Below are 72,089 nucleotides of genomic sequence, written 5' to 3'. Positions count from 1 at the left end.
AGTTTCTTTTCAGCTTTTTGCACAAGCTTGTGGGAAGTGCCCCGCTTTTGGGCCTCCGGTTCCAGCTGCTCCTTGCTCGGCTCTGCTGCAGCAGATGTAGGAGTATCAGGATTCTCTTTCTGGCTCTCCTTCTTGGCCCTTTCTGAAACCTTCTTTAGTTGCTTTGTAAAGACAGCTAGTCCCTTCTCCAACGTTTCTAGGGAGCGTGAGGGAAGAGAGAGATAATTCTCCTGTTTGCAGCTGTACTGTCGTGTCAGGTCATCTATAACTATCTGGATATGGGCTTCAGACACTAGGCTGACGTCTCCCCCCTTAACTCTCGTCACGTCAGGTATAACTGTCTGGTCGCTACTAGTAACCACCTTTGTTTCGCAGGACCTTGACATGGTAGCTTCACTCTCTGGGTTGCTATCAGTCACAGCACATACGTCACCTATACCGCTCGTGTCATTATTAATTCTGACCTCTAGGGGCACCACTGAGCTAATCCCCACCTGGGACACTTCCTTAGTAACCAACCAACATTGTGGAGACTGCATTTCCACCTCTGGTACGTGTGGTACACCCTCTAACCCTATCATATTTTCCTGCACCTTCAAACAGTGAGCTGGAGCTGGGCTTTGCTCCACATTACTTATAGGCATGTCTTCAAACCCTTTGATCAAGTCATATAGCACTTCATGAAACATAGCAGATGCAGAAAATAAAGTTTCATCATCATTTACATTTTTACCACCATGGGGCTCTTCTCTCCTGACCACAACCTGCAACGGAAAAGGTATATCACTGTCACCACATATTTCATATGACATCATATTTTCCTTATGCATTTCCACACTCTTGTCACCATCACTTTGCACTTTACTAGCACCATTGTTTCCAATGGTCAATATTCTTTCCCCATGCAGGTCAAAGTGCAGCTCCCTTAGACCTTCACTTAAAGGGACAGGTACAGGTTCTTCAGGAGTTTTGTCACTACCTGCAGAAGTGTCTACCTTACCCCACAGCAACAAACCGATATCACTGCCCAATAACACATCATGTATTCGTGATACTGCATCACGAAGTTCACCAGTCCCAGATTGCACTGGAGTCTCACACTCAGGGAGAACCACCGGACAGTTCATATTATCCCCATGAATGTCCCGCACATAGTTCTCAGCCCCCGGGCTGGTCTGAACCAGGATCACCTGATCTTCTGCAACACACGGAATAATTGGAACGCTCTTACCCACAGACGTCACAGGGTCGGCGCTCCGCTCCATCAACAAACGGTCCGATCTCTGTACCAGCTGCCTCATGATTTCCTCTGTGCCACTGGTTTTCCACCAGATAGGACCACTTTTCACTGAGTAGTGGTTGTTCCTAGCAACAGCATCACGGTTCCTCTGCTCCTCCTCTCCAGGACTCTGTACAGACTGACATGGAATATAGGAACTCCTGAGAACCGGACCACTCTCCATCTCGTTTTCTTCCCGTCGGTTGCCCTTGGCAACGGCATACATATTTTTCTCCAGCATTCCATTCTCCGGCAAGTTCAGAGCAGCCTCTCCAAGTGCAGCACTCGGCCTCCTCAACAGAATTTGTTTCATGCACCAGCTGCTTCATTAATTTCTCAGTGGCCGAGGTTTTCCGCCACACCGGACTATCTTTCATCCAGGTCCCCATTTTGACCAAAAAACTTCCACAGGTCAGTCTCTCTCACTGGCTTCTGGCCCTTTAAATCCTGCACACTTTGCACCACAGAAAAAAAAATGTCCAGATTAACACCAGCAGTTTTCCAGCAGCCGCTGCTCCTGCAAACTAGCAGGCTTCCAGCACTTTTACTTATCAGCAGGGACACCTGCCTGCATCCGACACCAATTGTGGGGGGTTAGCTCTTCTCCGGGGGTCATTCTCACAGGTTACGTCACCAGACACGGATATAATGTCCAAACAGTGCATTTATTGAGCAACACCAGCAACAACAAAATGACAAAATAATAAACACTTGCCCGGCTAGGCTCTAACTAACACAGAGTTTCCTGACTCACCTAAGTTACAGTTCACACCCTGTAAACTCGTGCGGCTTTGTCAGCCAATGTCCCACAGCCTCCTGGCTGTACAGAGCACAGTATGCCCACTGTCTCTAGTTCACTGTTTCTTGTAGGGGATTGGGGCTCAGTAGTCTGCCTGACTATGGCCCTGCGACCCTCCCAGGCGTCGCTGCGTCCCCCAACTCCAGGCTATCTCCCAGCCTCGTGGTCCCTCAGCCTTGCCCAGCTGAGACCACACACACAGAGCCTCCAGGCCTCTGTCTACAGGTAACACACTTTCCCCCTTTCTGACACACTGGGAGGTGCTTTATGCCAGCCTGACTACATCCAGCTGGTCTCACCTGTGGTGGAATAGGGGCGTGGACCGCACACTCTCCACCCCTTCCTTGCCTCCAACCTGCGTGAGACCTGTCACTGTCTCACAATATCCATAACCCAATGCCAAAATTGGGACTGTTGGTTGAACTTGATGGACTTTTGTCTTTGTTCAACTGTATTAACTAGGTAAGCTATGTAACTGTCATGAAGGGTAGGGAATGGTGCAGCCCTGTACTCCACCTACACCACTGTCCCTACCTGCTTGCACGATCCACCCTAAATGACGGCCCACAACTTTTTTACAATACGTGTAGGGGCCTAAACCTAATGGGAAAAGCGTAGCTAGACAGAGGAAAAAAACAGACAGGCAAAACCAGGACCGGATCTGAATCCAAAATCTAAGTCAAATACACAGCAGAGTATGACATCAGAAACAAAGTCAGTAGGCAAAAGTAAGGTCACCAATGAGCAGTCTCATACCGAAAAGTGTCCAATATCAAACTAGGTCAAATAACAAGCAGAGTCAAATACCAGGAGGTCACATTAAAGGCAAAACCAGAGAACAGTGGCAAAATCAGAGAGACAAGCAAAAGGTCAGCAATCCAAACAAAAAACAAGCTGGTGAGGCAGAATACCAATCACAGGCACCTATGACCAGCAGCTGCCTGTTTAAATAGCCCGCCCTCAGGAAGCTGAGACGGATTGGTTTGGCTTCCCTGCTCCCTGATAAGTTGACCAGCCCTACTTTCAGTGGGGCTGGTTGCTGTAGGAACAGAGCATCGGTGGCAGCACTGCCATAGTGCGGCTAGATTTGCCACAGAAAGGCAGGCAGGAAAGTTCATGACAGGGACACTGTGTAAAATGTAAATAAATGTAAATAAAAAAATGCAATGTTTTGCAAATCTCATAGACCTATGTTTTATTCACAATAGATGATAGAACACATCAGATTTTGAAAGTCAGACAATTTACCATTTCATGAAAAAAATTGGGATGGGACAACAAAAAGCTGGAAAAGTAAGTGGTACTAATAGAAAACAGCTGGAGGAACAACTTGAAGTCACATGACTGGGTATAAAAAGAGCATGTTATTGAGGCAGAGTTTTTCAGGAGCAAAGATGGGTATGTTAGCCCAGCACTCGGGCGGCTCTCTATAACGCATCCCAGGTATAGGAATGCCGAGTGGTATAGCGCGGCCTAAATGTCTCTTTATGTGTGTCACGGTTCTCCTACCTGGATACTGCTGGACCCCAGGCTTTGGCTTCAAAGCAATGAAAAGGGGGAATAATTGAGGGGTTGGAAAGAACTTCAGTCCAGACCTTAAGATGAAGTTCAACAGCAGCATTACTTTGAAAAAAACGTTTCTTCCAACAGTTTTCAGGATTTGTCTTGGTTCCAGCAGGCTTTAGCATTAAACTGGCAGGCTAATTCAACTCTGCTATATCTTTCTCTTTGACTCTGCTGTACTGACAAGCTTAAATATTATCTTTGCTTTCTTCTTGATGCTGCACTTTCTCTGTATTCTGACTCTAGGTTATGCCAGGGAACTTTCCTCCTGGCTCATAAAGCTTTAGGCTTCTGCCTCCATGGCCAGCAGAGCTTAAGGTGCTCTGGCTGGTGTGGGCATGTCCAGCAGAGACGTGCCCCTGCACACCCTTTCCCTGTCTAGGTAAGACTAGACTGGAACTAACTGGTCCACACCCTTCCTGCAGGAAGTAGGACTGGCCCATTTCCCTCCAGAGGGGGGTTAGAATGGAATGTTAAGTTCCATTGTATCTAAGATAGCTCTGTCATATTTGATGCCACCTCCTGGTGAACCAGACATATTACATGAACACAACAGTTGCATAAAGATGTTAGGAATGCACAGTTTATAGGACCTGAACAACAATACATAAAATGACATTTTGTTAGCTCATTAAAGACAGTAGCATAGTGTTGGAATGGTAACACCACGCTGGGGTGTTACACATACACTTGGGCACGGGCCACTGGGCTCCCTCACTCCCTCCTGCTACCATGTGCCGTGCTGACAAGCGCAGGCAGCAGGTAGTTTAAACTGTTATATCTGCGCCCTCTGCTGGAGCTTCCTTCCTTGCTGGCATGAGTGCAGCTATGTGTCTCTCTCCCTTGTGTGGTCTTCTTTACTGTGTACCGGACCATGCTTTTCAACTAAACTTACTTTGCTTGATTGCCTCCTGCCTCTGACCTTGGACTTCGATTACAGACTTTACTTCAAAGCTGCCTGCCCTGACTCCACACTTCCTGACCACATCTTTACCCTCGGTGCTTTTCACCGATATCTCTGAACCCCGGTTTAGCTGCCACTGGCCACCATCAGAGGCTATAGTGAAGACCAGGTAGTTACTTAGTCACGCTCCTCCAGGGTATAGCTGATCAGTTGTCATTGATCCACACCTGCTTGCATAACAGGGTAGAGGTTCACCAGTCTGTGAAAAAGCACATCTAAAAATTAGGGAACAATTTCAGAAAAATGTTCCTCAACGTAAAATTGTAAAGACTTTGAATATATCATCATCTTCAGTGCATAATATCATAAAAAGATGCATAGAATCTGGAGAAATCCACATGTGCAAGGCCGACGGTCATTATTGAATGCTCGTGATCTAAGGGCCTTCAGACGGCACTGCATTAAAAACAGACATGATTCTGTACTGGAAATCACTGCATGGACTCAGGAACACTTCCAGAAATCATTGTCGGTGAACACAGTTTACCATGCAATCCACAAATGCTAGTTAAAGCTGTATCATAAAGAAGAAGTCTTATGTCAACACTATCCAGAAATGCCCCCGTCTTCTCTGGGCCAATGCTCATTTAAAATGGACTGAGACAAATGGAAAACTGTTCTTTGGTCAGATAAATCAAAATTTTAAATTCTGTCACGGTAAGTGGGGAAAGGAAGAACACCAAATAAAAAAACTACAACAGTAACACAGATTAGGCCCCAAAGCTAGTGAGGAGAGGGAAGGTAACCTCCAAGTTATCCCTGAGCCTCTCCCTGACTGCTAACAGTATGAGCAAATCCTAATGGTGGAAGAACTCATACACCGGAACCTAAGACCTGCTGAAACTGTCACAAACCCTAAATTAGGTAGCGGGGATGAGACTGCCGGGACCTTTCACCGTGACGAGACCAGCGTCTCCCTGAGACCTAGACACAACACACACACAAAGTAGAAACAGGAGGACTTAGCTTGAGATGAGTAAGAAGTAAGAGAACCTCTAACAACCAGATTAGAACTCCAGAAGAAAATAACAACCGCAAGGTCTGCAGCGAGAGGCGGGCTAAAATAGAGCCACTAAACAGCAAATGAGCAGAACCTGTGGAGAGGTGAGATCCTGCCCACAACAACAGACAGCAAGGAAAAACAGAAAGACCTGTCAAATAGACTCACATGCTGCAAGTCTATCTGATCTTCTCAGACCTCCCACAGGGCAGGCAGTGACAAATTCTCTTTGGGAACCATGGAGGGCGTGTCCTGCAGACTCAAGAGGAGAGGGACCAAGAGGATCAAGAGACATGAGCAGCTTAAACACCTGGAAAGGCACTATCAATGTCAAACAGCATATAGAGGTTTTAGAAAAACGTATGCTTCCATCCAGACAACGTCTCTTTCAGGGAAGACCTTGTATATTTTTAGTATATCTACATAGACAGGCACTTCTCACCTGCTCGTACGCAGATATAAACATTTATTACTGAAATACATAAAAACAATTATGAAAAATATAAATAAATTGCGTGTTTATACAGATATGAATACACAAGGTCCTTGAAGTATGGGAAGATTCTTGTAAATGTCCAGTTGGTAATCATGTTTTCCCATTAAAATCAGAAACACATAAAGATGATTTTATCTTCCCCTAATTGAGCATAGAGGTGCAAAAAAGTGCAAAGAAAACCATCTGTTTTTATGAACAGGCTTTTTTTGTGGACATAAACTGCTTCCTATCATGCTCCTGCAGTCATTATTTTATTGATTGACATGGAGATAGGAGTATTATTTGATGTCCTTTTATAGTTGTCAATATATAATTTATGTTGCCAGTAGTATGTCATTAGATTTTTTATATATACAAATGATGCTAAAGTAATTCCCAGTAATTATAAGGGTTATTAAAATATAGCAAAGTTCCAATAATATAAGAGTTAATTTGTGGTAATGTAAATCGATATTATTGAACTCCCACAGCAGTTGTAAAGTTGCATCAAATTCAGGCAGCTGGATATTGAGCCATCCGTGGCGTCCCACGTGGCCGTACTTACAACATCCAGAACTGCCGTTCTGGATTCTTTGCGGCCTGTAGTCGCTCGTGCAGGTCCGGCTCCCCTTCTGGGGCCTCGCGATAGGTTGAACATGTGGGCATGACATCAGTCCTTTGGCGTCCCACGTGTATTATGCCGGTCTTATTCGGTCGTTCCGCCAATCAATGCTAGGGTACAGCGCTGTGGGTGGAAGCGCTTCCAGAAAAAAGAAAAAGATGTTCACTGTTAATCACATATGGGATGCGGGTATCGTCCTTTTACACCAGACTCGTTTCAGAGTCTAAGACTGACTCGTTCCTCAGTGGCTAGCCAGCATTTACCCATGAGACTCTAATATATCCCATCTTTGGTTGTGAGGAAAAACTGGGATGGATGTCATCTGTATATGGATTTATAAATCTACTATTCTTCATAAGTAAAGGTCCATAGTGTCCATTATCTCATAGTACAATCAATAAACTACAAGTTTCAAATTCTTCATAAATAAAAGGCCATAGTGTCCATTCTCTCATAGTGCAGTCAATAAACTCCAGTTTTTATTGCGGTAACGCAGCGTTATTTTCTTCCTTTTTATTTTATTTTCCTTGCGTTTTTCATATATTTGTTTTAGGGGAATTGTATTGTAACCATTATATAAAAAATTCATGTAATAAATATCTTCAAAGGTGTAATAAAAACATTTCTAATAAATAAAAACATAAGATTGTATGAGATTGATCTATGGGGTTATTCTGATTATCCCCATAGAGACCCGTATATCTGTATTTCTTTTGCAATACATTAATATTAGTTTCTTAATTTTAACTAGTCCAAATAAGTGTTTGATGAGAAGGAGGACAGGGGCCTCCTACCGAAGGAGGGTCGTGGTGCTGACAACTAGCCGGATGCCGACCCTCCATCGGCCAGCGGCGCCCACCCCGGTGAGTCTATAGAAAGATGAACAGCTCAAAATCTGCGTTCATTCCTTCCGGTATAAGTGTATTAAATTCAAATATGTATTTCGATTCTATGCGTGACATCTTCATAATGTGGTTCCCTCCAGTGTTTCTCCACTATTTTAATTGCCGCAAATGATAGGCCCTCATCAGTGAAAAAGGTTTATCTATCAAGATTCCTTACTTCGGATAGGGATATCTCTATCCTTGTCAGAGGGTATTACCTAGAGACAAATTGATCTTTCCATAATTGCGCTTCGTACTTGAACCTTTCCTCACTTGTGCAGTTACGCTTTAAGCATCTGAATTGACCCTCCAGAATGCGTGCCAGCCATCTAGGTAGATGGCAACTGGAATAACGGATGAAGCTGTTTCTTGCTGTCGGCTTTTGAAATGTGCAACAGGTAAGTTTATTGTTTTCTACTTTAATGTGAAGGTCTATAAATTTTATCTGAAATTTACTTGTGTTAGCTGAGAAATGAAAATTGATTGAATTGTTAATTTCTTCAAGAAAAACTTGGAGTTCTGGTTCTCCATTCTATATAGAGGACATCATCGATGTACCTTTGCCATAGCACCAGGTCCGTCCCCAGCCTATGTAGTATGTGTTGGTCCTCTCATTGGGACATGAAGAGATTTGCGTAGCTAGGGGCGAACCTGGTGCCCATGGCAGTACCTTTAACCTGTAGGGAAAATTCTGATCCAAAACAGAAATAGTTGTGAGTCAGAATAAATTCCACTCCTTCTGTGCTAAATATTTAATTTGTTCTGTTTGGAACATATGGCTTTTTTCTAATTGTGTCATCAATGCTTTCATATCTTGTTCGTGGTCGATGATTGTATATAGCGATTGGACATCTAGGGTCTCCTAAATTCAATTAGGATTATAATCAAAACTTTAAATCAATTTTATAACTTGTGTACTGTCCTTAATGCATGTTTTTGTATTCTTTACTACAGGTTGAAGTAGTCGGTCTATGTATTGTGATAGGCTCGATGTTAGGGACCCAATTCCCGAAATTATTGGTCGACCTGGCGGATTTTCCAAATTCTTGTGTACTTTTGGTAATCAATAAAAGACTGGTAATCTTTGTTGCGTATTTAAGATGAATCTAGCTTCTTGTTCCAGTAAAATGTTGCTTTCTATACCTTTTTGACAGTAACTCCTACACAAACAATTGAGACAGTGGTGGGAGATTAGGTCCTTGAAACAATATATCGATAATGCTAAAATCCTTAAGGGTCTACAGCTTACAAAAATTCCAGCACAGGACCTCTGCGATACAGATTTTATTGAAGAGTGGAACTCCCTGCTAATGGCCCAGTCCACAGCACTAGTCCAAATAATTATTACAAAAAGAACACAAATTTTACATGATATTACAGAGAAAAGAAATTATATGAAAGAAACGATAGATCAACTTCCAAAGAATGATGAATACAACATATGGCAAGATAGATTATGTAAAAGTTTGGATAAATTGGAACGAGAGATTAAGGATAATAAAAGAAAAAAATTCAGCAGTAATCGGGAAAATACAGAACCAAAAAAAAATTAGAAAAATCACAAAACCATGCACGGGAACTCACTAGGGAAACGGGAGAAAAAGATTGAGATACGACACAACCAAAGTATAATATTCCAGTCACCAATAAGTATGAAACAATGTCAAATGAAAATTTTTTAGACAAAACACTGCCACAGCACAGATTACGGATCTGAAGAATGTCACGACAAACACCGACCCAAACCAAACAATCTTTTCCCCCAATAGCACACCAATACAACTTGAGGAACAGGCAGGACAATCAAGATTGGGGAACAGGGAACACTCCTACCACGAATCCCTACAAACACGGACACTCCCACACTTGAAACCCAATTACACACAGGAAACCCCACAGAAATATCATCACAGATATCACACAAGAAAGGGGAAGAGAAAGACATGGAGAGGACAACGAAAAAAGAAGAATTCACAACAGAAGATAGACACAGACAAACCTAAAGATGTAATAATAAATCTTAGCACTCATACACTGATGGAACCCCAAATTAAACTTCTTAACAAAGGGTTAAAATTTGCACCGACCACCAAAATGGACAAATTTCACACCTTTATAGGAGTAGAAAAATGTATTAGAAAACTCTGCCTAAAGAAGGACTTTATGAAAAACCCCATTACACAAACTACAACAAACCATGGTAATTATAGACACGCTGAATAGAAACAACGCTCGACTAAATTTTCTGAGACAGGAAATAAGTCAAGAAATCTCTACGTTCCGTAAATGTGTATAATCCGACTTAAGATATATAAACATCAAAACGAACAGAAATAATTTGTCAAATCAAGAAATTCAAGCGATCAAACAGCTACTGATGCAAAATAATATAGTTATCCGGTCGGCGGATAAGGGAGGTGCAGTGGTGATTCTAGACATTAAAAAATATGATCAAGAATGTAATAAACAATTACTAGATCATACCACATATAAGAAATTAACCCCACCAGAGAGTACAGTGAATTACTATCAAGTTACTGTCAAAAAGGTGTAGAAAGCAACATTTTACTGGAACAAGAAGCTAGATTCATCTTAAATACGCAACAAAGATTACCAGTCTTTTATTGCTTACCAAAAGTACACAAGAATTTGGAAAATCCACCAGGTCGTCCAATAATTTTGGGGATTGGGTCCCTAACATCGAACCTATTACAATACATAGAGCGACTACTTCAACCCGTAGTAAAGAATACTAAAACATACATTAAAGTACACAAGTTATAAAATTTATTGAAAGTTTGGATCATAATCCTAATTGAATTTAGGAGACCCTAGATGTCCAATCTCTATATACAATCATCGACCACAAACAAGATATAAAAGCATTGACGACACAATTAGAAAAAAGCCATATGTTCCAAACAGAACTGCCACGGGCACCAGTTTCTCCCCCAGCTACGCAAATCTGTTCATGTCCCAATGGGAGGACCAACACATACTTCTTAGGCTGGGGACGGACCTGGTGCTATGGCAAAGATACATCGATGATGTCCTCTTTATTTGGCAGAATGGAGAACCAGAACGCCAAGTTTTTCTTGAAGAAATTAACAATTCAATCAATTTTGATTTCTCCGCTAACACAAGTAAATTTCAGATAAAATTTTTAGACCTTCACATTAAAGTAGAAAACAATAAACTTACCTGTTGCCAATTTCAAAAGCCGACAGCTTCATCCGTTATTCCAGTTGCCATCTACCTAGATGGCTGGCAGGCATTCCGGAGGGCCAATTCAGACGCTTAAAGCGTAACTGCACAAGTGAGGAAAGGTTCGAGTACGAAGCGCAATTATTGAAATATCAATTTGTCTCTAGGTAATACCCTTCGACAAGAATAGAGACATCCCTAACCAAAGTAAGGAATCTTGATAGAAAAACCTTCTTCACTGATGAGAAAATAAAAAATTATGATACATCAGAAACAGAGGAAACTCCATACATCATATTACCCTTTAATTCCCAATATAAAAAAGTAGAACGGATCATCCGAACACATTGGCATTATGTTCAAAAAGACAAATTAATAGGTCCCTATATCTCTATAAACCCATGCATAATCTACACAAAGGCCCCAAACCTAGGATTAAAAGTTGCTCCATCCATTAAACCACCTAATAAGAAACAAAAACATCCAATCAGTGGATGGTTAAAATTAAAAGGGTTTCATAGATGTAACACATTCGGCAATTGTAAAATAACCACCTTTCAAAAAAAGACTGAAAAATTATATTCAACTACAACCCCTTTTGAATATGAAATTAAAGAATTTCTTACTTGCAACATCACAAGTGTTATTTACATAGTACAGTGTCCCTGTAAAAAACAGTATGTAGGGAGAACTAAAAGGACACTGAAAAGGCGGATGTCGGAACACATCAATAATATAAAAAATGGGTACGAACAACACTCACTTTCGAAACACTTCAAGTTATTCCATAATCAAGACCCAAAGGGCCTATCATTTGTGGCAATTAAAATAGTGGAGAAACACTGGAGAGGAGGGAACCACATTATGAAGATGTCACGCATAGAATCGATTTACATATTTGAATTTAATACACTTTTATACCGGAAGGACTGAACGCAGTCTTTCTATAGACTCACCGGGGTGGGCGCCCCTGGCCGACGGAGGGTCGGCGTCCGGCTGTCTGTCATCAACCCGACCCTCCCTCGGTAGGAGGCCCCCATCCCCTTTCTCATTAAACACTTATTTGGACTAGTTACAATGAAGAAAATAATATTAATGTATTGAAAAAGAAATATAGATATACGGGTCTCTATGGGGATAATCAGAATAACCCCATAGATAAATCTCATACAATCTTATGTTTTTATTTATTAGAGATGTTTTTATTACACCTTTGAAGATATTTATTACATGAATTTTTTATATAATGGTTACAATACAATTCCCCTAAAACATATATATGAAAAACGTAAGGAAAATAAAATAAAAAGGAAGAAAAAAACGCTGCATTACTGCAATAAAAACGCAACATAGCAATCTGGAGTTTATTGACTGCACTATGAGAGAATGGACGCTATGGCCTTTTATTTATGAAGAATTTGAAGCTTGTAGTTTATTGATTGTACTATGAGATAATGGACACTATGGACCTTTATTTATGAAGAATAGTAGATTTATAAATCCATATACAGATGACATCCATCCCAGTTTTTCCACACAACCAAGGATGGGATATATAAGAGTCTCATGGGTAAATGCGGGTTAGCCACTGAGGAAGGAGTCCGTTTTAGACTCCGAAATGCATCTGGTGTAAAAAGACGATACCCGCATCCCATATATGATTAACAGTGAACATCTTTTTCTTTTTTCTGGAAGCACTTCCACCCACAGCACTATATCTTAGCATTGATCGGCGGACCAGCATAATACATGTGGGACACCGAAGGACTGACGTCACACCCACTTGTTCAATTTATTGTGAGGCCCCAGAAGGGGAGCCGGACCTACACGAGAGGCTACAGGCCGTAAAGACTCCAGGACAGGTAGCGGCAGTTCTGCATGTTGTATGTACGGCCACGTGGGACGCCACGGATGGCTCAATATCCAGCTGCCTGAATTAGATGCAACTTTACAACTGCTATGGGAGTTCAATAATATCGATTTACATTACCACAAACGAACTGTTATATTATTGGAACTTTGCTATATTTTACTAACCCTTATAATTACTGGAAATTACTTTAGCATCATTTGTATATATAAAAATTCTAATGACATATTACTGGCAACATAAATGATATATTGACAACTATAAAAGGACATCATATAATACTCCTATCTCCATGTCAATCAACGAAATAATGACTGATAGGACGATAGGAGGCAGTTTATGTCCCCAAAAAAAGCCTGTTCATAAAAACAGACGGTTTTCTTTGCACTTTCTTGCACTTTTTTGCACCTCTATGCTTAATTAGGGGAAGATAAAATAATCTTTTTGTGTTTCTGATTTCAATGGGAAAACATGATTACCAACTGGACATTTACAAGAATCTTCCCATACTCCAAGGACCTTGTGTATTAATATCTGTATAAACACGCAATTTATTTATATTTATATTTTTTTATAATTTTTTATTATTAGATCTTCTTTCATAATTGTTTTTATGCATTTTAGTAATAAATGTTTATATCTGGGTACGACCAGGTGAGGAGTGCCTGTCTATATAGATATACTACATTTTACTTTACTCATTGGGTGAATCAGATAGACACTGAGCACCCAATACATGGTAACAATCAGGTGAGCCACCATAACAATTTTTGTACCTTGTATATTTTTAGCAAGACAATGCTAAACCACATACTGCATCAATTACAACAGCATGACTTCGATGAAGAGTCTGGGTGCTGTACTGGCCTGCCTGCATTTCAGTCATTTTAACAATATACAACATTTGGCGCATCATGAAACAAACAATCTGGTAAAGAAGACCAAGGACTGTTGAGCAGCTAGAATCCTAAATTAGACATGAATGAGACAATACTCCTCTTCCAGAACTCCAGCAATTGGTCTCTTCACTTACCAGACATTTACAGAGTGTTAAAAGAAGAGGCGATGCTACACAATGGTAAACTTTTTTAGAGATGAGTTGCTGCCATCAAGTTCCTGCATCCCCTGAGCGCCGATCAGTGACAACTATCTTTTTTTTTATTATTATGAGAAAGCTGCCTTTTTGTTACTGTTATCTTAATTCTATTCTTTTCTTTTTTTCTCTCCCAAATTTTATTTGACATTTATTACAGCCCCTTCACGTGTACAAGCACTACATACACACCCCTGTGCTTAAATATAATCAATACACACTTTACATGTATTGAATCACACTCTTTACACACCACAATAAAAATAGTCCAGTCATTCTAAAAGTGGTATTCATCTGAGGAGGCATATACCCTCATTGCCTCTGACAGATACGGCCAGCGAGGAAGAAGAGGATGCCACATTCCTCTTGTCCTCTTCCTCCTTCTCATCATCCAGCGATGCAGGACTGTCAAGAAGGCACTCCAGAACAACAGCTGAGACAGCCCCCAGAGTGAGCCAATATGGACTCCACCCCTGAGGACTATCAGCCTCAAATTCTTAAGTTTGTGGGCAGCTCAGGAATCCAGGTTGATATTGGAAGACTTCATAGAAATAGATTTTTTCAGAATCTCTCAAGATTTTGTAAATTTAATGGTGGCCCAAACTAATTTATATGTATAGCAATTTAATGCCCAGAATCCCACATCATCATTTGCTTGACCCCAGAGGTGGAGCCCAGGAAATACAGCAGAGATAATTACATTTTGGGGGCCTGTGCTGCATATGAACTTTGTAAGAAAGTCAGATATTAGACAGTAATGGAGTACAGATGTTTTGTATTACACTCCAATTTACCATATGGCCATGACCCCAACAAGATTTGAAGCAATTAGAAAAGGTTTGCATTATAATGTGTAATGCACAATGGCCCAAAATTACCCTAGACATGACTGACAATGGCCAGTCCTCAAATACTGTAGCACCAATTTTGCTAAGGTGTATACCCCTGACAAATAATCTGTGGAGACAAGTCCATTATACATTTTAAAAGGAGGATAAAATTCCGCCAGTACCTGCCCGGCAAGATATGGCACTAAAATATATAAGCTGTACATGAGTACACCCACAGATTCCAGGTTTATGAAGGAAAAGACACCCGGATTGAACTCCCAGAATGCTTCCGTCTTATGAGTTAGTGAGCAAATAGTATGGGACCCAGTGCACCCACTTCTAGATGAGGGTTACCACCTGTATGTGGATGACTATTACACCAGCATAAAACTGTTTAAGTCCCTAAGTTCCAGAGGTACTGTAGCTTGTGGCACAGTACGCAATAATCAGAAAAGCCTCACTAGGTCCCTGCTTGGGCAACCATTCAGAAATGGTAACAGCTGGGCTCTCTGCAATCAGAACATGGTGGTTAAGTACAAGGACTAGAGGGATGTTCTTGTAATGACCACAATTCACGGGAACAGCAGCTCCCCTGCCTTGTACGAGGTACCACTACTCTTAAACCAGACTGCATCCTAGACTACATGGTCAACATGGAAAGGGTTGTCCAGTGGCGTACCTGCAATAGAGGCACACCACATGACTGCTATGGGTCCCAGAGGGAGAGGGGGACGCACGGAACTTACTCTTCTCTTCCTCACCTGAAAACACTGCATTTTCACCCAGTCGCCACTATGGGAAGCTTAATGCAAAGACAATATTACAGCTTCTGTGGTAGTTGTATTAATTTCTAGAAAAAACAACCCAATGTAACAGCACTCTGCAAACACAAATAAAGTAAAATAATGCCATAATTGTAGAAAATATTCTTGTGCTAATGGTACACTTATTTTGTAAATTTGAGATTCTTGGCAAATACATTTTGTACAAAATTATTTGGGCCCCTCTGCCGGCGTCAAAGCGATCTCTATAAGACGGGAACCTAACACTAAATGCTACCTGTTATGTGCCATAATGGTCACCATAAAATTCAGGGAGTGCAGGTTCCACATGCATGCTGGGGCCACTCTGCCTTTTACCATTTTTGGTGCCATACTGGCCTCCATTAAATCCATGGATGTTTGGCAGACGGGCCAAAATAATTTTGTACAAAAAGTTCGGTTCGGGTTCACTCATCCCTATTCAGGATCTGTTCAGGGAACAACTAATTGTTTTTTTGCGATAGCGTTCTTTGTGTGTACGTTTTTCACGCACTTTGAAGGGGTTGTCTGATGAAAAATATTCTACAGTATTCAAATCAGCACCTGGATCTGAATAATTTTGTAATTGCATGTAATTAAAAAAAATTCTATAGCCAATGAGTTATTCAATACAATGTATCTTTATAGCGCCACCTGCTGTTTGTTTTTTTCCTTATTTCTTTGTCCGGCTCACTTAGAAGGCTGCACATGCTCAGTTTCATCCTTCGACTGCCTCCTGAGCTGTGGTAGTGAGAGCTGGGCACGTTCCCTTATCTGCAGCAGAAAATACACTCCCCTTGAGCTGCCGTCTTGATATAAATCTAGCAGAGCAATGAATGGAGAAATCTCTGGATCCATGTGAGGCACAGTGATGGTTCTAGCTTTGTTAGAAAAAGAATGTCATGTACTATATGATGTCTGATTTTCATTTTTTTATATTAGTCATGGGATAACCCCTTTAAGAAAAACTAAAGAATAACAAGCTACGTTTCCGAGCAATCATCAGTGAAAAATGCACTGCATTCAGATTGCATCCGGATGTTCCAGATACATTTTGTTTTTCATACAATCCTCATTCACATCTATGGAGCCAGAACTGCGTGAAAAATGCACAGTATAGAACATGCTGCGATTTTCCCCTAACACAGAGATGCTATGTGTTCACTTCACACATCACATGTGCATACAAAACTTGCTCGTATAAAAGATCCCTTAGAGAACAATTTAGCGCAGATAGTATGCTCACTGTTGGGGAATTAAACCATTTAAATTGTTAATTATTTAGCATTAGAGGAATGAATTGTATAGTATGTATTCTGTGCTAATATTTTACATTTTCCTTTTCTGTAGATGGAGCTCTCAGAGGTTGTCCCCTGGCGACGTGCCATACTGGCAGTGAGCTTTAATTTGATGTCCCTTGCTCTCTCCACTACTGCCCTTCTTAGTAGTTACTGGTGTGAAGGCACACAAAAAGTTCCTAAACCTCTTTGTGGAAATGGAAAGGCCACCAAATGCATAGTAGTCCCTATAGCCGTGGAGAGCATAAATGCTTCTGGTCAAGATGTAGTTCATTACAGCTGGGAGACTGGAGATGACAGATTCGCTTTCCGCTATTTCCACACTGGAATCTGGTATTCTTGTGAAGAAAACATTTTGGGGACAGGTAAGAAACAACATCATTTTTTGTTAGAAATTGTTGTGTTTATTACAAACACTTAGGGCATGCACTTAAAGGGGTTGTCTCACTTTAGCAAATAGCATTTATCATGTAGAGAAAGTTAATACAAGGCACTTACTATTGTATTGTGATTGATTGTTCATATTGCCTCCTTTGCTGGCTTGATTCATTTTTCCATCACATTATACAATGCTTGTTTCCATGGTTACAACCAACCTGCAATTTGGCAGTGGTGGCCATGCTTGCACACTATAGGAAAAATGACCAGCCTATGTGAACTCCCACAGTCCCAGCCACCAGAGAGGCCAGCACTTTTTCCTTTAGTGTGCAAGCACGGCCACCGCGGATGAATTAGAGGGTGGTCTTAACCATGGAGACGAGCAGTGTAAAATGTGATAGAAAAATGAGTCCAGCCAACAAAGGAAGCAATATAGACAATCACAATACATTAGTAAGTGGCTTGTATTAACTTTCTCTGCATGATAAATGCTATTTGCTGAAGTGAGACAACCCCTTTAAGGCACAGATGTGGAGTTACACTTTAGAGATGAAGACTTAAAGGGAACCTGTCACCTCCAAAAACCATCCCAAGCCGCCAGCAGTACCTGAGAGTAGCCAGCAGCGTGTTTCTGATGATCATTTTCTTCCTGAAGGCAGATGAAGCAAAAGCTCAGAAAATGTTCTTTTATCCCCTGCCGGCGCGCTTCTCTAGTCATGCTTGAACTCAAGGGGGCAGCGGCCTCCTTGCTTCAAGTCAAGGTAACCGCGCCCCCTTCCCTGCCCCTTCGCCTGTGACTGACAGCCGGCTGTTCGGCAAAGGCAGCCAAACTCGTGTGCATAAGCGCTGTCAGTCACAGCGAAAGGGCAGGGAAGGGGGCGCGGTTACCTTGACTTGAAGCAAGGAGGCCGCTGCCCCCTTGAGTTCAAGCATGACTAGAGAAGCGCACCAGCAGAGGATAAAAGAACATTTTCTGAGCTTTTGCTTCATCTGCCTTTAGGAAGAAAACGATCGTCGGAAACACGCTGCTGGCTACTCTCAGGTAATGCTGGCGGCTTGGGATGATTTTTGGAGGTGACAGGTTCCCTTTAAATTTGAAGTGTGCCGCACCTAGATTGTATAACATGTTCATTAGTCATAATGCTGATGAAACTTTGCCTTTGATATAGTCAAGAGCTTAAAGCTTGTGCCCTAGATGCGATGCAGGCATTACAGAGTCGATATGATCCATATGATGTGGAGATACCCCACACTGTTTAGGTATGCTAAAATGATTAAAAATATTTGGGAAACTTATCAATAATCTTTATTTCAATTTGATATCGCTACACATAAGTGAACATTCTCCATAATCTATGGGTCCAGAATGGTTACACATTGTTTTTCGCTCAGAGAGCAATTACGAAAAATTGGATCATCAAGTTACCACCCCTGATCTCACTTTGGAATTGTTTAAAAATTAGGCCATCATTGAAAAACGTAATCATGTTATCGGCTGGTGTGCCCCTGTACCCCAAACTAGATAAACTTGGCTATTGTTATTCTGACTTTTCTATAGCATTTAAATTTTTTTTAAAAAAACATAAATAATTTGTACATCATTGGGGAATACGTTCACCAAGGACAACTCCTTTAATATTACAATATAGATTATATAGATTGGCAGCAATTCATGTACAAACCTGAAGTTCAAATGCTAAAGCTGAGTTCACACGGGCGAGATTTCAGCGCGGGTGCAATGCGGGAGGTGAACGCATTGCACCCGCACTGAATCCGGACCCATTCATTTCTATGGGGCTGTGCACATGAGCTGTGATTTTCCCGCATCACTTGTGCGTTGCGTGAAAATCGCAGCATGCTCTATATTGTGCGTTTATCACGCAACGCAGGCCCCATAGAAGTGAATGGGGCTGAGTGAAAATCGCAAGCATCCGCAATCAAGTGCGGATGCGGTGTGATTTTCACGCATGGTTGCTAAGATGACAGTCTATTCACTGTATTATTTTCCCTTATAACATGGTTATAAGGGAAAATAGTAGCATTATTTAATACAGAATGCTTAGTAGGTGGTCAATTGAGGGTTAAAAAATAAATAAATAATTAACTCGCCTTCTCCTCTTGATCGCGTAGCTGCCTGTCTCTTCTTACTTCTTTAATCATGAGCTGCCGGCTAAAGGACCTGTGGTGACGTCACATCACATGGTCCAATCACATAGTCCATCACCGTGGTGATGGACCATGTGATTGGACCATGTGGTCTGATGTCACCACAGGTCCTTTAGCCGGCAGCTCATGATTAAAGAAGTAAGAAGAGATCGGCAGCTACGCGATCAAGAGGAGAAGGTGAGTTAATTATTTTTTATTTTTTAACCCTCAATTGACCACCTACTAAGCATTCTGTATTAAAGAATGCTATTATTTTCCCTTATAACCATGTTATAAGGGAAAATAATAACATCTACACAACACTGAACCCAAACCTGAACTTCAGTGAAGAAGTTCGGGTCTGGGTACCACAGTCAGATTTTTATCACGCGCGTGCAAAACGCATTGCACCCGCGCGATAAAAACTGAACGGAACGCAATCGCAGTCAAAACTGACTGCAATTGGGTACCTACTCGCGCGGGTTTGCCGCAACGCATCCGGACCTTATCCGGACACGCTTGTGTGAACTCAGCCTAAGTCTTTCTTACCATCACATTTGAAAATATACCTATAATATGTTCTTGAGGGTCAATCAGGCCAAAAATGTACAATATACACTCCTTTAAATCATTAACACCTTGAGATACCAATGAGCAATAAAACACAAAACCGGAATATGATTGTACAACACAAATAGAACGCAAGTGTCGAAAATGAGTAGCTCCTAGATGACCGGTGGTTGTGCTTACACCGAATATGTTATCATCTGTATTCAGGATCATAATCCCTGAAAAGTAGGAGAGGAGGATGAGGCAGCTCTTTAGCTCAGTGTTGTGAAGTAGCATCCTGTGTGATTAGGACAGGTTTTGTGTGTACTAATAGGACAGAGGTCATTTTATTTCCCCTGATGATTGTTCCCCTGACAAAATGAGCCATTATAACTATTAAAAGGTATTTGGGAATATATTTATAATAAAGTAATATTTAAGTGTTTTCATTTTCTTAATTCCCAGAGAACCCCTTTAAGAGCTGTGGCCCAATAGTTTTGTCCATATAGTGTACTTAATCCGTAATGGGGAGGAACGATCACTATGTCATCGCTCGTCCCTATGCTGTACAGTGGTTTGCCAGCGGCAGATCGTAATTAGACAGCACGATCTGCCGCCGGCAAATCCTGATCTTTCAGCATGCTGAGCTCAAGCCCAGTGACAGAGTGGTGAGGTGGCAGCAGCATGAGGAGACCACAGAGTTGTGAGGTGGCAGCATCATGAGGAGACCACAAAGTAGCCCAGTTATTAGACAGCACGATCTGCCACCTGCAAATCCTGATCTTTCAGCATGCTGAGCTCATGCCCAGTGACAGAGTGTTGAGTTGGCAGCAGCATGAGGAGACCACAGAGTTCTGAAGTGACAGCAGCATGAAGAGACCACAAAGTGGTGAGGTAGCAGCAGCATAAGGAGACCACAGAGTGGTGAGGTAGCAGCAGCATAAGGAGACCACAGAGTGGTGAGGTAGCAGCAGCATGAGGAGACCACAGAGTGGTGAGGTAGCAGCAGCATGATGAGACCACAGAGTGGTGAGGTGGAAGCAGCATAAGGAGACCACAGAGTGGCCTAGCGACAGAGTGGTGAGGTGGCAGCAGCATGAGGAGACCACAGAGTGGCCTAGTGGCAGAGTGTTGAGTTGGCAGCAGCTTAAGGAGACCACAGAGTGGCCCAATGACCGAATGGTGAGGTGGCAGCAGCATGAGGAGACCACAGAGTGGTGAGGTGGAAGCAGCATGAGACTACAGAGTGGTGGGGTAGCAGCAGCATAACGAGACCACAGAGTGGCGAGGTGGCAGCAGCATGAGGAGACCACAGAGTGGTGAGGTAGCAGCAGCATGAGGAGACCACACAGTGGTAAGGTAGCAGCAGCATGAGGAGACCACAGAGTGGTGAGGTAGCAGCAGCATGAGGAGACCACAGAGTGGTGAGGTGGAAGAAGCATAAGGAGACCACAGAGTGGCCTTGTGACAGAGAGGTGAGGTGGCAACAGCATGAGGAGATCACAAAGTGACCCAGTGACAAAGTGTTGAGTTGGCAGCAGCTTGAGGAGACCACAGAGTGGTAAGGTGGCAGCAGCATGAGGAGACCACAGAGTGCCCCAGAGACAGAGTGGGGAGGTAGGGGGGCAATACCAGTACCAGCGAAAGATGGTGGATGGCAGTAGGAGCACCTGGCAGCAGGTGTGTGGCATCAGGCAGGTGGCATCATTAGAATAGTAACTGAAGCAGGTAGACAGAAGAAACAGGTCTCTTTTGACAAACTTTGGGTGTGACACCATGGATGGTCTAGTCTGATGCATCAGGCACTGGTGTGTGGAAATCCTGGCTGATCCATGCCTGATTCATCTTCACAAAGGTCAGTTTCTACACATTTTGGGAGGATAAACGAGTTCTCTTTGGGGTAACTATGGCCCCCGCCACACTAAACACCCACTCTGATGCCACACTACTAGCTGGGCAGAAAAACTTGTCCAGGGCAAACTTGGCCAGTTGGGGCCACAAATCGAGTTTTGCTGCCCAGTAGTCCAAAGGATCTTTGATATGGGGTGGCAGTGTGCAGTCCAAGTATGCCACAACCTGCTGGTTCAGGTTCTGCTCCATGTCTAGCTGCTGCTGCTTGTGAGTGGTTTCTTCTCTAAGTGGCTGAAGAAAACTGCTCATCAGCGACTCTAGACTTAAGTTGCTGCTGATGGAGCTGGTACTGCTCCTGCCCTCCCCAGCAGCCATGGCAGTGGAACGTGAGAGCAGAGGGCTTCCCCCGGTCAGACCTGCGTAAGGATGGGTGATGGCGCACATAGGCAGTGGCCAACTGACTACATAGGATGTCTTGATAGTAGTTCAGTTTGTCGTCCCTCTCACCGGGTGGAAAAAAGGCCCCCATTTTGAAAAGGTAGCGAGGGTCTAAGGCTACTTTCACACTCGCGTTTGGTGCGGATCAGTCATGGATCTACACAGACGCATCCGTTCAGTTAATACAAACGTCTGCATCCGTTCAGAATGGATACGTTTGTATTATCTTTAACATAGCCAAAACGGATCAGTCTTGAACACCATTGAAAGCCAATGGAGGACGGATCTGTTTTCTATTGTGCCAGATTGTGTCAGTGAAAACGGACCCGTCCCCATTGACTTACATTGTGTGTCAGGACCGATCCGTTTGGCTCAGTTTCGTCAGACGGACACCAAAACGCTGCAAGCAGCGTGTCCGCCTCCAAAGCGGAATGGAGGCGGAACGGAGCTACATGGATGCATTCTGAGCGTACTCGGTCTCCCATCAGCCGCAGACCTGCTGCTTAGCTTCGGGAGCGAGGATCTGTGTTTGGCCTTGTTCCCAGGGTGGCTTTGTTAGCTGGGAGGCTCCCTGCTCCTAGGTCTGCCTTGAGCGCTGAGCTGATCACTCGGTGCTCGACTTGTCTGTCTGTCGGTCATGTGACGCTGGCCACGTCACATGACCCTCACTCCCCACTATAAATACAGGCGGCCTGCTGGCTACAGGTTGCCTGTGTTTTTCTTCTCTAGGGCTGTGTGTACTATTATTATTGCTTCCTACTTGACCTCTGGTATTGACCTTATTTGTTTCCTGACCTCGCTTTGCCCGCTCCCTTGGTACCTACGCTATCTCTCGGATTTGACCTCGGCTCGTTCTTGGATTTCGTCTCCTGCCTCATCCCTTGCATTGACGTGACCTCCCGGACCGACCTCGGCTAGTTGACCCGCCATTGCCTTTCCCATCACTGTTGTCTTATCTACTTCCCTGTCTATCCGTTTGCCTTAGTCTTGTGTACCGCCTTCGGCCTTGGCTGTCTGTTCCTCTCTTTCTCTGTTCGCTATGCTCTACACTTACGTAGGTCAGGGACCGTCGCCCAGTTGCGCCCCGTCACCTAGGGCGGGTGGTGCAAGTAGGCAGGGACAGGGTTGAGGGTGGCAGTTTAGGGGGTGCACTTCTTCTCTACCTTCCTTACCCGTGACAGATCCTTATCCATTCAGAATGCATTAAGGGCAAATCTAATCCGTTTTGGGCCGCTTGTGAGAGCCCTAGACGGATCTCACAAACGGAAACCAAAACGCCAGTGTGAAAATAGCCTAACATGGTGGAGAGCTAGTAGTCATCCCTCTGCTGAATGGTGACAGTTCGGCTGTCACTACGCAAGCAACTGAGCATGAATGTCACGCTTCGGTGTGGGAGGGAAACACCACACCAAGCATAGGAGGGAAGGGGGGAACAGGGAATCGGGGCTGAGAACTAGGGAAGGAAAATGGACTCCTCCTAGTGAAAACCCTAACCAAAATCCTGACTGTCTACCAGTATGAACAGACCCCAAAGGTAGGTGAGTTTATACACAAGAATACCTAAAATCCTATCAAGCCCTATAGGACCCTGGTACTAATGGCAGGGTCGAAACTACCTGTTCCTCTAAAAGGAAGGACGAACAGGAGTCTCCTTCAGGCCTAATACAAACAATAGGGACATGCAACACACAGAACCCATACAAAACACAAAAGGGAAAGGAAAAACTTAACTTTAAAGGAGCAATGGAAGCACCAGGAAGTCAGCCGAGAGCCAGCCACAATCAGGGCTGGCCTTTGGGGTATGCGAGCTGTGCGGCCGCACAGGGCGCCATGGCAACAGGGGCGCCCGGCGGCCGACGCAGCCACTGGCGGATCCAGGAGCGCGGTAGGGGGCGGCGGCGGGGCACAGGGAGATGAGCGCTTGCATTGTGGAAGCGCTCATCTCCATAGTCATCTGTATCGCCGTCCTCAGGACAGCGATACAGATGGCTGTGCTGAGGCTGCTGAGGGAGAGGCGTGGCCCTTTCCCTTCCTCTGAAAGGCTGCCGGCCTAGTGCCTGAAGCCTATCAGAGGCCCGCGCAGGCGGCGCGATGATGTCACCACGCTGCCTGAGCCGTACAGCGTGGGACACAGGCCGGACACAGGCCGGAAAAAGCCTGCATTGCATCGCTGACACTGAGGTAAGTATAAGTGTTTTTTTTTTTTTTTTTTATGTATATGCAATACTTTTACTGGCACATTGGGGGGCTGTTATTACTGGCACATTGGGGGGCTGTTATTACTGGCACATTGGGGGGGCTGTTATTACTGCCACATAATGGCGGGGGCTGTTATTACTGTCACATGATGGGGGGCTGTTATTACTGGCACATGATGGGGGGGCTGTTATTACTGGCACATGATGGGGGGGCTGTTATTACTGGCACATGATGGGGGGCTATTATTACTGGCACATGATGGGGGGGCTGTTATTACTGGCACATTGGGGGGGCTGTTATTACTGGCACATTGGGGGGCTGTTATTACTGGCACATTGGGGGGCTGTTATTACTGGCACATTGGGGGGGCTGTTATTACTGGCACATTGATGGGGCTGTTATTACTGGCACATTGGGCGGGGCTGTTATTACTGGCAAATTGGGGGGGGGCTGTTATTACTGGCACATTGGGGGGCTTGTTATTACTGGCACATTGGGGGGGCTTGTTATTACTGGCACATTGGGGGGCTGTTATTACTGGCACATTGGGGGGGCTGTTATAACTGGCACATGATGGGGGGGCTCTTATTACTGGCACATGATGGGGGGGCTCTTATTACTGGCACATGATGGGGGGCCGTTATTACTGGCACATGATTGGGGTGTTGCTCTTGTTACTGCCACATTATTGGGAGCACTATAGGGGCATCTACTGAGGCCACAAAGAAGAGGTATTTTATATGGGGACTCTGTACAGTAGAATTTTATACTGGGACACATTATGGTGGGCACTATGGGGAAGGGGGAGAGGAGTACTATGGGGTCATCTACGGGGGGCACTAAGAAGGGGTATTTTATACTTGCAAATTAAGGGGGACACTGAGGACATCTACTGGGGCATTTTATACTGGTACATTATGGGGGGCACTAGAAGGAAGGGGGGAGAGGAGCACTATGGGGGCACTGTATAGGGGTATTTTATACTGGCACATTATGGGGGCACTATGGGGACATTAGCTCAACTGGGGGCATTACAAGGGGGTATTTTTTGCACTGTCACATTATAAGGAGAATTTTTCCTACCTGGGGGGGGCATTATGGTGGGCTTTATTACTCCCCCATGGTATGACCCCCTAGTAGCAGCACCAGCCTCTCCCTGCTCTGCTATTCCTCTGCCCCTTCTCCAAATCCTTATTATGAAATCTTTCTCATTAGGATAAAACACAACATCAGCTCCACCGAGCCCCCCAGCCAAGTGTTGAAGTGGTGTCCGAGATCCCCAAGGGCCAAGCCAAGTAATTGTCAGTTTTCATGTGAAATATGTTTGTTATACACATATCATACACTGTGCCACACAATATACAGTATACCTCTAAACTGTGTAGTCTGTTCTATAAGCACCATTGTTTTGTGGCGGCGGACAGAAAATAATCTGGAAGTGCCCCTCCCGAGACCAGGCTCTTGATCCGCCACTGGACACAGCTCGCAGTCGGTCTATTACAGCAGCCCGGCCTGAGATTGTTCGAAGAATTATTTGTTACAAAGATTGTTTTCCTCTTTGTGTACGTTTAGGTGAACCGGGGGGGGGGGGGGGCCATCACAAGATTAGCTCGCACAGGGCGCCTGAACACCTAAGGCCAGCCCTGGGGGGCACACATCTGTACAAAACTACTGTGAAGGTTGTACAATGAAAGCAATACTACTTTGAGGGGGTACAATTTTTTTAAAGTATTGGGGGGGGGGGGGGGGGGAGAGATGTGGGATGTTAATATATTAAATAGGGCCATATCTGTTGTCCTGGACCCACTGACCTATGAAGAGGACCTTTTGCCATTTTGTAAGTGATGGCATTCATACGCTAGACCCTTGTGGTGTCCGAAGTCTCCAGCAACCTACTGGACCTGAAATAATTGTGGGTCACTCACTACCAGTCTCCTATTCCTTATCTTCTCTCCCATTTCTTTCTTGGCCTCTTGAACTTTTCCTACACTTATTTGGCCTCCAATGCGTTTCTTTAACTCTCTGATATTTTGTTTTTCTCCCTCCTCTCTCGTCTTGCTTTCTCCTAATTCTGACCTAATTCCAATTCTGTTCCGACTTCACTGTAAGGCTACTTTCACACTGGTATTTTGGCTTTCCGTTTGTGAGATCTGTTCAGGGCTCTCACAAGCGTCCAAAACGGATCAGTTTTGCCCTAATGCATTCTGAATGGAAAAGGATCTGCTCAGAATGCATCAGTTTGCCTCCGTTCCGCCTCCATTCTGCTTTGGAAGCGGACACCAAAACTGTGGACACCAAAACTGAGCCAAACTGATCCGTTCTGACACACAATGTAAGTCAATGGGGATGGATCCATTATCTATGACACAATCTGGCACAATAGAAAACGGATCCGTCCTCGATTGACTTTCAATAATGTTCAAGACGGATCCGTCTTGGCTATGTTAAAGATAATACAAACTGATCCGTTCTGAACGAATGCAGACGTTTGTATTATCTGAACGGATCTGTCTGTGCAGAACCATGAGGGATCCGCACCAAACGCGAGTGTGAAAGTAGCCTTAAGAATCACTGCACAAGCATTCCTACATTATTTAAAAATGATAGAAAATTGTGCATAGTTTATCCACAAAATCACAGTATGGACATTTGTGTGTAAACATAGAAGGGCGTTTCCCCATAGCAGCAAACATTATGTCAATTTTGCCTCACCCTAGAACACTTGTTCATAATTAAGTATTATATTACAACCTAATATAGCTGTTACTATTTAGCCAATGAAAATTTTACTCTTGCCACGTTTTAAATTTAAAATGTTGTCCTTTGTGTGTTTATAATTCTTTCTGTCAAATTGCAGATGAGAAATGCAGAAGTTTTTTGGAGTTAACCCCTCCAGCTGAAAGAGGTATACAAAACATTGTATCTTGTCATTTCTTGTGGGTACAGTGCCTTGCAAAATTATTCACCCCCTTGACCTTTTTTGTGTTTGTTACATTACAGCCTTAAGTTCAATGTTTTGTTAATCTGATATTTATGTGATGGATCAGAACACAATAGTCTAAGTTGGTGAAGTGAAATGAGAAAAATATCTAAATAAAACTATTGTTTAGAAATAGAAAACAGAAAATTGGCATTTGCATATATATTCACCCCCTTTGTTAGAAAGCCCATAAAAAGCTCTGGTACCTTCAGAAGTCACATAATTAGTGAAATGATGTCTACCTGTGTACAATCTAAGTGTCATATGATCTGTCATTACATATACACACCTTTTATGAAAGGCCCCAGAGGCTGCAACACCTAAGTAAGAGGCATCACTAACCAAACACTGCCACGAAGACCAAGGAACTCTCCAAACAAGTAAGGGACAATGTTGTTGAGAAGTATAAGTCAGGGTTAGGTTAAAAAAAAATATCCAAATCTTTGATGATCCCCAGGAGCACCATCAAATCTATCATAAACAAATGGAAAGAACATGGCTCAACAGCAAACCTGCCAAGAGACGGCCACCCACCAAAACTCACAGATCAGGCAAGGAGGGGATTAATCAGAGAGGCAGCACAGAGACCTAAGGTAACCCTGGAGGAGCTGCAGAGTTCCACAGCAGAGACTGGAGTATCTGTACATAGGACGACAATAAGCCGTACGCTCCATAGAGTTGGGCTTTATGGCAGAGTGGCCAGCAGAAAGCCATTACTTTCAGCTAAAAACAAAAAGGCACGTTATGAGTTTGGGAAAAACCATATGGGAGACTCCCAAAATGTATGGAGGAAGGTGCTCTGGTCTGATGAGACTAAAATAGAACTTTTTGGCCGTCAAAGAAAACGCTGTGTCTGGCGCAAACCCAACACATCACATCACCCAAAGAACACCATCCCCACAGTGAGACATGGTGGTGGCAGCATCATGCGGAGGGATGGGACTGGAAAACTGGTCAGAGTTGAGGGAAAAATGGATGGTGCTAAAGACGGGGATATTCTTGAGCCATCCTGTACCACTCTGTGTGTGATTTGAGGCTAGGACGGAGGTTCACCTTCCAGCAGAACAGTGACCCCAAACACACTGCTAAAGCAACACTTGAGTGGTTTAAGGGGAAACATGTAAATGTGTTGGAATGGCCTAGTCAAAGCCCAGATCTCAATCCAAGAGAAAATCTGTGGTCAGACTTAAAGATTGCTGTTTTAAAGGAGTTGGAGCAGTTTTGCAAGGAGGAATGGCCAAAAATCCCAGTAAGATGTGGTAAGATGTGGCAAACTCATAGAGACTTATCCAAAGCGACTTGGAGCTGCGATTGCCGCAAAAGGTGGCTCTACAAAGTATTGACTTTAGGGGGTGAATAGTTATGCACATTTACTTTTTCAGTTATTTTAGCCTATTTGTTGTTTTCTTCACAATAAAAAAATAAAAAATCTTCAAAGTTCTGTATATTAAATGGTGCAAATCCTCAAACAATCCAAGTTAATTCTAGGTTGTGAGGCACCAAAACACAAAAAAAAAGTCAAGGGGGGGGGGGGGGGCAATACTTTTGCAAGGTACTGTATCTTATTTTCCTTTCCCAAATTTATAGTTCTCAAAAAACAACAGTTTTATATAAAGACAAATAAGACTATAACATTAAAAAGAAACATTTGAGGTCATTTACTGATTGCATCCATGTAACACTACCTGGGTGGAATCACTCCCTAGGTAAATATTTACAGATACTGCATCTGTTACAGTTTCAAGTCATGGTCTGCATTACGTGGCTTTCCAGCTGTGGGGAGAATACAACTACATGGATGCAGTTTGATGATATAACCCCAATTCCAAAAAAGTTGGGATGCTGTGTAAAATGTAAATAATGTAAATAAAACACAATGCAATGATTTGCAAATCTCATAGACCTATGTTTTATTCACAATAGATGATAGAACACATATCAGATATTGAAAGTGAGACATTTTACTAGGATTAAGCGAATCGAAGTATCCAAAGTGGACTTTGATCCGAGTTTCAGGGAAAATTAGATTCGTCGCAAAGCCAAATTTCCTTGTGCTTTGTGGTAACAAATTTATTTTCCCTGAAATGATGTAAAAAAATGAAAAAACATACTCATCTCATCCACTTGAGCGGGAAGAGGCTGCCACAGCCATCTTGATTGAAGATCCCACGTGAAATCTTGTACGTGGTAACGCACATAGCGAGATTTTGCGCGGGATATTCAATCAAGATGGCTGTGGCGGCCTCTTGATGCTTAAATGGATACGGTGAGTATTATTTATTTATTTTTTAACCCCTGAAAGGCCTCCATTTTTACATCAGATGTTGCGATTACTGATGAACACGGCATCTGAGAGCTTCAATGACGGGGCAGCGCAATTACCGTTCCCCGTCATTGCACCTGCTACTTACAAAGAAATGTGCTTCGTGACAAAGTAATTTCTCACGAAGCAAATTTCTTTGTGAAATTCGCTGAAGCAGCCAAATCGAAGTTTTCATAACTTTGCTAAACACTGCATTTTATCATTTCATAAAAAAAAAAATATTAACTCTGCTGGCAAAAAAGGCATCTAAAAAAAGGTGGGACAGGACCATGTCTACTATTGTGTAGCATTTCCCTTCCTTTAACAACTTTTAGGAAGTGAGAAGACCAATTTCTTGGGAGAGAATATTGTCCCATTCTTGTCTGATGTAGGATTCTAGCTGCTGACCAGTCCTGGGTCTTTGCCGGATTTTGTTTCATGATGCTCCAATAGTTTCTATTGTTGAAAGGTCTGTACTGCAGGCAGGCCAGTTTAGCATCCAGAATCTTCTTCTGTGAAGCCATGCTGTTGAGAAGGATGTTGTATGTGGTTTAGCATTGTCTTTCTGAACTATGCAAGGCCTTCCCTGAAAGAGACGTCTGGATGGAGGCATATGTTGTTCTAAAATCTCTATATGCTTATCAGCATTAATAGTGTCTTTCCAGATGTGTACACTGTTCATGCTATAGGCACTAATGCAAGACCATACCATGAGAGATGCAGGCTTTTGAACTGTGTGGTGATACAAAGCTGGATGGTCCCTCTTCTCTTGAGTCTGCAGAGCATGGCGTCATCTGTCCACAGAGCAATTTTCCATTTGCCTCAGTCAGTTTTAAATGAGCTTTGGCCCAGAGAAGACAGCGGTGTTTCTGGATTGCATTGACATATGGCTTCTTCTTTGCATGATGCAGCTTTAACTTGAATTTTTGGATTGCACAATGAACTTTGTTCACGGATAATGATTCCTGGCAGTGTCCCTGAGCCCTAAGTGATTTCCAGTACAGAATTAATGCAGTGTCACCTGAGGGCCCATAGATCACGAGCATCCAGTATTGACTGCTGGACTTGTCCCTTGTGCACATGGATTTCTCCAGATTCTCTGATTCTATTGATGATATTATGTACTGTAGATGGTGGAATATTCAGTCTTCACCATTTTGGTCTCGCCGCTTATCGCAGAGTAATGATGTCACGTTCATTGGTCACGTCACCTAGGCGCAGCTCAGTCCCATTCATGTGAATGGGGCTGACCTGCGATACCAAGCACAGCCATTATACAATGTATGGCTCTGTGGCTAGTAAGTTGTGAGGAGGCTGCAGTGCTCAATGGAGCCCTGCGGCTTCTCAAACAGCTGATTTTCGGGGTCACAGGTGTCAGACTCCACAGATCAGATACTGATGACCTTATCCTTGTACAGGACAATGCCACATAACAAAGCAAAAACGTTCTAGTCTTTCGGCTTATACAACTCTGCTAAACAAGAATGAGAATTTTTTTTAATGAAGCAAGACTGGTAAAAGAAAGGGGTGGAACCTAATCTTAGCAGACCATCTTATTAACATTCAGACTGCTGCAGAAAAGACTGAAGAAGTATGTCTTTGGGTTGGGAAGTTAAAGGCTATGGTACTTTCTGAACCATATTCTTTCATTATTGATTTGCACGTATTTTGACCTAAAAACATTATTGTAATAGGTTTTAAATGTAAAAAAAATGTGTTTGTTTTGCTTCTGCAGGTTCCAAATTTCACAGTACGGCTGCAGAATACTGTTCTTTAATAAATCTATCAGACTGGTTGCCTGACAGCTTGTTCTCGAGTCCCTCTCTGACCTCTCCAGAAAAAATTCTAAGATAATTTATGTTCAAAGCTTTGATAAACCAGTCTGATAGATTTATTATAGAACAGCTTTATGCAACTGCTATATACTGTGATTTTAATAAACCAATTTTGCCGCAACTATTGGATACACCGTCCCTAACTGGTCACTCTCATCACAGAGTACACAGCCAAGCCTTTGGTAGAACACTAAATATTACACCTATAAATCACTACCAGACCGCTTGTAATTAAATACCAATTTATTGCATGATTTCAAAAGACATAAATGACATACATAAATAAATTGAAGAAAGGAAGAGGATACAAGTGCAGGGAAAAGCGGCATCACCTGGAGGGAGACCACAGCGGATAAACAATTCATACATATGTCCGTGCACTCAAGTAAAAACCAATAAAGTGCAAGTGCATAAGAACATACAAAAGTCAATTAGACAAAGAACAGTTACCCATGCTGTGCTCCCTCCTGGATGGCGCCAGTCCCAACGTGCGTTTCAGCGTACCTTCGAAGGTACACCGAAACACGCGTAGGGGCTTGCGCCATCCTGGAGGGAGCAAAGCATGCGTAACTGTTCTTTGTCTAATTGACTTTTGTATGTTCTTACGCACTTGCACTTGCACTTTATTGTTTTTTACTTGAGTACACGGACATACACTGCGTGCAGAATTATTAGGCAAATGAGTATTTTGACCACATCATCCTCTTTATGCATGTTGTCTTACTCCAAGCTGTATAGGCTCGAAAGCCTACTACCAATTAAGCATATTAGGTGATGTGCATCTCTGTAATGAGAAGGGGTGTGGTCTAATGACATCAACACCCTATATTAGGTGTGCATAATTATTAGGCAACTTCCTTTCCTTTGGCAAAATGGGTCAAAAGAAGGACTTGACAGGCTCAGAAAAGTCAAAAATAGTGAGATATCTTGCAGAGGGATGCAGCACTCTTAAAATTGCAAAGCTTCTGAAGCGTGATCATCGAACAATCAAGCGTTTCATTCAAAATAGTCAACAGGGTCGCAAGAAGCGTGTGGAAAAACCAAGGCGCAAAATAACTGCCCATGAACTGAGAAAAGTCAAGCGTGCAGCTGCCAAGATGCCACTTGCCACCAGTTTGGCCATATTTCAGAGCTTCAACATCACTGGAGTGCCCAAAAGCACAAGGTGTGCAATACTCAGAGACATGGCCAAGGTAAGAAAGGCTGAAAGACGACCACCACTGAACAAGACACACAAGCTGAAACGTCAAGACTGGGCCAAGAAATATCTCAAGACTGATTTTTCTAAGGTTTTATGGACTGATGAAATGAGAGTGAGTCTTGATGGGCCAGATGGATGGGCCCGTGGCTGGATTGGTAAAGGGCAGAGAGCTCCAGTCCGACTCAGACGCCAGCAAGGTGGAGGTGGAGTACTGGTTTGGGCTGGTATCATCAAAGATGAGCTTGTGGGGCCTTTTCGGGTTGAGGATGGAGTCAAGCTCAACTCCCAGTCCTACTGCCAGTTTCTGGAAGACACCTTCTTCAAGCAGTGGTACAGGAAGAAGTCTGCATCCTTCAAGAAAAACATGATTTTCATGCAGGACAATGCTCCATCACACGCGTCCAAGTACTCCACAGCGTGGCTGGCAAGAAAGGGTATAAAAGAAGAAAATCTAATGACATGGCCTCCTTGTTCACCTGATCTGAACCCCATTGAGAACCTGTGGTCCATCATCAAATGTGAGATTTACAAGGAGGGAAAACAGTACACCTCTCTGAACAGTGTCTGGGAGGCTGTGGTTGCTGCTGCACGCAATGTTGATGGTGAACAGATCAAAACACTGACAGAATCCATGGATGGCAGGCTTTTGAGTGTCCTTGCAAAGAAAGGTGGCTATATTGGTCACTGATTTGTTTTTGTTTTGTTTTTGAATGTCAGAAATGTATATTTGTGAATGTTGAGATGTTATATTGGTTTCACTGGTAAAAAGAAATAATTGAAATGGGTATATATTTGTTTTTTGTTAAGTTGCCTAATAATTATGCACAGTAATAGTCACCTGCACACACAGATATCCCCCTAAAATAGCTAAAACTAAAAACAAACTAAAAACTACTTCCAAAAATATTCAGCTTTGATATTATTGAGTTTTTTGGGTTCATTGAGAACATGGTTGTTGTTCAATAATAAAATTAATCCTCAAAAATACAACTTGCCTAATAATTCTGCACTCCCTGTACAGTACAGACCAAAAGTTTGGACACACGTTCTCATTCAAAGAGTTTTCTTTATTTTCATGACTATGAAGGCATCAAAACTATGAATTAACACATGTGGAATTATATACATAACAAACAAGTGTGAAACAACTGAAAATATGTCATATTCTAGGTTCTTCAAAGTAGCCACCTTTTGCTTTGATTACTGCTTTGCACACTCTTGGCATTCTCTTGATGAGCTTCAAGAGGTAGTCGCCTGAAATGGTCTTCCAACAGTCTTGAAGGAGTTCCCAGAGATGCTTAGCACTTGTTGGCCCTTTTGCCTTCACTCTGCGGTCCAGCTCACCCCAAACCATCTCAATTGGGTTCAGGTCCGGTGACTGTGGAGGCCAGGTCATCTGGCGCAGCACCCCATCACTCTCCTTCATGGTCAAATAGCCCTTACTTTCAAAGTTTTCCCAATTTTTCGGCTGACTGACTGACCTTCATCTCTTAAAGTAATGATGGCCACTCATTTTTCTTTACTTAGCTGCTTTTTTCTTGCCATAATACAAATTCTAACAGTCTATTCAGTAGGACTATCAGCTGTGTATCCACCTGACTTCTCCTCAACGCAACTGATGGTCCCAACCCCATTTATAAGGCAAGAAATCCCACTTATTAAACCTGACAGGGCACACCTGTGAAGTGAAAACCATTTCAGGGGACTACCTCTTGAAGCTCATCAAGAGAATGCCAAGAGTGTGCAAAGCAGTAATCAAAGCAAAAGGTGGCTACTTTGAAGAACCTAGAATATGACATATTTTCAGTTGTTTCACACTTGTTTGTTATGTATAGAATTCCACATGTGTTAATTCATAGTTTTGATGCCTTCAGTGTGAATCTACAATTTTCATAGTCATGAAAATAAAGAAAACTCTTTGAATGAGAAGGTGTGTCCAAACTTTTGGTCTGTACTGTATGTATGAATTGTTTATCCGCTGTGGTCTCCCTCCAGGTGATGTCGCTTTTCCCTGCACTTGTATCCTCTTCCTTTTTTCAATTTTAATTATGTATGTCATTTATGTCTTTTTAAATCGTGCAATAAATTGGTATTTATATACTGTGAAGAACAGTAGCTGCCAAACAAACCAAAATGTGAATCTCATCCTGCTAAACATTGTAACTTTACATTGTGATTGCAATCTCCTGTCCAGTTATGTAGAGAAGGAGCTGTGTACCGTATGTGCTATTTGTAGCAGTTGCTGCAGTTGTAGACACGTTGCTGCAGTTGCCGGGATCGAAGAGCATGGGGTCCTCTCCACTCAAACCCCCCACTGGGGACTGATGTTTGTAAAGTCCTGCAGCATATGGTGGCACTAAAGGCAATAACTAGTAAAAATAAATCCAATCACTGCACCTAAGGCACTAGTTTGCTAATAAATACTGCATATCATTAATTTTCGGTTCTCAATTACAGGGATCCTATGGCTTTCATTGGGATCGGAACTAGTGTACATTACACTCTTAGTCATTAGCTTTGTGCTGCTGCTATTGGAAATTATTTACACAGGAAACCCTGTGTGTGGACTGAAGCTGAACGCATTTGCTGCAATGTCCTCAGTGCTTTCAGGTAACATAACTTGTCTCTACAACGTGGTTTTAAGCTATCATTCACTCCTTCCATTACAAATTGGTAAATTATGCACATATTGCATATTTATGCACTTACATTATGCACATATAGTTATAGTGTCATTCAGAAAATAAGATGAGTGAAATGCTTTTCCTAAACTTTCTCAAATTGCCCAAAATTACATTAGTGTACCGCAAAATCATGTTCAACAGTGATTCAACAGTGTTCCACAGGATATGCCATAAATATCTAATAGAAACATAGAAACATAGAATGTGTCGGCAGATAAGAACCATTTCTCCCATCTAGTCTGCCCAATATACTGAATACTATGAATAGCCCCTGGCCCTATCTTATATGAAGGATGGCCTTATGCCTATCCCATGCATGCTTAAACTCCTTCACTGTATTTGCAGCTACCACTTCTGCAGGAAGGCTATTCCATGCATCCACTACTCTCTCAGTAAAGTAATACTTCCTGATATTACCTTTTAAACCTTTGCCCCTCTAATTTAAAACTATGTCCTCTTGTAGCAGTTTTTCTTCTTTTAAGTATTTTCTCCTCTTTTACCTTGTTGATTCCCTTTATGTATTTAAAAGTTTCTATCATATCCCCACTGTCTCGTCTTTCTTCCAAGCTATACATGTTAAGGTCCTTTAATCTTTCCTGGTAAGTTTTGTCCTGCAATCCATGTACTAGTTTGCTATTTTAATTATTTTAGTGAATAAAACCCTATCATTCGCTGCATCACCCCAGATGTCCGAGTGCCTATCCATTCACAATTGTTCTGCTATTTTATTTTGGTGACTGTGAGGGCAGTAAGTCACGATACGAGCACCGGTACCATCCTCTTGGAGGTAGAGCACCTTAAGACTAATTGATCCACTATTAATTCTAGCCCTCAAGGGTAGAGCTCACCTCATTTAGAAGGATGGACATTTGGAGTTATGCAGAAAATAAATGCTTGAAGGTAGAAACGTACAACTTTGATATCCCCAATGAAAAAAGGGAGAAATCGGATCAATCAATGACGGATAAATTTAGAGAAGTAGAATCATTATTATTAAAACAATTACGTCAGAGGTGGGAAATTAAGTCCTTACAACAATATATACAACAAAGAAAAATCCCAAAGGGCTTAAGCATAGTGAAAACACCAGCTCAGGATTTATGCAACCCTGAGTTTGAAAAAGAATGGAACACACTATTGAAAGAGCAATCGATCCTACTGATACAATTAATTATAAAGAGAAGGACAGAAATGCTAGAACAAATAACAAATCAGTTGAATTATGTGAAGGAGAAGGTGGATAAGTTACCTAAAAATGAGGAGTATGAGATGTGGGAACAACGATTATGTAAAAGTTTGGATAAAACTGAACAAGAAATAATGAATAAAAAATTTTAAAAAATTAAACACCTTTCATCCAGTGAAAATAAAGAAAATAATGATAATAGAGCGACCACAGTTGACCATCAACAACGAGAAATAGAACAGGACAGACAAACAAATTATACAGTACCGGTAAATAATAGATTTGAGGTTTTGTCTGAGCAATATTTTTAGACAGGACTCCGTCGCATCACAGACCACAACGGGGATCTTATCACTCACCAACACGGAATCCACGACTAAATTCACCTACGAGACACCAATACAACTTAAGGAACAGACAGATAGAACAATTACACCAGGCATGGCCAACCTGCGGCTCTCCAGCTGTTGTAAAACTACAACTCCCACCATGCCCTGCTGCAGGCTGATAGCTGTAGGCAGTCTAAGCATGCTGGGAGTTGTAGTTTTGCAACAGCTGGAGAGCCTCACGTTGGCCATGCCTGAATTACACAATCACAGGGATCACCAAGAATCACTATATCCACACAACAAGACACAGTACAAAACACAGAGATCACATCACAGGGTAACCCATCAGGAAGAAAGAGGAAGAAGATACGACGGGGAGGGGGGGGGGAGAATAAGATAAAAACGAATGATGATAAGGTTCCAAACATGGTAGTAAACCTAAGTAAGATTGCACTAACGGATAGACAAAATTGTTGAATAAGAGCTTGAAATTTGCCCCAACCACGAAATTAAATCACTTTGACACATATATAGGTATAGAAAAATTAGTGAGGAATCTCTGTTTAAAAAAGTATTTTTAGAAAAATCCGATAATAACTGAATTTCCAATGGTTGATGCACAGATGTATGAACACACAGACTTGAAAAAGAAATCTAAAAAAGATCCAATACAGGAACTAAGTCAGGAAATGATCACATTTTGCAAATGCGTAGAACATGATCTGAGATCATTGAAAACAAATAAGATAAGAAATACCCTTAATAAAGAAGAGATAAAAGCAATTAAAGAATTACAGACAGAAGCAAATATAGTAATAAGGCCAGCCGATAAAGGCGGGGCTATTGTGATCTGAGATGTAGAAGAATACAATAAGGAATGCTTTAATCAATTAGAAGACAGTACTACGTATGCTAGACTAGAAAGTGATCCAACTGTAAGATACTATAAGGAATTGCAAAATTTATGCGAAAAAGGTTTAGCTCAAAAGATTTTATCAAAACAGGAATATGATTTTATTTGTGATAGCCAACAGCGACTACCAGTTTTCTATTGTTTGCCGAAGTTGCACCAAAAATCCGAAATGTCCGCCTGGACGACCGATAGTATCGGGGATAGGTTTGATTACGTCCAACCTATCCCAATATATCGATAGATTACTGCAACCAACGGTAAAAAATATGACTACGTATATTAGAGACACGACTCAAATTATTAAAATTCTGGAGGAGTTAAAATTTGATTCGGGATGGACAATAGGGACTCTGGACGTCCAATCCCTATACACTATAATTGATCACGGACAGGGCATTGAAGCTATGAGGGACCAGTTGAAAAAAGAAGGACGATTAAAAATGGAACAAATTAATTTTCTGGAAGATGGAGTGAGGTTCATATTGTCGCACAACTATTTTTATTTTGAATCCAGTTATTATGTGCAGCATCGCGGTAGCGCCATGGGCACCTGGTTCGCCCCCAGTTATGCCAATTTATTTATGGCCCAATGGGAGTCCAACTACATAATTCCCAAGCTGGGGACGGACCTGGTGCTGTGGTATAGGTACATTGACGATGTTATTTTTATTTGGAAGACGGATGCTAAGTCGTTGAACCATTTTTTAGAAGATATAAATAGAAATTATAGGAATATACGATTCTCCTCAAACTTATATAATGGAGGTATTGAGTTTTTGGACCTGAATGTAATTATAGAGGGGGGAAAACTTATTATGTAACACCTTCCATAAAGAAGTAGCAAAAAATGGATTCATATTCTATAATAGCTGTCATTTGCCAAGATGGTTATTGAACATCCCATACGGCCAATTTAGACGAATTAAACGTAATTGTTAGAGTTGAGCGGACACCTGGATGTTCAGGTTCAGCAGGTTCGGCCGAACTTGAAAAAAAAGTTCGGGTCCGGGACCCGACTTGACCCGAACTTGACCCCGAACCCCATTTAAAATCAATGGGGACCTGAACTTTTGGGCACTAAAATGGCTCTAAAATAGTCCTGGAAAGAGCTACAGGGCTGCAAAAGGCATCAAAATGTGCTTAAGAGCATGACAACTGTTCTGCAAACAAATGTGTATAGGGAAATGACTTAAAATTACATAAAATACAGAAAAATTAAAAATAACAATCTGGATCTAGGAGTAGGAGGTTAAGGAGGCGGTGGATGGGTGGAAGTGGCGGTGTAGGTTGACGTGGCGGTGTAGGTGGAAGCGGTGGTGAAGGAGGAATAGGTAGCCAACACTGATTTGTGTTATTTTTTATTTTTAAATTGGGGTATCCCCCAAAATATTGGGACATATAACAAAATAAAACAAAGAATAAGTGCACTTGAGTACAAGGTACGGACAAGTCCTGTGGGATCCATGCCTGGTTCATTTTAATAAACGTAAGCTTGTCCACTTTGGCTGCAGCCTGTGATAGTGCTCTCTGCCATGCTAAACACACGTTCACACTATACACTGGCTGCAGGGCAGGTCAGCACCTCCAAGGCTGACAAAGCTTTTCCACATTTTGGCCATGCTAACCCTGCCTTCTCAGGTTCTGGCGGTGCCCCAGCTGCGTTGACGACCTCTTCCTCCTCCTCTGCCTTCGCCTTGTGCTTCCACTGTGCCCCCGCTGTCAGGTGGGAATGCTATCATCAGCGTGCGCTTGTAGTCGCGCATCTTCCGATCAGTAACAGATGTTTTCACAAAATTTTGTTCCCTGTCAGCAATGCAGAGCAGGGGTTCATTAACGGGAAAAGGGGGTTCATATCACCCAGCAATAGAACAGAGGATTTTGAGAGATTTAGGCCCATGTCACCCAGGCACAGCAGGGGTTCATTCACAGCAAAAGGGGGTTCATGTCACCCAGCAATACAACAGACGATTTAAAGAGATTTAGGCCCCTGTCACCCAGGCACAGCAGGGGTTCATTTACGGCAAAAGGGGGTTCTTGTCACCCAGCAATAGAACAGAGGATTTTGAGAGATTTAGGCCCCTGTCACCCAGGCACAGCAGGGGTTCATTCACGGCAAAAGGGGGTTCATGTCACCCAGCAATACAACAGACGATTTTGAGAGATTTATGCCCCTGTCACCCAGGCACAGCAGGGGTTCATTCACGGCAAAAGGGGGTTCTTGTCACCCAGCAATACAACAGAGGATTTTGAGAGATTTATGCCCCTGTCACCCAGGCACAGCAGTGGTTCATTCACGGCAAAAGGGGGTTCATGTCACCCAGCAATACAACAGAGGATTTTGAGAGATTTAGGCCCCTGTCACCCAGGCACAGCAGGGGTTCATTCACGGCAAAAGGGGGTTCATGTCACCCAGCAATAGAACAGAGGATTTTGAGAGATGTAGGCCCCTGTCACCCAGGCACAGCAGGGGTTCATTCACGGCAAAAGGGGGTTCATGTCACCCAGCAATACAACAGAGGATTTTGAGAGATGTAGGCCCCCGTCGCCCAGGCACAACAGGGGTTCATTCACGGCAAAAAGGGGTTCTTGTCACCCAGCAATAGAACAGAGGATTTTGAGAGATTTAGGCCCCTGTCACCCAGGCACTGCAGGAGTTCATTCACGGCAAAAGGGGGTTCATGTCACCCAGCAATACAACAGACTATTTTGAGAGATTTAGGCCCCTGTCACCCAGGCACAGCAGGGGTTCATTCACGGAAAAAGGGGGTTCATGTCACCCAGCAATAGAACAGAGGATTTTGAGAGATTTAGACCCCTGTCAGCAATGCAGAGCAGGGGTTCATATACGACAAAAGGGGGTTCATGTCACCCAGCAATACAACAGAGGATTTTGAGAGATTTAGGCCCCTGTCACCCAGGCACAGCAGGGGTTGGTATAAGCCAAAAAATGGTAAAATGTCACCCGACAATTGCAAATAAGAATTTTTTCAATTTAGGGCACTATAATTGGCACTTTTTTTTTAAATTAAAGTGGCTCTAAAATAGTCCTTGAAAAGGCTAGAGGGATGTAAAAGGCAGTAAAATGCACTTAAGAGCATGGCAACTTCTCTGCAAACAAATGTGGATAGGGAAATAACTTAAAATGAAATAAAATATTAAAAAATTACAAATTATTAACCTGCAACTCAGAGAAGGAGGTGGATATGGAGTCGGAGTTTGAGGAGGCGGTTAATGTGGTGTTGTAGGTGGAGGAAGCAATGGAGGAGGAGGAGGAGGTAGCCAACAATGTTTATTTTTTATTGGGGTAAGCCCCCAAAATATTGGGACAAATAAAAAAAAAAGAAAACAAAGAATCATTGCACTTGACTTGAGTACAAGAATGTATGTTTGATGGTGGTATAAATGTCTATTCTGCACAAGGTACAGACAAGTTTTGTGGGTTCCAAGCCTGGTTCATTTTAATGAACGTGAGCTTGTCCACGTTGGCTGTGGACAGGCGGCTGCGTCTGTCTGTAATGACGCCTCCTGCCGTGCTAAATACACGTTCAGAGAGTACACTGGCTGCAGGGCAGGCCAGCACCTCCAAGGCATACAGGGCAAGCTCTGGCCATGTGGACAATTTGGAGACCCAGAAGTTGAATGGGGCAGAACCATCAGTCAGTACGTGTAGTCGTGTGCACAGGTACTGTTCCACCATGTTGTTCAAATGCCTCCTGGTAACACGCTCCATATCAGCAGTTGTGGCCGGTTGTTGCAGTGAGATGACAAAGGTTTTCCACATGTCGGCCATGCTAACCCTGCCTTCTGAGGTGCAGGCGCTGACACAGCTGCGTTGGCGACCTCTTCCTCCTTGTCTTTGTAACGGGGATCCAGCAGGGTGGCCACCCAGTAGTCAGCACACGTTAAAATGTGGGCAACTCTGCAGTCGTTGCGCAGGCACTGCAGCATGTAGTCGCTCACGCACCAGTTATGGGCCCGAGCTGCGTTGGTTGCCACCCCGCTGTGAACATGCTTTATCCCCATCCTCCTCCTCCCCGTCCTCCAGTAGTGGGCCCTGGCTGGCCAAATTTGTACCTGGCCTCTGCTGTTGCAAAAATCCTCTTTCTGAACCACTTCTAAAAGACTGGCCTGAAAGTGTTAGAGATGACCCCTCTTTCTCCTCCTCATCCTGGGCCACATCCTCTTCCATCATCGCCCTAAGTGTTTTCTCAAGGAGACATAGAAGTGGTATTGTAACGCTGATAACGGCGTCATCGCCACTGGCCATGTTGGTGGAGTACTCGAAACAGCGCAACAGGGCACACAGGTCTCGCATGGAGGCCCAGTCATTGGTGGTGAAGTGGTGCTGTTCCGCAGTGCGACTCACCCGTGCGTGCTGCAGCTGAAACTCCACTATGGCCTGCTGCTGCTCGCATAGTCTCTCCAGCATGTGCAAGGTGGAGTTCCACCTGGTGGGCACGACGCATACGAGGCGGTGAGCGGGAAGGCCGAAGTTACGCTGTAGAGCAGACAGCCGAGCGGCAACAGATGGCCCGCACTTTATGCAGCAGCTCAGACATGTCGGGGTAGTTGTGAATGAATTTCTGCACCACCAAATTCAGCACATGCGCCAGGCATGTGTAGAAGAGGAGGAGGAAGCCGAGTAGGAAGAGGAGGCAACAGGAGGCAAAGAATGATGCCCTGTGATCCTTGGCGGCGGAAGGATGTGCGCCAAACAGCTCTCCGCCTGGGGCCCAGCCGTCACTACATTTACCCAGTGTGCAGTTAGGGAGATATAGCGTCCCTGGCCGTTCTTACTGGTCCACGTATCTGTGGTTAGGTGGACCTTGCCACAGATGGCGTTGCGTAGTGCACACTTGATTTTATCCGATACTTGGTTGTGCAGGGAGGGCACGGCTCTCCTGGAGAAGTAGTGGTGGCTGGGAACGACGTACTGTGGGACAGCAAGCGACATGAGCTGTTTGAAGCTGTCCGTCTCCACCAGCCTGAATGACAGCATTTCAAAGGCCAGCAGTTTAGAACTGCTGGCATTCATGGCCAGGGATCGAGGGTGGCTAGGTGGGAATTTATGCTTTCTCTCAAAGGTTTGTGAGATGGAGAGCTGAACGCTTCCGTGTGCCATTGTGGAGATGCTTGGTGACGGAGGTGGTGTTGTTGGTGGCACATCCTCTGTTTGCTGGGCGGCAGGTGCCAACGTTCCTCCAGAGGCGAAGGAAGAGGCCGAGGCAGCAGCAGAAGAGGGAGCAGGAGGGGCCTGAGCCCTTTCTTGGTTTTGAAGGTGCTTACTCCACTGCAGCCCGTGTCTCGCATGTAGATGCCTGGTCATGCAGGTTGTGCTAAGGTTCAGAACGTTAATGCCTCGCTTCAGGCTCTGATGGCACAGCGTGCAAACCACTCGGGTCTTGTCGTCAGCACATTGTGTGAAGAAGTGCCATGCCAGGGAACTCCTTGAAGCTGCCTTTGGTGTGCTCGGTCCCTGGTGACGGTGGCCAGTAGCAGGCGAAATGCTCTGCTTTTGCACCCTGCTCCCGCTTTTGCTACGCTGTTGGCTCGGTCTCACTACTGCCTCTTCCTCCGAACTCTGAAAGTCAGTGGCACGACCTTCATTCCATGTTGGGTCTAGGACCTCATCGTCCCCTGCATTGTCGTCCACCCAGTCTTCCTCCCTGACCTCCTTTTCGGTCTGCACACTGCAGAAAGACGCAGAAGTTGGCACCTGTGTTTCGTCATCATCAGAGACGTGCTGAGGTGGTATTCCCATGTCCTCATCAGGAAACATAAGTGGTTTTGCGTCAGTGCATTCTATGTCTTCCACCCCTGGGGAAGGGCTAGGTGGATGCCCTTGGGAAACCCTGCCAGCAGAGTCTTCAAACAGCATAAGAGACTGCTGCATGACTTGAGGCTCAGACAGGTTCCCCGATATGCACGGGGGTGATGTGACAGACTGATGGGCATGGGTTTCAGGTGCCACCTGTGCGCTTTCTGCAGAAGACTGTGTGGGAGATAATGTGAACGTGCTGGATCCACTGTCGGCCACCCAATTGACTAGAGCCTGTACTTGCTCAGGCCTTACCATCCTTAGAACGGCATTAGGCCCGACCAAATATCGCTGTAGATTCTGGCGGCTACTGGGACCTGAGGTAGCAGGTTCAGTAGGACGTGTAGCTGTGGCAGAACGGCCACGTCCTCTCCCTGCAACAGAGGCTCCACCAACACCACCACCACGACCATGACAGCGTCCCTTATTAGATGTTTTCCTCATAGTTAGCGTTTACAAAGCAAAGTAAAAAGTGGTTAAGTCTGTTAAAAATAATTAACCGGCAATAAAAACCCTGATGTAGGGTATTGCACTCAAATTTTTTTTTTTAACTCTATATGACAGCGGTATTTGTGGCCTAAATGTGACACTCACTTATGCACGTCTTATCCCAGATGTGCAGTATATCAGAGGCTTTTTTCACCCCAGTATGCCAAAGCCGTATTTATGGCTTAAATGTGACAGTCACTTATGCACGTGTAATCCCAGATGTGCAGTATATTAGAGCCTTTTTTATCCCAGTAACCAAAAAGCCGTATTTCTGGCCTAAATGTGACAGTCACTTATGCTTGTCTAATCCCAGATGTGCAGTATATTAGATAGTTTTTTTCACCCTAACAAAAAAGCTGTATTTCTGTCCTAAATGTGACAGTCACTTATGCACGTGTAATCCCAGATGTGCAGTATATTAGAGGGTTTTTTCACCCTAACCAAAAAGCTGTATTTCTGTCCTAAATGTGACAGTCACTTATGCTTGTCTAATCCCAGATGTGCAGTATATTAGAGGGTTTTTTCACCCTAACCCAAAAGCTGTATTTCTGTCCTAAATGTGACAGTCACTTATGCTTGTCTAATCCCAGATGTGCAGTATATTAGAGGTTTTTTTCACCCTAACCAAAAAGCTGTATTTCTGTCCTAAATGTGACAGTCACTTATGCTTGTCTAATCCCAGATGTGCAGTATATTAGAGGGTTTTTTCACCCTATCCAAAAAACTGTATTTCTGTCCTAAATGTGACAGTCACTTATGCTTGTCTAATCCCAGATGTGCAGTATATCAGAGGCTTTTTTCACCCCAGTATGCCAAAGCTGTATTTCTGGACTTGCAGACATGCAGATAGCCTGTACTGGTGCACTATCGTTGCATAAAATGGCTGCCGATCATATATTGATATTGACTAACTGAAGAAAAAAAAGTTCGTTTTCAGCAGTAGTTGGCTCAGTGCAGGCTTAAAACAATTGTGCACTGCACCCACAAAACACTTTTGCTGTAGATCGCTGAGTACAAAAAACAGTTCTTGATAAGATTTCTCCCTGATCTCTCCCTCACAGCAGCTGCAGCCTCTCCCTACACTAATCCGTGCAGAGTGACGGACGGCGCTACGTGACTCCAGCTTAAATAGAGGCTGGGTCACATGCTGCAGTTGGCCAATCACAGTCATGCCAATAGTAGGCATGCCTGTGATGGCCTTTTGGGGCAAGTAGTATGACGCTTGTTGATTGGCTGCTGTGCATCCTTTCAAAAAGCGCCATAAAAATCGCCAAACACCGAACCCGAACTTTTACGTAAATGTTCAGGTTCGGGTCCGGGTGCTGAAAACCCTAAATTTCGGTACGAACCCGAACTGTACAGTTCGGGTTCGCTCAACTCTAGTAATTGTACGACAAATGAGAAATTCGAGGAGGAGGCATTAAAAATGCAAGAACAATTTCTAGAAAAAAAGTATCCACCTAATTTGGTAAATGCAGCACTTGATAAAGTGCGTAAACTAGAAAGACAATCCTTTTTTGAGAAACCTATTAGTGGACAAACTCTGGAAGAAGAAGTACTCAGAATAATTTTACCTTACAGTGTCCAACATCGTAAAGTATAACAAATAATAAGAAGACACTGGCACTACTTACAAAAAGATAAACAAATAGGCCCTATGATCCCAGCAACCCCACAAATTAGTTACAAAAAAGCTGTGAATTTGGGATTATAGATAGCTCCCTCAATTAAAAAGAAACAATCAACTAAAATCTCGGTACACAAAATGTTGGGTATAAGTGGATTTTATAGATGTGAAGCTTGTATGGGCTGTAGATTCACCACTTTTGAGAAAAAAACTACTGAAATAACGTCACCTCCTAGCTCCCACAAATTAAAAATAAGGGACTATCTCACCTGCAATACCGTGAGTGTGATATACGTTATAAAATGTCCATGTGGGAAATTGTATGTAGGAAGGACTAAGAGAATGTTTAAGAAAAGAATTGCAGAACATTTAAACAAGATCAAAAAGGGTTATGTCAACCACGCACTATCGAGACACTTTAACCACCTCAGCTCCCCTAGCTTAAACACCCTTAATGACCAGACCACTTTTTGCACTACACTACTTTCACCGTTTATTGCTCGGTCATGCAACTTACCACCCAAATTAATTTTACCTCCTTTTCTTCTCACTAATAGAGCTTTCATTTGGTGGTATTTCATTGCTGCTGACATTTTTACATTTTTTGTTATTAATCGAAATTTAATGAAATTTTTGCAAAAAAATGACATTTTTCACTTTCAGTTGTAAATTTTTTTTTAAAAAACGACATCTATATATACACTTTTCTCTAAATTTATTGTTCTACATGTCTTTGATAAAAAAAAAAATGTTTGGGTAAAAAAATAATGGTTTGGGTAAAAGTTATAGCGTTTACAAACTATGGTACAAAAATGTGAATTTCCACTTTTTGAAGCAGCTCTGACTTTCTGAGCACCTGTCATGTTTCCTGAGGTTCTACAATGCCCAGACAGTAGAAAAACACCACAAATAACCCCATTTCGAAAAGTAGACACCCTAAGGTATTCGCTGATGGGCATAGTGAGTTCATAGAACTTTTTATTTTTTGTCACAAGTTAGCGGAAAATGATGATTTTCTTTTTTTCCTTACAAAGTCTCATATTCCACTAACTTGTGACAAAAAAAAAAAAAATTCCATGAACTCACGATGCCCATCACGAAATACCTTGGGGTGTCTTCTTTCCAAAATAGGGTCACTTGTGGGGTAGTTATACTGCCCTGGCATTTTAGGGGCCCTAATGTGTGGGAAGTAGTTTGAAATCAAAATGTGTAAAAAATGCCCTGTGAAATCCTAAAGGTGCTCTTTGGAATGTGGGACCCTTTGCCCACCTAGGCTGCAAAAAAGTGTCACACATGTGGTATCGCCGTACTCAGGAGAAGTTGGGCAATGTGTTTTGGGGTGTCATTTTACATATACCCATGCTGGGTGAGATAAATATCTCTGTCAAATGCCAACTTTGTATAAAAAAAATGGGAAAAGTTGTCTTTTGACGAGATATTTCTCTCACCCAGCATGGGTATATTTAAAATGACACCCCAAAACACATTGCCCAACTTCTCCTGAGTACGGCGATACCACATGTGTGACACTTTTTTTCAGCCTAGGTGGGCAAAGGGTCCCACATTCCAAAGAGCACCTTTCAGATTTCACAGGGCATTTTTTACACATTTTGATTTCAAACTACTTCTCACACATTAGGGCCACTAAAATGCCAGGGCAGTATAACTACCCCACAAGTGACCCCATTTTGGAAAGAAGACACCCCAAGGTATTTCGTGATGGGCATAGTGAGTTCATAAAAATTTTATTTTTTGTCACAAGTTAGTGGAATATGAGACTTTGTAAGAAAAAAATAATTAAAAAAAATCATCATTTTCCGCTAACTTGTGCCAAAAAATAAAACATTCTAGGAACTCGCCATGCCCCTCACGGAATACCTTGGGGTGTCTTCTTTCCAAAATGGGGTCACTTGTGGGGTAGTTATACTGCCCTGGCATTTTAGGGGCTCACTACACTGGTGGTTGGGGACACGAACCTCCTGGATACAGGAGGTTCTCGATGATCTCTTCCTGAAATTTGAGGAAGGATCCTGTTCTCCCAGCCTTACTGTAGAGAACAAAACTATTATATGCAGCCAATTGAATCAAATATACAGACACCTTCTTATACCAGCGTCTGGTGTGTCGGGAAACTAAATAAGGAGCCAACATCTGGTCATTGAAGTCCACCCCTCCCATAAGCGAATTATAGTCGGGGACTAAGAGGGGATTTTCAATGACACTGGTTGCCCGTTCTATTTGTATTGTCGTGTCTGCGTGAATGGAGGAGAGCATGTAAATGTCACGCTTGTCTCTCCATTTCACCGCGAGCAGTTCTTCGTTACACAAGGCAGCCCTCTCCCCCCTTGCAAGACGGGTGGTAACGAGCCGTTGGGGGAAGCACCGGCGACTAGGTCGCATGGTGCCACACCAGCCAATCTGTTCTAGGAACAAATGCCTGAAGAGGGGCACACTTGTGTAAAAATTGTCCACATAAAGATGGTACCCCTTGCCAAATAAGGGTGACACCAAGTCCTAGACTGTCTTCCCACTGCTCCCCAGGTAGTCAGGGCAACCGACCGGCTCCAGGGTCTGATCTTTGCCCTCATAGATCCAAAATTTGTGGGTATAGCCTGTGGCCCTTTCACAGAGCTTATACAATTTGACCCCATACCAGGCGCGCTTGCTTGGGATGTATTGTTTGAAGCCAAGGCGCCCGGTAAAATGTATAAGGGACTCGTCTACGCAGATGTTTTGCTCAGGGGTATACAAATCTGCAAATTTGTTGTTGAAGTGGTCTATGAGGGGCCGAATTTTGTGGAGCCGGTCAAAAGCTGGGTGGCCTCTGGGATGAGAGGTGCTGTTGTCGATAAAAAGTGCAGGAAACGCAGGATCAAATCGTGCCCTGGACATGGCAGCAGAGAACATGGGAATGTGATGAATTGGGTTCGTGGACCAATATGACCGCAATTCATGCTTTTTGGTTAGACCCATGTTGAGGAGAAGGCCCAGAATTTTTTTTAATTCGGAAACTTGGACGGGTTTCCACCGGAAAGGTTGGGCATAATAGCTTCCCGGGTTGGCGGCTATAAATTGAGTGGCATACCGATTTGTTTCTGCCACGACTATGTCCAAGAGCTTCGCAGTCAAGAACAGCTCAAAAAATCCCAGTGCCGAACCGATCTGAGCTGTCTCAACCCGAACTCCAGACTGGGCGGTGAAAGGGGGAACTAATGGTGCGGCTGAAGTTGGGGACTGCCAATCAGGGTTTGCCAGCACCTCAGGGACTCTAGGGGCTCTACGGGCCTGTCTGTGCGGTGGCTGCGACGGGGTAACTATTGCACGTGCCACCGTACCAGCTTCAACTGCCCTTCTGGTGCTCGCCACTTTGCCATGTTGTATGGCAGTGCTGGTACTAGGTCCAGGGAGGGCTGCGCTGCTGGTGTATGCCTCACCACGTAATCCGACAGCGCCAGCCCCACTCTGCTGCCCTTGAAGCAGATCCTGCGCAACCTGTGGTTTAGCAACACGGGGCCGGGTACGCCTGGTGCTATCATGGACCTCAACCTCCTCGTCCGAACTTTGGGTCAGACTGCCACTGCTTTCTACAGGTTCATATTCTGACCCGCTGGATTCGTCAGATGAGGGTTCCCATTCCTCATCCGACTGGGTCAGAAGCCTGTAGGCCTCTTCAGAAGAATACCCCTTGTTTGCCATTTGGACTACTAAATTTAGGGGGTATTCCCTGAGACTACCCAAGAAAAAAAGCAAGCCTGTCTTACAAATGGGAGGCTAGCGAAGTACCGGAGGCCGCTGCGATTGGTAAAAAATATCAAAACAGATTATTTTTTATCGCCGCAGCGCTTGTAAAGTGATTGTGCAGTGATCAAAAAAAATAATTTTTTTTGTCACTGCGGCGGGGCGGGCGTGGGTGAACGCACGTGTGGGCGACCGATCAGGCCTGATCGGGCAAACACTGCGTTTTGGGTGGAGGGCGAACTAAGGTGACACTAATACTATTATAGATCTGACTGTGATCAGTTTTGATCACTTACAGATACTATAAAAGTACAAATGCTGATTAGCGATACGCTAATCAGCGAATCAGTGACTGCGGTGCGGTGGGCTGGGCGCTAAACGATCGCTAACTACCTAACCAAGGGGCCTAAACTATCCCTAAAACCTAACAGTGTTTACCAGTGAAAAAAAAAGTGACGGTTTACACTGATCACTTTTTTCCCTTTCACTAGGTGATTGACAGGGGCGATCAAGGGGTTAATTGGGGTGATGGGGGGTGATCTGGGGGCTAAGTGTGCTGTTTGGTGTACTCACTGTGAACTGTGCTTCTCTGCTGGAACCAACCGACCAAAAGGACCAGCAGAGGAGCAGAGAAGCCATTTAACACCTTATATTTATAAATATAAGGTGTTATATGGCTTGTGATTCTTTTTTTTGAAAATCAGCAGCCTGCCAGCGACGATCATTGGCTGGCAGGCTGGTGATGTAATACCCCTCTAACCGGAGGCGGTTAAGGAACACCATAACCAACAAACAAAGGGGTTAAGCTTTGCAGCCATAGAAAAGGTAGAGATGGACTGGAGAGGCGGTGATCATATTGCAAAGATGTCCCGTATAGAATCTAGACAAATCTTTGAAATGAATACCCTTATCCCGCAGGGTTAAAATGCCGAAATAGAATTATTCGGGTTCCTTTAGAGGTTATTGGGATGAGTGCTTTCCGCCGACGCGGGGTCGGATGGTATATTTCACGTACGTCTGAACTCGCCTTAGCGGTCAGCACTCACCCCTCTCTCTACAAATATGGACGAATGAAATAAATCCAAAAGAAACAACATAAGGGCCATATCGTCTAGATTACCTACGTGATTACCTATTAACTCTTTACCTAAAGGTTGTCGAAGATTTTAAATGTTCTCGGTATGTTATATAATTATCTTAGAGAATATTGGATCCCACTTATAGTTACATCCCAATAATGGATCTTTTATCTATTGCATTTTTTATTTTGGGATCTATTGATATGAAGATTGCAATATAATAGTTTAGGAACCATATAAATTACATTATGCACCTGGATCCGATAATTAGAGGAAGATACAATGGATAATAGAATTTTAACCTCAAATACACTAACTCACAAATGAGGTAGTGAATATTCCTTTAACCCAGTTATACAATGGGGGAATCTAGCAGCTTTTATATAAAAAACGCAATGGATGCGGAAAAATCGCATAGAAAACGCATATAAAACGCATGCGATTTTTTATGTCTATTTTATTATTTTTAGCTTGACTATACTATGTTTTTATTTAGTATGTTTCTACAATATTCATTTTTGATGGTCGTTATTTGTTTTAATGTGAAGAATAATGCAATCCGAAACAATAGGGTGAGAGTTGGAACAAATATATCTAAGGGGGAAAATCCTAAAAAACTCCAATGCTTTGCGATTAACAATGGAATATAGGAAGTGAGGTATAAAAGGACGTCTCATTTAGAAGCCAAGTTACCACTGAGGAAGAAGTCAGATAATTTACAAGACTTCGAAACGCGTCTGGGTGGAACTTTGGCTTCGGGATATCTATTCCAAGTATGCGCTGGAGAAAAAGATACAAAAAATAACATTTAATCAGCTGATACAACATCCATAATTTGAAATCCCCGCTTAGCCGGCAAGCAGGGAAAAAGGACTCTCAGTTGGTCGACTCTCATCACGTGATCGATTGAAGGCGGAGTCGAAAACACGAGGGACGCCGAATGTGGATCGAAAAACTGTTCACACTGAACTAGAGGTGATACTCAACAAGAAAGGCTGGAAACGAGGACAAGCGAAAAGACCCACACTGATATTGAGTGTGCTCACGCTTTACACATAAATACCTCGCAGAGAACCAACTGAACAGTGAGTACCTCTGAAATCAAATCGTGTGGTATCGAATATACACATATCAAATATACGCATACTGCTACACTGACTCGATTATTTAAATTCGAGAAAGAAAGCAAATATACGCATACTGCTACACTGACTCGATTATCTAAATTCGAGAAAGAAAGCCAGTGTTTTATCGATTGGAAAAATACATTGACTCGATTATCTAAATTCGAGAAAGAAAACCAGTGTTGTATCGATTGAAAAAAAACACAATAAGGAGAAGTGTCCATATGAATTATTGACCCCAATAGTTTATGGAGTACTTAGTGGACTAAAGCACTATATGAACTGTTTGCTCTATTCCATCATATTGAAAATTCATTGGATTAAAGTGCAATAATGGATTAAGATACCTCCAATTAGATATCAAATTATATTGTGTGTAATTATTGCAATATATATCTATTTTTATTTTCTGTATTTTAACAATTTTTATTGCTGTGATTTATTTCTACTTTTATTGCTGTGATCTATTTTAATTATTTTAGTGAATAAAACCCTATCTTTTGCTGCATCACCCCAGATGTCCGAGTGCCTATCCATTCACAATTTTTCTGCTATTTAATTTTGGTGACTGTGAGGGCAGTAAGTCACGATATCTAATAAGATATCTCCAATTAGATATCAATAAGATACCTCCAATTAGATATCAAATTATATTGTGTGTAATTATTGCAATATATATCTATTTTTATTTTCTGTATTTTAACAATTTTTATTGCTGTGATTTATTTCTACTTTTATTGCTGTGATCTATTTTAATTATTTTAGTGAATAAAACCCTATCTTTTGCTGCATCACCCCAGATGTCCGAGTGCCTATCCATTCACAATTTTTCTGCTATTTAATTTTGGTGACTGTGAGGGCAGTAAGTCACGATACGAGCACCGGTACCATCCACTTGGAGGTAGAGCCACCTTAAGACTAATTGATCCATGTACTAGTTTAGTAGCTCTTCTCTGAACTCTCTCCTAAGTATAATATCCTTCTGGAGATATGGTCTCCAGTACTGAGCACAATACTCCAAATAAGGTCTCACTAGTGCTCTGTAGAGTGGCATGAGCACCTCCCTCTTTCTACTGGTAATGCCTCTCCCTATACACCCAAGCATTCTGCTAGCATTTCCTGCTGCTCTATGACATTGTCTGCCTACCATTAAGTCATCTGAAATAATGACCCCTAAATCCCTTTCCTCAGATACTGAGGTTAGGACTGTATCACTGATTTTATATTCTGCTCTTGGGATTTTACGCCCCAGGTGCATTATCTTGCACTTATCAACATTAAATTTTAGTTGCCAGATTTTTGACCATTCCTCTAGTTTTCCTAAATCCTTTTCCTTTTGGTGTATCCCTCCAGGAACATCAACCCTGTTACAAATCTTTGTGTCATCAGCAAAAAGACACACCTTACCATCGAGGCCTTCTGCAAATAGGTGAAGATGCCACCCCTTGGACCTGCTACTATCTAAAGAACGGGCCCTGGTGGGAATAGAGAATATACCTTGCATGCATGGATCTCTCCATGCACTGCTATAGGTATTCCAAAAGTAGCCAAGTATAATTAATTTAAAAAAGCCAAAAATTACAGTGTGTTCCAAGAGGGGTGTAAGAAAGGACACCTAGCCCGATAAACCAGAACTGTGTATAATTCTTTTTTCAATGTACCATAATTCACTTGAATTAATTTTCATTGATGTACTCTACACAATTTATACCTCCTACCATATATCACCAGAGTAAGCCCCAAATGCCATTGCCTCATGTCACACCTTTCCTTCTGAGTTCTTCTATGCGCTGAGCAGATAACAGCTACAAAAAATGTGTGAAAAAAATAAACCAATGTACTCATCTCGTTGATCCCCCACTGCTACTCTTTCAACGGTACACAGGCCCCAGCTGCACTTCACTTCCTGCTCCAGTTCTTAACATGTCAGTAAATGGCTGGTACTGCCGCTTACCCAATCAATGGCTGAGATGGGCCATTGCTGCAGTCAGTGATTGGCTGAACATCAATCCCAGCTTTTCCTGCCTTGTTGAGAACAGGTGAAGAAAGTAGAAAACAGCGGAGACCTGCGCACTGTCAGAAGGGCAGCGGTCGGGATTAGCAAGGTGAGTTTAAGTTGGTTTATTTTTTTAACCAATTGCAGTTAATAAGGCAACATGTTTAATGTGCTGGAATGCCCCTTTAACTTTGGGATGATACCTGTGGGGTCAAAATTATTCATATACCCCTAGATCAGGGGTGGGGAACCTTTTTGCTGCCGAGGGCTATTTGGATATTTGTAACATCGTTCGGGGACCATACAAAATTCTCAACTTAAAAATTTGACTGCTATATTTGGTCAAACATCTAAGTGACTTAGGGTTAAGTTAAATTGAAAAAAATCTAGAGCGCTGTATTTTTGCAGCACAAAATGGCGCCTGCACTATATATTACAAATAGTACAGGTGCCATTTTGACCACATATAGCAGTCTAATTTTTAAGTTGAGAATGTTATACATTTAGTTCTTTATTTGACATTAATGGCAGCCAAGCTAAACCCAGGGGGGTTCAGAGAGGGATTCACCCAGCTTTCACTGTCCCTGCCACTGTCCCTGCCTCTTTCTTTGCAACTGTCCCTGCCTTTGTCCCTTTATTAGCCTCAGATCTGCCCCCCACCTCCATCAGCCTCAAATCAGCCTCCTATCAGACCCCCCCAGCCTACATCATCCTCAGACCCTCCCCCAGCCTTAGATCAGACACCCAGCCTCAGATCACACCCCCATCAGACCTCCCAACCTCAGATCAGACCCCCATCAGACCCTCCTTAGCCTCAGATAAGCCCCATCAGACCCCCCAGCCTTAGATCAGACCCTCATCAGACCCCCCAGCCTCAGATCAGATCGCAAAGCCTCAGATCAGACCCCCATCCTCATATCAGATCCCCCAGCCTCAGATCAGACCCCCCAGCCTCAGATCAGACCCCCGGCCTCAGATCAGACCCTCAATAGGCCCCCTAGCCTCAGATCAGACCCTCAATAGGCCCCCAGCCTCAAATCAGACCTCTATCAGAGCCCCAGCCTCAGATCAGCCCCCATCAGACTCCCCCAGCCTCAGATCAGCCCCCATCAGACTCCCCCAGCCTCAGATCAGCCCCATCAGACCCCCAAAGCCTCAGATCATCCCCCATCAGACCCCCGATGAGCCCCCATCAGACCCTCCCTACCCTCTATTAGCCTCAGATCAGCCCCAATCAGACCTCAGATCAGAAATTTTAAATAAATAAAAAAACAAACTTACCTCTCTAGCTCTGGATGGCGCTGCCACAATATGTTCTGGCAGGGGGCCAGGGGCCACATCAAATGGACCCGCAGGCCGCAAATCGGCCCACGGACCGGAGGTTCCCCACCACTACCCTAGATGAATTCCTTAAGATGTGTGGTTTAAAAAATGGGGTCACTTCTAAGGGGTTTCACCTGTACGGGTACCTCAGAAGCTGAGCCAATGCAACATGGCAACCAAAAACCATTCCAGTAAAATCTTCGCTTTAAAAACCAGGTAGCACTACTTCCCCTCTGAAGCCTGCTGTGTGCCCAAGCAGCAGTTTGCAATAACATACTGTATATAGTATTGCCATACTTTGGAGAAATTTCGTTACATATTGTGGGCTGCATTTTCTCCTATTATACTGTATGAAAATCAGAATATATATGCACTAAAACTACATATTATTGAAGAAATGTAATTTTTAAATTCCACAGCCCTTTTCTAATAAATTCTAAGAAACACCTGTGAGGTCAAAATTGTCACAACTCCCAAAGATGAATTCCTTGAGGGGTGTAGTTTACAAAAAATGAGGTTTGTTGGTGGGTTTTTCTTATATTTTGGCACCTCAAGGCCTCTACAAATCTGAAATACCTAAAAAATATCTTAATAAAACACAGGTCCGATGAAGAGGCCTAAGTAGTCTCTAAAACTTGCTATTTTGTTCTCATCTATACAGTTAGCCATTAAGCCTGTTAGCCAGGGATCAACAACTGAGGACTCTCGATTTTTTACTTCTTTATCTACTACTGCCTAACATGGTACACAGTGTTTAGTTTTAAAATGGTCACCCTGGAGCAAGGTCCCGACAAGTCGCTCAAATGTTTTTGGTTACGTGAGTTTTTTTAAACTTGATGTGGCGGATCACATATCACTAGGTAGCTCCTGTCTTATAGCAAATGAGGATAAAAACAAAGAAACCTCTTATCTTATTAATTTTTTAAAGTTTGTTACAGCACCTTCACTAATGCAAATCCTTATTCCCTTTGTGACCAGCCTGTTTTGGGCCTCAGTGACCAAGCAATTTTTTCCATTTTTTTTTGTCATCACATTCCAAGAGCTATAACTTTTTTTTCAGTCAGTGCGTCCATATGAGGGCTTGTTTTTTGTAGGACAATATGTAGTTTTTAATGCACCATTTGGGGTACACATAACTTATTGATTAACTTTTATCATTTCTTTCTGGAGGTGAATGGAATAAAACAACAATACCATTATTGACTTCTTAGGGCTCATGCACACGACCGTATGCCCTCGGAGACATACGGTCCGTGAGCGGGCCATATGTCCTGGAGCGGCATACATCATGCACACGGGGGCGCACAGCATCATAGGTTACTATGATGCTGTGTGCATCGGGCCGCCCGCGGGGCTATTGTCCCGCACTCATAATTTCATATGAGTGCGGGACAATAGTCCTGCAGGCAGCCCGATGCGCACAGCATCATAGTAACCTATGGTGCTGTGCATTTCCGTGCGCACGATATATGCCACTCTGGGACATATGGCCCGCTCACGGACCGTATGTCTCGGAGGGCATACGGTTGTGTGAATGAGCCCTTATGTTGTAAATTTTGACATGTTCACTTTGCAGAATAAATAATATGATCACTTTATTCTCTGGGTCAGTTCAATCCTAATGACACCAAATACATATGGGGTCATTTATCAAATGGATGTAAAGTAGAACTGGCTTAGTTGTCCATACCAACCAATCAGATTCCACCTTTCATTTTTGACAGCTCCTTTGAAAAATGAAAGGTAGAGTCAGATTGGTTCCTATGGGCAACTAAGCCAGTTCTACTTTAAACCAGTTTGATAAATGACCCTAATAGTTTTTAGGTTTTTCTGCTTTTGCTCATTTAAAACCCTTTAAAAAAATGTTTTTGCATCGCCACATCCCAAGACCAATAACTTTTTTATTTCTATGGAGCTGTGTATGGGCTTAATTCTTGTGGGATGACTTGTAGTTTTCATTAGTGACATTTTGAGGTACGTATGATTTTTTTGATATTTTTCTTTTGCAGGAGAAGCAAAAAACAGCAATTCTGACATTTTGTTACTGTGTTCACCATGCGGGATAAAGTACATGATAATTGTACTGTTCAGGTTGTTAGAGATGCAGCAATACTAAATATGTGGAGAATATATATTTTTTTCTAACTTAGATTTTAACTTGTGTAGTACAGTGTATTATGCTGTCGATAGTATACAACAGGCATAGACAGAGGGCAGACCTGAGGCCTTCAACGTACCCATACATTTTGTGTAGACATCGCGCCCCCCCATGATCCTATTCCTGGTGGTGCTGATGGCTGACAAAGGGAGCTCCCTCCCACTGAAGCCACTTAGGTGCCGCAGTTGCTATTAATATGATATATTTTCTGCAGGACTTCTAGGAATGGTGGCACACATGATGTACACTCAGGTTTTCCAAGCCACTGTGAGCCTTGGACCAGAGGACTGGAGACCACATTCATGGGATTACGGTTGGGCATTTTAGTAAGTTTATCTATTATTTGTTCATCAAAAGTACAGAAAAATATTAATTTCTAGTTAATTTTAAGAGTAGGCTTTTCTTTACTGAAGAAAAATCTATCTTCTCTATTTTAGCACTGCATGGGCATCTTTCACCTGCTGTATGGCTTCTGCTGTCACAACTCTCAACACTTACACCAAAACTGTTCTGGAATTCCGAAGAAATCAGAAAGCTTTTCAGCAAAGCTTGAAGGAGCAAACCTGCTTTCTCAACCACAAAGGAATGAATTTTTATAGAGACAAACCTATTCACTCTGTGTCAGAAAGTGTGGACTTCTACACAGAACTTCAAAAGAAAATCCTTCTACGCGACCATTCAATGGATCTTGAGGATGTGGAAGAATCCATGGAGGAGGAACATTGCTAGACAATTAGAATATGGAACTTTTTTTTAAACTTTTGAAATTCTAAGCAATGGATTTGGTATGTGGACAGACTGGAATAAAAATTAATTATCTACAACCACAGCATTTAGCATCCAGCAGAGCTGGACATTACACATCTATTTAATATTGCATGTATTCTCCACCAACCAGCCATGTTTTTCTTCAAAACACTTACCATATATTAAGTAGCTGTGAGTATGGATAATGCTATGAATAATGCTGTTCTAACCCTTTTTATGTAGAACAGTTTGTCATCATTTAGAACAGTTTCTGGCATAAATGATGATAAATGTGCCCAGGCTGATAGTTTTGCCCATACACTAAGAAACTGGCAAGGGTGGTATGAAAACACCAATTGTGACTAGATTCAGTCGCAATGGCGTTTAGAAGTCACGAAACCGGGTTTTGCAACTTTTTAACACAAAAAAACAGGTGTAGGGAGATAATGAATCCATCCCTTAATAAAGGGTTTTTGTTAAATTAGAAAAGATGCCTGCTTTCTTTGTTCCAGAAGCAATATCTGTCCATGGGCTGTGACTCAAATAGATAGGACTGAACTGCTATACCTGAAACAACCCATGCACAGAAATGGCTCTGTTTCTGGGAAGAAATTGTGATTCTCAGTACGAAGTACAGATGCAGTACAGCTATAATTAGTGATCTGTGATTATGTACTATGTGGACACATTGGGGGATATTTATCAAACTGGTGTAAAGTACAACTGGCTTAGTGGCCCATAGCAATGTATCAGATTCCACCTCTCATTTTTCACAGCTCCTTTGGAAAATGGAAGGTGGAATCTGATTGGTTGCAATGGGCAACTAAGCCAGTTCTACTTTACACCAGTTTGATAAAGCTCTCCCATTATATACCTACAGAAGCTTTTATGGCATCCCATTCAAAATCCATAGGCATAAATATGGAGTTGGCCCCAGTTTTGTGCTAAAACAGCTTCCACTGGAGTGTGTTTGTGGGAGTTTTGCCTATTCATCCAGAAGAGCATTTGTGTCTGGGTGTCAGTCTCCATTGTAGTTCATCTAAAAGGTGTTTGTTGAGGATGAGGTCAGGGCTTTGTGTGTTTTTCCACATCAAACTCACCCAACAATACCTTTATGGACCTTGCTTTGTGCATTGGGGCACAGTCACCTTGGAACAGAAAAGGTTCTACCCAAACTGTTCCTACAAAGTTGGAAGCACACAATTGTCCAAAATATGCAGAATTAAAATTTTCCTTCACTGGAACTAAGGGTTCTAGACCAACCCCTGAAGAAAAAAGCCATAGCATTATCTCTCCTACACTAGACTTTACAGTTGGCACCATGCAGTCAGGCAGGTAATGTTCTCCAAGCATTCACCAAACCCAGACTCGTCAAGACTGCTAGCTAGACAAGCATGATTTGTCACTCCACAGAACATGTTTCCACTGCTCCAGAGTCCAGTGGCGGTGTGCTTTACACCACTCCATCTAATGCTTGGCATTGTGCTTGGTGATGTAAGGCTAGCATGCAGCTGCTAAGAAATAGAAATATATGCCATGAAGCTCCCAGTGCACTGTTTTGTGCTGATGTCAATGCCAGAGGAGGTTTTGAGCTCTGCAGTTATTGAGTGAGCAGAACATTGGTGATTTTTTTGCACTAAAGCCCCTTGCAGCTGAGCGTGTCCGGATTATGTCTGGATGTATTGCGGATGTGTTCAGTGAAAACTGCACTATTTTGCAAACAAAGCCATTCAGTTTTGTTTGCGATCGCGTTCAGTTGTTCAGTTTTTATCGCGCAGGTGCAATGCGATTTACTGCATTTTGCACGCGAGTGATAAAAAACGGAATGTTTACAAACAACATCTCTTAGCAACCATCCGTGAAAATCGCATCGCATCGCATCCACACTTGGTTGCGGATGCGATTTTCACGCAGCCCTATTCACTTCTATGGGGCCAGCGTTGCGTGAAAATTGCAGAATATAGAACAGGCTGCTATTTTCACACAATGCAAATGTGACCGCACATGTACACAGACCCGTTGAAATTAATGGGTCCGGATTCCATGTGGGCGCAATGTGTACGCATCCCGCGCGGAATACTCGCTCGTGTGAAAGGGGCCTTAGTGCCTCAGCACTCGGTGATCCCACACTTGCACTGTAATTTAACGAAGTCTGCAACTGTTTCCACTTTGCAATAATACCACTCTGAGTTGATTGTGAAATATATAGGGAGGACGAAATTTCAGAAACTGACTTGTTGTAACGGTGACATCCTATTACAGGACCACGCTACAATTCACTAAGCTCTTTGGAATGACCCATCCTTTCACAAATGTTTGTAAGGGCAGACTGTATGGCTAGGGGCTGTGGCACTAAATGAAACACCTGCATTCTATGGTTAAGAGCTGTCTCTCAATACTTTTGTCCATATAGTATATATTCAAAGCCTACTACAGAAATCAGATAGGCAGGTCTCCATCTTGCTGGTTTTCTTCTGTGTACTATTCTAAAGTAGTGCTTATGCATCGTTTTTTAGCTTTGGTTTATTATTTCCTATTATTTATTTAGTGCTAACATATTCCACAGAAATGTACAAGGATTTGCACATACCAGTCCCTTTGTTAAATCAGGCTCAAAATCTAATATCCACACACTATGGCTAAATTCCTAGGAAGCCCATGAAGGATCTATTCACATTGGGGCCCCATCAATATCTTTGGCATATGTGCTTTCCCAGCATGTACACCTAGTGGACACTGCAAATGCACTGTGAATAGAACCTTAACGACTAGCATATTGTGAAGCGAGTGAGGGGAGTAGATTGTGTAGGCTTAGCAATGTGATAACTTGATACAGTATGTTTTCATAGTTCTTATGTCTAAGGTAATGTTTATCCCACCAAAGTCTTTTATTGTTAAATTTAGAACAAGTGCTGATGGCAGATCATGCTTTTGGATGTGTCTATACATTGTAGCCACTAAACAGTGGCAGGTAACTTGAGCAGGTTAATTCTCCACCCTGTCCAGCACACGTTGATGACATGCTAACCTTGACTGCATAATCTCCAATAAACAAATCAAGGCCTTATCTGTAATCCTGGGATTAGGCGTTCCCTTAAAAAAAACTGTAGGGAAATTAGTTATGAAAAAGGGATTCAAACCACTAAATGAAAGATAAAGATTAAAGGGGAGGATCTGGAAGGATTCCAATAATCCACTTTCTTTCCTACTCTGTTGCTATGACCTAGCAATTGGTATGATCACAGTCAGACTGGTCAAACTGGATCCGGTTATACTTCATTTGCAATTATTCTAGATTTACAGTACAGACCAAAAGTTTGGACACACCTTCTCATTCAAATAGTTTTCTTTATTTTCATGACTATGAAGGCATCAAAACTATGAATTAACACATGTTGAATTATATACATAACAAACAAGTGTGAAACAACTGAAAATATGTCATATTCTAGGTTCTTCAAAGTAGCCACCTTTTGCTTTGATCACTGCTTTGCATACTCTTGGCATTCTCTTGATGAGCTTCAAGAGGTAGTCCCCTGAAATGGTCTTCCAACAGTCTTGAAGGAGTTCCCAGAGATGCTTAGCACTTGTTGGCCCTTTTGCCTTCACTCTGCGGTCCAGCTCACCCCAAACCATCTCGATTGGGTTCAGGTCCGGTGACTGTGGAGGCCAGGTCATCTGGCGCAGCACCCCATCACTCTCCTTCATGGTCAAATAGCCCTTACTTTCAAAGTTTTCCCAATTTTTCGACTGACTGACTGACCTACATTTCTTAAAGTAATGATGGCCACTCGTTTTTCTTTACTTAGCTGCTTTTTTCTTGCCATAATACAAATTCTAACAGTCTATTCAGTAGGACTATCAGCTGTGTATCCACCTGACTTCTCCTCAACGCAACTGATGGTCCCAACCCCATTTATAAGGCAAAAAATACCACTTATTAAACCTGACAGGGCACACCTGTGAAGTGAAAACCATTTCAGGGGACTACCTCTTGAAGCTCATCAAGAGAATACCAAGAGTGTGCAAAGCAGTAATCAAAGCAAAAGGTGGCTACTTTGAAGGACCTAGAATATGACATATTTTCAGTTGTTTCACACTTGTTTGTTATGTATATAATTCCACATGCGTTAATTCATAGTTTTGATGCATTCAGTGTGAATCTACAATTTTCATAGTCATGAAAATAAAGAAAACTCTTTAAATGAGAAGGTGTGTCCAAACTTTTGGTCTGTACTGTATGTGAACATCTTGTGTATCAGAGATGAAGTTACCTTTTGTTTGTAAAGCTTACATATAGTCACCACATAAAATGAGACAAATTTATACATTTTAACATACTAATATAAGACATGCTGACAGGGAACTTAGATTGTGAGCTCCATTGGGGACAGCAAGCAATGCTAATGTCTGTAAAGCGCTGCAGATCATGTCAGTGCTATATAAGAGTAGAATAAATAACATCCTTGTGTTGTTCTTTTATTAGTGACTGGTCAGTTGTGCCCATCTAGAGCAGTGAATGGTGGAGTATTAAAAATACACATATTCAACATGATATTCAACATGATATCACATATGTTGGATTTCTGCAGGTGTTTGGGAACACAATCTATTAGTTTTGCACCAGAATTCTAACTCTTGCAAATAAAAAATGGTGACTACACAATCTATGTAGTGATTTCTGGGCTTTGACTCATAGCCAGCATTCTATAAAATGAATTAGCATTTGTCAAGATACTGTATTATTATTTCTGTAGTTTATAAAACTGAAACATAAAGGCAGAGGATGATTGTGATATATACAGATATACAGGTTTTTTTTCTGTAACCATCTGCTGTAACTTTGCATGCTACAATAACTGCAGCCATCACAGATTGAAACTGTTTCTCAGTGTGTACAGAAACATAACTTGAAGCTCCAGGGCTCCAATGTAAAATCTGCTACAGAAGGCAAATAAAAGACAGGGCTGGCTATGTTATAATGGTTAAAGAGAACCTGTCACAACAAATGCAATGCAATCTGCAGGCAGCCTGTTATAGAGCAGGATGAGCTGAACAGATTGATATATAGTTTTGTGTGAAAAAATTCAGTAAGGCATCTTGCACATGACTGTAACCGTTTTGTGTTTTGCCTCTGGCCTAAAATTTATTATTTATACATTTAAAGTTTTTTTTTAAGACTTTAATACTGATGACCCATTCTCTGTATAGGTCATCAGTATCTGATCAGTGGGGATCCAGGACCCAGGACCCGCCGAACAGCTGTCTGAGAAGGCAGCAATGCTCACAGTAGTGCCACAGCCTTCTCTCAGCTTTTCCAAGTCCAGTGACCACACGTTCATTGGTCACGTGGCCTAGGAGCAGCTCAGCCCCATAGAAGTGAATGGGGATGAGCTGTGATACAAAAAACAGCTGCTGTACTATTGTCATGCTTCGGTGTGTGTGTGTGTGTGTGGGGGGGGGGGGGGGGGGGAGGGGCCCACACTGAACTTAGGAGGGAAAGGGGTGAGGGGAAAAGGCCTGGAAACTAGGGAAAGGAGCAGGTCACCTCCTAGAGATTCCCTAATCAAAGTCCTGATTGACTGCCAGTATGAACTGACCCCAGAGGTAGGTGAGTTCATACACAGGAACCTAAAGTCCTAACTCTACCTGTAGGACCCTGGTACTAATGTCAGGACAAGAGACAACCTGTTCCTCCAAAGGGTAGGACGAACAGGAGTCTCCCTCAGGCCTAAACACAAATGGCAGGGAAAAGAGCAACACAAGAAAACCCCAACAATAAACAATAGGGGAAGAAGACACTTAATTTCAAATGGCTATGGAAGAATAGGAACTTTGCCGAGATCCAAACACCAGCAATCCAACAACAAGACTGAAGCTATAACCGCAGAGCATGGTGGGAGAAGCCACAATAAATAGGGAGGTTAAATGACCACATAAGCAACACCTGAGGCAAGGGGTCTGGCCATTACCAGAAACAACACAGTTAGAAATTGATCCACAAGGAGCCTGTCAGATCAAACCACGTGTTTCCAATCTTACTAATCTCCTGGCACGGGAACGTTCGTGACAACAATGTACAGCACTGTGTTTGGTAAGCAGGGAGAAGACCGCGGCACTCACAGGGGTGCTGGTGCCTTCTCAAATAGCTGATGAGCGGAGGTCCCAGGTGTTGGACCACCACCTATCAGATTCTGATGACCTATCCTAAGGATAGGTCATCAGCTGTAAAGTCTTAGAAAACCCTTTTAAATTTCTGCTTTTTCTGACTTCAGTTGCACACAGGGCTGTCTTATTGGTGATTAATAGCATTCCCTGAGTAAGTATGCATACAGAGATAGCTGTCAGCCACTGATACTTTAACACAGGGGCTGTCTTATCAGTGACTGATAACATTCACTGCGTAAAGCCTTATTCACACGTCAGTGTTTTGGTCAGTGATTTTGATCAGTGATTGTGAGCCAAAACCAGGATTGGATCCTCCACAGACATATGGTATAAGGGAAAGATCTGCCCCTGTTCTGTCTTTAGAGCTGCACCTGGTTTTGACTTAAAATCACTGATGGAAATTTCTGACTGAACAATGACTGTGTGAATAAGGCATAAGTGTGTATACTGAGATAGCTTTGTTAGAAAGAGGTTGTCATATACTATATAATGTCTGATTTAATTTTTTTTTTACGTTAGTCTTGGGATAACAACAGCACATTACCAAACTGCTTTACCTAAAATCATTGCTTCCAAAACTTCAAATTCTCTAGAGAACCCACCAAGGAACCTACTGTAGTTTTGCTTGAATCTGTGTTGGTGTACTTTACACCAAATTTATCAAATGTTGCACTTCATTTGTATATTTGGTGCATCTTTAAACCTAACACTTTTGTCTAGAAATGCTACTCCAGTTTTATTTTGTATCGCACTCCCTACTGGAGTGAGATGCTGATTTTTTCTTTTTATCCTTCTGGAGCCTTAACAGTGATAAATCTGGAATGAAACTAATTAACATGATCTAATAACTCCTATCTATCTATCTATCTATCTATCTATCTATCTATCTATCAGGGGTCAGTACGAAGATCTCTTACATGATCCATTCATACCCAGTACTGTGACCGTGATGAGGCGACATCCTCCATGTCTAGAAGAAAGAAGGTTTCTACACCTTATGGAACTCTCTGCCTGAGGAGGCAGTGATGGTGACTTCACTTTTAAAGAGTTCAAGAGGGGTCCTGCATGTATTTCTGGAGTGTAATAATATTACAGGCAGGCTCGGACTGGCCCACAGGGGAATCCCCCGGTGGGCCCCTGAGCAAGGTGGGCTCCTAGTCTCCAAACCCCTGCACAAGTGGCACATAACACATTAGATTGACTGCACTACATGCATATATTCAATGTACAGCACCTCAACCAGCCTATGTTCATATAAAAAACATGTTCGATTATTTATTATATTTGAATGTATCCATACGGTGGGCCCCAAAATACATTTTACTGGTGGGCCCTAGGTACCCCAGTCCGACACTTATTACAGGTTATAGTTACTAGAGATGGGTTGTTGATCCAGGAATTTTTTTTGATTGACGGATTGGATTCGAGAAGGACATTTTTTCCCTAAAACGAGGAAAATTGGCTTCAACCTCATGAGTTGTTTTTTTTTTGCCTTCCTCTAGATCAACTTTGCAGGATACCAGGCTGAACCAGTTAAATGTATGTCTTTTTTTCAGCCTTATAAGCTACTAGCAGAAGGACCCGGCTTCACACGGGTATATTTCATCTATTTCATTTAATATTTCTGTTTGTCGTTATAAGATATCGACAGTTTCCCCCATAAAAGTGACCTCTACAGTACCCTGCCCCACTGTCTGCTGAGCTGTGTATCTAATCCTATCCTGTGTGATACTGTCCGCTGAGCTATGTATCTAATCCTATCCTGTGTGATACTGTCTGCTGAGCTGTGTATCTAATCCTATCCTGTGTGATACTGTCCGCTGAGCTATGTATCTAATCATATCCTGTGGGATAATGTCTGCTGAGCTGTGTATCTAATCCTATCCTGTGTGATACTGTATGCTGAGCTGTGTATCTAATCTTATGTTGTGTGATACTGTCTGCTGAGCTGTGTATCTAATTCTATCCTGTGTGATACTGTCTGCTGAGCTGTGTATCTAATCCTATCCTATGTGATACTGTCTGCTGAGCTGTGTATCTAATATCCTATCCTGTGTGATACTGCCTTCTGAGCTGTGTATCTAATCATGTTATGTGTGATACTGTCTGCTGAGCTGTATACCTAATACTATCATGTTTGATACTTTCTGCTGAGCTATGTATCTAATCTTATGTTGTGTGATACTGTCTGCTGAGCTGTGTATCTAATCCTATCCTGTGTGATACTGTATGCTGAGCGGTGTATCTAATCCTATCCTGTGTGATACTGACTGCTGAGCTGTGTATCTAATCCTTGCTGAGCTGTGTATCTAATCCTATCCTGTGTGATATTGTCTGCTGAGCTGTGTATCTAATCCTGTCCTGTGTGATACTGTCTGCTGAGCTGTGTATCTAATCCTATCCTGTGTAATACTGTCTGAAGAGCTGTGTATCTAATATCCTATCCTGTGTTATAATGCCTGCTAAGCTGTGTATCTAATCCTATCATGTGTGATACTGTCTGCTGTGTATCTAAGTCTATTATGTGATACTGTCTATTGAGTTGTGCATGTCGTTGTGTAGCCCTACCCTAAAGCTGAACTACAGCAGTGAAGAAAAATGGCTGGGTTGTTATGGAAACCTGGAGTAAAACTGTGTGTATTTGGAGACTAAGAGCCTGCAAGCTTCTATTGGCTGATAAGGGACATGTGACCAGGGACATGTGTGCATGTGTGACTGTGTGACACTGGTTTGACTTGGGGCCAAACCCAGAGGGCGGAAACTCAGTGAGCCATGCTTTTAACAGAGCCCCTGATAGTGGGGATGAACTTAGCCGGGGGCTCACTGGTCGCACCTCCAGGATGGTCCAGGTGGACTTGGCAACTTACCTGCAGAGACAGACTTTGGTACAAGCACCATCAGTCCAGACAGACACAGGACAAATTGGAACCCAGGCACACAAACAGGAACCCAAACAAACTGAGGACACTATTCAGACAGGACATACACTGCGTGCAGAATTATTAGGCAAATGAGTATTTTGACCACATCATCCTCTTTATGCATGTTGTCTTACTCCAAGCTGTATAGGCTCGAAAGCCTACTACCAATTAAGCATATTAAGTGATGTGCATCTCTGTAATGAGAAGGGGTGTGGTCTAATGACATCAACACCCTATATTAGGTGTGCATAATTATTAGGCAACTTCCTTTCCTTTGGCAAAATGGGTCAAAAGAAGGACTTGACAGGCTCAGAAAAGTCAAAAATAGTGAGATATCTTGCAGAGGGATGCAGCACTCTTAAAATTGCAAAGCTTCTGAAGCGTGATCATCGAACAATCAAGCGTTTCATTCAAAATAGTCAACACGGTTGTAAGAAGCGTGTGGAAAAACCAAGGCGCAAAATAACTGCCCATGAACTGAGAAAAGTCAAGCGTGCAGCTGCCAAGATGCCACTTGCCACCAGTTTGGCCATATTTCTGAGCTGCAACATCACTGGAGTGCCCAAAAGCACAAGGTGTGCAATACTCAGAGACATGGCCAAGGTAAGAAAGGCTGAAAGACGACCACCACTGAACAAGACACACAAGCTGAAACGTCAAGACTGGGCCAAGAAATATCTCAAGACTGATTTTTCTAAGGTTTTATGGACTGATGAAATGAGAGTGAGTCTTGATGGGCCAGATGGATGGGCCCGTGGCTGGATTGGTAAAGGGCAGAGAGCTCCAGTCCGACTCAGACGCCAGCAAGGTGGAGGTGGAGTACTGGTTTGGGCTGGTATCATCAAAGATGAGCTTGTGGGGCCTTTTCGGGTTGAGGATGGAGTCAAGCTCAACTCCCAGTCCTACTGCCAGTTTCTGGAAGACACCTTCTTCAAGCAGTGGTACAGGAAGAAGTCTGCATCCTTCAAGAAAAACATGATTTTCATGCAGGACAATGCTCCATCACACGCGTCCAAGTACTCCACAGCGTGGCTGGCAAGAAAGGGTATAAAAGAAGAAAATCTAATGACATGGCCTCCTTGTTCACCTGATCTAAACCCCATTGAGAACCTGTGGTCCATCATCAAATGTGAGATTTACAAGGAGGGAAAACAGTACACCTCTCTGAACAGTGTCTGGGAGGCTGTGGTTGCTGCTGCACGCAATGTTGATGGTGAACAGATCAAAACACTGACAGAATCCATGGATGGCAGGCTTTTGAGTGTCCTTGCAAAGAAAGGTGGCTATATTGGTCACTGATTTGTTTTTGAATGTCAGAAATGTATATTTGTGAATGTTGAGATGTTATATTGGTTTCACTGGTAAAAATAAATAATTGAAATAGGTATATATTTGTTTTTTGTTAAGTTGCCTAATAATTATGCACAGTAATAGTCACCTGCACACACAGATATCCCCCTAAAATAGCTAAAACTAAAAACTACTTCCAAAAATATTCAGCTTTGATATTAATGAGTTTTTTGGGTTCATTGAGAACATGCTTGTTGTTCAATAATAAAATTAATCCTCAAAAATACAACTTGCCTAATAATTCTGCACTCCCTGTAATGGGAACCAGATGACAAGCGGATGCCTGGACGCCATGTGGAACAAATGCATGGAAGTCCCAGGCAGAGCTGCTAAACATGAGATAAGCAGATGCCTGGACCCAATGCGGAATGGATGTAAGGCAGTCACAGGCAGAGCTGCACAGACAAGCAGATGCCTGGACCCCAATGCGGAACACATGCATGGCAGACACAGGCAGAGTATCACGGTTCCTCAGGTGACTGATGTTAGGGAATCAAGGAGATTGACTGAGTGTGCAGGAATCTAACAGCCTCCTTGATTCCTCTTGATTCAGTGTTGATAGGGTTAATGACCACTTCTCTTTTGTTAGCTGTTGCTCAGTGGTCATCACTTCTACCCTTTATAGTCTTACCCCACCCTTCTGACTATGCAGTTGATAGCTTCATTTGGGTTTGGCTAAGCTGGTGTGAGATCCTCTCTGGTGTTCCTGTTCTTCCATCTCTACAGAAGTTAAGTGTCGCGTTTGTTTGTATTTGTTATATTCCCTGTTGTTCTATCTGGGCCTGAGACAGAGACTTCCATTCGTCCATCTGGTTCTATACTTTTTACAGGGCCTTATAGGGAAATCAGGGCTTAGGTATCCTGCTTATGAATATTCCTACCTTCAAGGTCTATTCATATTGATAGGTAGTCACGGCCCGGATTAGGGTTGTCTAGGAGGTGACTTGTTTCTTCCCTAGTTTCTAGGCCCAGTTACTGTTCCCCTTCCCTCCTGTGTTCAGTGTGGAGTTTCCCCACACTGATCGTGACATTATCAACTGCCATTAAAACCGTCATTTCGTTCAGGTCAGTGCAGCTATGGATCCTATGTCTGTACTGGTCGAACAGCTGCAGGGACTGTCTTTGGAAGTAGCTGACCTCCGCGCGACAGTCTTACGGATTCAGAGACTACATGCGGCTGGTTCCGATGGTGGGTACCTAAACCTAAGGTTGCCGTCCCGGACAGATTTTCTGGGGGTAGTGACAATTTTATTTGGTTCAGGGAATCGTGTAAATTGTACTTTAAGCTGCGTCTATACTCATCTGGGGATGAGTGTCAACGTGTGGGTATGATCATTTCTTTGCTTAACCCCTTTAAGACACAGCCATATTTCACCTTAAGAACCAGGCCATTTTTTTCAAATCTGACCAGTGTCACTTTATGTGGTGATAACTTTAAAATGCTTTGACTTATCTAGGCCATTCTGAGATAATTTTTTCATTACATATTGTACTTCATGACACTGGTAAAATGGAGTAAAAAAAATAATAATTTTTATTTATAAAAAAAAATACCAAATTTGCCAAAAATTGGGAAAAATTTGCAAATTTCCAAGTTTTAATTTCTCTATTTCTATAATACAGGGAGTGCAGAATTATTAGGCAAGTTGTATTTTTGAGGATTAATTTTATTATTGAACAACAACCATGTTCTCAATGAACCCAAAAAACTCATTATGTCACGGATGGTGTACAGGAAACAAGACAATAATATAAACAATGACTCACTGGATCCACAACTAAGGAACATAAGGGGAGACCCCTGCAAGAGACCTGTCGCTCTCCCTTATTGCTCAGCCTATGCGACCACCCCAAAGGTGGATGGGCGCATATCCACGTACCTCGACTATCTTACACCTGAAGACCCTACAATAGTGAGGGGACACGACCACCGGCTCCCTACACAGACACGGAGGGAGTCAGGGTCACCTGGATCCAGAAAACAGAAAATCATAAATACATAAACAGAACTTATCTTGCAGACGACTGGGGACTGTGGACTGGGAACAAGGAATAGCATGCACACACACTCCAGGAAGTTGTATAAGCCACACACTACTGCATTCTGGGGAGGAACTAAAAGGGCAGCAATCAGTCCAACAGCATGACAGCTGAGATAGAGTAACGAGATGAGGAACTAAACCAAAACAAAGAAATTCAAGGAGGAGGATATGAAAGGCTCCTGTCAGAGCTTCTCAACTGTCTGGCTGTGACAGTACCCCTCCCTCTATGAGTGGACTCCGGACACTCAGAGCCCACCTTCTCAGGATGGGACCTATGGAAAGCCCTGATGAGACGAGAGGCCTTAATGTCCGTCACTGGGACCCACATCCTCTCCTCAGGACCATAACCCTCCCAATGAACGAGGTACTGGAGGGAACCGCGGACAAGACGAGAATCCACAATCCTAGAGACCTGAAATTCAAGATTTCCATCAACCACAATCGGAGGAGGAGGCAAAGGCGAGGGCACAATAGGTTGAACATAAGGTTTCAATAAGGACTTATGAAAAACATTATGGATCTTCCAAGTCTGAGGAAGATCAAGACAGTAGGCAACAGGATTGATGACAGACAGGATCTTGTAAGGCCCAATAAACCTAGGACCCAACTTCCAGGAGGGAACCTTCAATCTGATATTCTTGGTAGACAACCACACCAGATCACCAACATTCAGGTCCGGACCAGGCACACGTCTCTTATCTGCCACACGCTTATATCTCTCACTCATGCTCTTTAGATTATCCTGAATCTTTTGCCAAATAGATGACAAAGACGAGGAGAATCTGTCCTCATCAGGTAAACCAGAAGACCCCTCTCCCGAGAAAGTCCCAAACTGCGGATGAAACCCATATGCACCAAAAAATGGTGACTTATCAGAGGACTCCTGACGACGGTTATTTAAAGCAAACTCAGCAAGGGACAAAAAAGAACACCAATCCTCCTGATTCTCCGCCACAAAACAGCGCAGATATGTCTCCAGATTCTGATTGACGCGCTCTGTCTGGCCATTCGACTGCGGGTGGAAAGCAGAAGAGAATGACAACCGAACCCCCAAGCGAGAACAGAAAGCCTTCCAGAATCTGGAAACAAACTGCGTGCCCCTATCAGAGACTATGTCTGAAGGAATACCATGCAATTTGACAATGTGGTCAATAAATGCCTGCGCCAGCGTCTTAGCATTGGGCAAACCAGGAAAAGGGATGAAATGCACCATTTTGCTAAAACGGTCCACCACCACCAGAATCACAGTCTTCCCCGAGGAACGAGGCAAGTTCGTTATGAAGTCCATGGACAGATGTGTCCAAGGACGGGAAGGAATGGGTAAGGGAAGGAGAGGACCTGATGGCCGTGAATGAGGGACTTTGGCACGAGCGCAAGTCTCGCAAGCTGCCACAAAACCCTCAACCGACTTACGAAGCGCAGGCCACCAGAATCTCCGAGCGATGAGATCCAGTGTGGCTCTTGCCCCCGGGTGCCCAGCAAGGACCGTATCGTGGTGTTCCTTAAAAATCTTGTGTCTCAAAGCGAGAGGCACAAACAACCTCCCAGGAGGACAAAGATCAGGAGCCTCTGACTGGGCTGCCTGCACCTCTGCCTCCAATTCAGGAAAAAGAGCAGAGACCACCACACCTTCAGTCAAAATGGGACCCGGGTCTTCAAAATTCCCACCTCCCGGAAAACAACGTGACAGGGCATCTGCCTTCACATTCTTAACCCCAGGGCGGAACGTGACAACAAAATTAAACCTTGAAAAGAACAAAGACCATCTGGCCTGTCTCGGGTTCAGACGCTTGGCTGACTCCAAGTAGGCCAGATTTTTATGGTCAGTAAACACAGTA

The 72,089-nt window shown here is 43.0% G+C and overlaps 1 protein-coding gene across 1 annotated transcript; it reads left to right on the top strand.

Moving 5' to 3' along the window:
- Positions 1–16,733: 16,733 nt before the first annotated feature.
- GSG1 (germ cell associated 1) lies at positions 16,734–57,967 on the top strand. Its single transcript, XM_040407440.1, has 5 exons — positions 16,734–17,046; positions 27,099–27,146; positions 35,017–35,169; positions 57,238–57,349; positions 57,461–57,967. Exons 1-5 carry the CDS (start codon positions 16,734–16,736, stop codon positions 57,750–57,752), a joined length of 918 nt encoding a protein of 305 aa, XP_040263374.1. The 3' UTR covers positions 57,753–57,967.
- Positions 57,968–72,089: the final 14,122 nt, after the last annotated feature.

Source organism: Bufo bufo, chromosome 9 (assembly GCF_905171765.1).
Source record: "Bufo bufo chromosome 9, aBufBuf1.1, whole genome shotgun sequence".
Taxonomy (NCBI): domain Eukaryota; kingdom Metazoa; phylum Chordata; class Amphibia; order Anura; family Bufonidae; genus Bufo; species Bufo bufo.
This window is presented reverse-complemented; position numbering and strand designations above follow the sequence as displayed.

Coding starts and splice junctions, on each gene's coding strand:
- GSG1 (XM_040407440.1), top strand. CDS start 16,734: ATGGAGCTCTCAGAGGTTGTCCCCTGGCGACGTGCCATACTGGCAGTG. Junction 17,047..27,098: donor AGAAAACATTTTGGGGACAG/GTAAGAAACAAC, acceptor GTCAAATTGCAG/ATGAGAAATGCAGAAGTTTT. Junction 27,147..35,016: donor AACCCCTCCAGCTGAAAGAG/GTATACAAAACA, acceptor TCTCAATTACAG/GGATCCTATGGCTTTCATTG.